The 63225-nt window shown below is 45.1% G+C and overlaps 3 protein-coding genes across 3 annotated transcripts in view; 1 reads left to right on the top strand and 2 right to left on the bottom strand.

Annotated features, from left to right (window-relative positions):
* The first annotated feature begins 13731 nt into the window (after positions 1-13731).
* RNF223 (ring finger protein 223) lies at positions 13732-16095 on the top strand. Its single transcript, XM_026681588.2, has 2 exons — positions 13732-13873; positions 14661-16095. Exons 1-2 carry the CDS (start codon positions 13822-13824, stop codon positions 15512-15514), a joined length of 906 nt encoding a protein of 301 aa, XP_026537373.2. The 5' UTR covers positions 13732-13821; the 3' UTR covers positions 15515-16095.
* A 1838-nt stretch (positions 16096-17933) lies between these two features.
* On the bottom strand, positions 17934-53080 carry LOC113421267 (tyrosine-protein phosphatase non-receptor type 11-like). Its single transcript, XM_087944690.1, has 15 exons — positions 52886-53080; positions 37206-37328; positions 31047-31241; positions 29989-30181; positions 29205-29324; positions 28989-29102; positions 28630-28726; positions 28175-28254; positions 26303-26458; positions 25471-25602; positions 23012-23166; positions 21637-21704; positions 20494-20645; positions 19494-19594; positions 17934-18073 (listed from the first exon to the last, which is right to left on the bottom strand). Exons 1-15 carry the CDS (start codon positions 52897-52899, stop codon positions 17986-17988), a joined length of 1788 nt encoding a protein of 595 aa, XP_087800816.1. The 5' UTR covers positions 52900-53080; the 3' UTR covers positions 17934-17985.
* A 5201-nt stretch (positions 53081-58281) lies between these two features.
* The window catches only part of AGRN (agrin), a 183832-nt gene continuing 178888 nt past the window's right edge, over positions 58282-63225 (bottom strand). The window contains exons 35-36 of the mRNA XM_087944607.1: positions 62399-62502; positions 58282-61734 (exon numbers count right to left, since the gene is read on the bottom strand). Of these exons, the coding sequence (XP_087800733.1) occupies positions 61577-61734; positions 62399-62502 (262 nt within the window). The 3' untranslated portion in view covers positions 58282-61576. The remainder of the gene's footprint in view (positions 61735-62398; positions 62503-63225) is intronic.

Genomic DNA, 63225 nt, shown 5'->3' on the forward strand with positions numbered 1-63225 from the left:
ATTGCAAAAATGGGGTGTTATCATTCACTGAACAGCTGCCTTACTTAAGCAGAGGAAATTGTTGAGGACTACACGAGCAATGTTTCAGTGAGATAGCAATGAAAATAATTCAGATTTGGTTTCAGCTCTGACCTTACAACACCTAATTCAGAAAATAAACTCAAAAGAAAGAACTCAGGGGTGACAGATTACACCCACCCAGTGAGAAAAATCCAAATGATATCTCTTTGAAGCCATCAGGAGCTGACTTGAAGGGGACTTCACTTAAAGGCTGGGGAGACACCTGAAATCCTTCCTTACATGAGCTACTAACAGTTTACCCAACTTCGTTTTTGCCGAAGATAATTAGAGCATTTCACGCTCGCTTTGACAGCTAGTCCTGTAACTGAAGGATGCTGCGCTTACAACTTTTATTTATTTATTTATTTAATCGCTGTCTCCACTCAACAGGATCAGCCAATTCTCTCTCTCTCTCTCTCACTCTCGCTCCCTCCAAGAAAGGACATTATTTTAATAATGGCTAGGTAGCAAAAGCTCTTGCCAGGAATCTGGGAAACCAGAATGCATATAGTATAAAAGGGAATCTTTTCTTTGGTCTTTCTAAGGTTGTCTCCATCACCGAGACCATGGAGATACCCTGTTTCCCCCAAAATACAATCTACCTCAAAAGTAAGTCCTACTTGATTTTGACACGTGCACCCAATATAAGCCCCCCCCCCCAAAAAATAAGCCCTAATTAAGATCCCGCCCAACCCAGGGTGGACAGGTAAAAAATTAAGCTAGGGTGGGGATGCAGGGTGGTGGAGCTGCCCTACTACTTACCTTTGGACAGTTGTAGCCAGGCCTTGCACACCCTGACACCTGCATTTCTTCTGCAGCCGGCAAGGCTAGCAAGGCTTTCCTGATGGTCTCTGTAACAGATAACAAAGCTCTGGATCGATCCAGAGCTCTCTTATCAGCTGCAGAGTCCTGCAGGAAAGGCTTGCTGGCTGCAAAAGAAGTTCCTGAAGCGAAAAAGAGGCCAGGGAGAGGCGATGCGCGCAAGTGAGGTTAGTCAGTGGATGACATTCCCCCCAAAATAAGACCTAATGCCTTTTTTTGGTGGCAAAAAAATAAAAATAAGACAGGGTCTTATTTTCGGGAAAACATGGTGGATAGTCTCTTCGGAGAGAGGATAATGGAGAAGAAAGATTTTGCCTCCTGTGGGAGGAGAAACATGAAAAGCCCAGAACCACGGCTTATCTTTCATTGCTATTGCAAAATAGCGAGACGCCACAATTTTTAAACTCTCCATCTTTTGGGACAGGAAGTCAAAGTCGGAAGGATAGAAAAATTGGGCGCTTTGTGTTGGGCACCGGCTTCCTATTACTATTAAAAGACTGGAGGGGGGGAGGGAATGGATTGCGTTTTTCAATTATTGTAGAAAAATCTTTTAATTAGCATCCAGCTTCTTTCAGCCAGAGAGGAATTAAGGCTTAAAAAAAAAGGCTTAAAAAAATAAAAAAGACAGCTTGCATTTCGAATAGCTCCAGTTCTTCCTTGCGATGCTTTGAAGTATTTATGTCCCTGTGGGGACCAGCAAATCCGATCGAAGGAAATGATGAGCTCCTGAATTTTATTGCTTATTTTTTAACGATTTGCAAAAGGGAAAAAAAACCCCAAAAAACCCTTCCCTGTTCCTCATTGTGGCTCCGGCGAGCTAGGAGCGTGAGATACAGTTGCTAAAAATGCAGGAAGCATCCTCAACTTACAACTGTTCACTTAAGCGACCATCCAAAGTCCCAAGGATACTGGGGGGGGAGTGACTTCGTGTGAAAAAAACTGACACCTTTTCCACACTTACGACTGTTTGTTTGGCATCCCCGTGGTCAGGTCAGGTGAGCAAGATTCAGACACTTGATCATGGATTCACATTTAGGACGGTGGAGAAAGAGAAGAAGAGAGAGGGAGTGAAAGAGGGAGAAAGGAAGAGGGAGAGGGACAGAGAGGAAGAGAGAGGGGGAGGGAAGGAGGGAGAAAAAGAGAAGAGAAAGAGGGAGAGAGTGCAAAAGGAGGTTTCTTTCCCTGTGGAAAAAGAAAAAAAATCTTCCTTTTGAAGCTTCTCTCTCCCTCCTTTTTTCTCTCTCTCTCTCCCTTTCTCTCTCCTTCCCTCCCTCCCTTTCTTTCTCTCCCCCTTTCTCTCTCTCCTTCCCTCTCTCCCTCCCTCTCTCCCTTTCTCTTCCCCCTTTCTCTCTCCCTCTTTCTCTCCGTTTCTCCTCTCTCCCTCCCTCTCTCCCTTTCTTTCTCTCCCCCTTTCTCTCTCTCCCTTTCTCCTTTCTCTCTCTCCCTTTCTCTCTCCCTCCCTCTTTCTTTCTCTCCCCCTTCTCTCTCTCCCTTTCTCTCTTTCCTCCCCTTTCTCCCTCTCTCCCTTTCTCTCCCTCCTCTTTCCTCCCTCTCTCCCTCCCTTTCTCTCACCTTTCTCTCTCTCTCTCCCTTCTCCCTCTTTCTCTCCCCCACCTCTCATTCCCAGGGTCACACCGTCCTCTTTTATGACCTTCTGACGAGCAAAGTCAACAGGTTCCCTTAACGTCCCTGTTATTAAGTTAACAACAGCAGTGATTTGACTTGAACAATGGTGGCAAGAACGGGCACAGCACGGCGGCGCAACGTTCTCTTAACAATCGTCTTTGTTTAGCAACCGACAATTTGGGCTCCACTGTGGTCGTAAGTCAAGGACTCCCTGTAATTGGCGCTTGTGCTTCACTATTTATTTATTTGGGAATCAATAAATTACCCTTCCGGGTGACGTGTTCGATTCCTAACCCTATCTAGCCAATTTATTTCATTTTTATTGCCCAGGGGGCAATTTTGACCGATCTAGATTGGGTTGGCTCTTGTCAATAAATTTCTCTTCCCTGTTTGCAGCCAGGCGAAACCCGATTCAACTGCCCCAGCATGTGTCTGGTGCATGTCTGCCAGAAACGACCGGTTTTTTTCCCCCTTTATTTAATTTCATTTCCCTGGTTTAAACTTCAGCAGAGATCATTAAGGAAGGAGAGCGCCCTTATCTCTCTCTTCAGCCAGGCCTCCTGGCCAAAAGAACAAACCTCCACTTTTAAAGACGGCAGTAAATCTTCCCTCCCTCCTATGCAATTGACATCTGCACCCAGCAGCAAGTATGTGGAAAGACCAATAAAGGAGTTTGACGTGGCTTATATATAAAAAAAAAAAAAGTGAAGGAGGAAACAAAACAAGCTTTCTAGGATCCAGATGACCCCACCTGGAAAAGAGCCCCAGCAAGGCAGAATTTGCCAGATGGAGTCTCAAAGGGCATCTCCAAGGACATCTAGTCCAACCCCCATCACCCCTTCGGTGATGCAGGAAAAACAGCTTTAGGGCAATAGACGTGGCTGGAGAGATGCAGCTCCCGGACATTCCCACAACACTGAGTCCCTTATCAAACCGACTGAGAATCGATCCTCCGATATGAATTTTTCCTTAATTTATTCTCTCGACCTTATTTGGAGCAATATTATTCCTGACTGAATTTAAAAAAAAAAAAAAAGATTTCCCTTCTAGGTTTTGGATTTTCTATGCAGGCTTAGGAACATACGCTTAACAGTTCTGGTTTTGGTTTTTGTTTTTGTTTTCCTTAACCATATTTTATTATAGTTATCCTTATTCATATTTAGATAGATAGATGATAGATAGATAGATAGATAGATAGATAGATAGATAGATAGATAGATAGATAGATAATTCTCTATATATCTCTCTAGAGATATATAGATGATGATAAATGATAGATGGATAATTAAATACATACATACATGTAGATAGATGCTAGATTGGTAGGTAGGTAAATCTAGATAGATAGATAGATAGATAGATAGATAGATAGATAGATAGATAGATAATTAGATAGAGATATATAGATAGATGATGATAAATGATGGATGGATGGATAGATTCATAGGTACATACATACAGGTAGATAGATGATGGATAGGTAGGTAGCTAGATAGCTGTAGATACCGGTAGATAGGTAGGTAGGTAGATAGATGATACATTGATACATAATTAAATAGAGATAGAGATATATAGATAGATGATTGGTAGGTAGGTAGATACCTGTAGATAGATAGGATGATACATATACATAATTAGATAGAGATATATAGATGATAAATGATAGATAGATGATAGATAGATAGATAGATAGATAGATAGATAGATAGATAGATAGATAGATAAAGATAGATAAGATAGATAAGATAGATAGAATTCTTTCTTGGCCGTGTGATTGGGCACACAAGGAATTTGTCTTCTGTGCATAAGCTCTCAGTGTACATAAAAGACATAAGTGAAATATTATTCTGTTACTATAGAAAGCCCATTTCAGGATACCTGATAAATCCATGCCTTGCCTTCCCAGCCTCAAACGGGGACGATGTTTGCAAGTTTTGGGACCAGAACGAGCTCACCCTGTTTGAAGCTGAGCGCAAACCGTCTCTGCCCCCATCCCTGAAAACCCTGCTTGCATCTCCAGAAAGGAGCACAAGAGAGGCTTGTCTTCTCCTTCTTCCTTGCCTAATGAGCTCGGCTGACTAATTCTGGGTTATTAAAGCAGGACCGGTGTCAGCGGTTGGTTGCTCATGGATGCGTCGGGTGATCACAAGGGTTACTCTCTCTCTCTTTCTCTCTCTCTCTCCCCGTCTGATGCGCATTCCCTCCATAGTTCAGAAAGCAATTAGCACGTCTGGGACTCATGCGCTCCTGAGTTGGCACCGGGCCTCTCCACACGCATCCTTTTCGGAGCTGTGTTCAAAAGGCCGCTTGGCACCCATGTCCCAACGGGGAGGCAGGCCAAGTTTCCCTTTGATCTTGGATTCCCAACTTAAGTTTGAATCGGCCAGACTATCTCGATGGGCTGACCGGATCGGTTGTTCCTGCACCCAAGTCCCTGCTTTTGATCCGAATCGGAGGCTGGGTGGGAGCTGAAGGGTTTTGATTTAAATCTTGCCAAGCCATCTGCTGTAAAATCTGGCCTCTGGGCATGTCAAAAGTTTTTTTTTCTCCTCCTCCTCCTTCTGTCTGATTACCAAAGTACGTGGCGGGGAGACAGATAAAAAGTACATTCTTTGTGGTGCCAGCCAAATAGGATCACCTTCAATTTATTGCTTCCCTCATCCCCAAATTCTGGTCATGAAGCCTCACCGTGGAAGGGCCTCTGGGTTTAGGAAGGCCCACACAGCCTTGACTGCTTAGCCTCGGGCCAGCCCTTGGGGGCTGAATCCCAAGATAAAAAGGACCTTTGAAGTGCAGGAATGTGAAACTAGATAAACCAAACAAGGGCCAAAGGAATCCTCCCTGCGGTCTGTTTCTCCCCCCCACTGGTCTTATTCAAATGTACAGAGCGCAGAAGGACAGAGTTGAAAGGGACCTTGGAGGTCTTCTAGTCCAACCCCTGCTCAGGCAGGAAACCCTATCCCATTTCAGACGCAATGGTTGTCCAATCTCTTCTTAAAAACCTCCAGTGAGGAGGGTGAACCTTTCGTGGGGCGTGGATTGTCCAAATTCCAGACGCCGATTGGAGGGAAAGTTAGGTTTTAATTTATTGACAAGATTTATTCGGCCACCCCACTTACTTTCAGTGACTCTGTAGTGGCTTACAACGAATAAAAAACCCAATTTAAAAAAAAAAAGAAAAGAAAAACAAGAACCTCCCACCCTCTTAGTGACACAATCGAACAAGCCACTTTATGGGCTCTGTTCTACTCTGGGTTCCTCAGGCCCTTGGGCAGGACCAGGTCTTCACGGCTTTACAAAAGAGTCACTAAGTGGGGACCAATCTCATCTCCGTGGAGATGATATTCTGTCGGGATGGCGAACCTATGGCCACCACTGCGCTAGACAGAAAGCTGGCTTGGTTGGAAATACACACAGCAAAGTCTACGGAGATTCTCCATCCTCCAGGTCATGGTTCAGTGGTGGGATTCAAAAAATGTTTACTACTGGTTCTGTGGGCGTGGCTTGGTGGGTGTGGCGTGGCGGGCGTGGCAGGGGAAGGATACTGCAAAATCCCCATCCCACCAACCTGTTTCCCAGCTCCCTTCTCCTGTGCAGGGCAACCCAAGGAGACCCAGCCGATCAGCTGGGACTCAATGGGAGGCAGAGAAGAGATGGGGTTGGCGGGGCCAGTCAGAGGCGGGTATTGGCCGGTTCTCCGAACAACTCAAAATTTCTGCTACCGGTTCTCCAGAACTGGTCAGAACCGGCTGAAGGCCACCTCTGTCATGGTTGTCCCAAAAGTGCTTTTTAAAAAGACAACTGGGCTTTCTCTCTGGTTCTTTTTTTTCTTCTCCCCTTGAAAACGTTTCCGCTTCTCATCGGAAAAAGCATCCAGAACAGAATGAAGCTTCTCGGATGAGAAGCGAAACCCCTTCATGGACCAAAAAAAAAAAAAAGTTGCCTTTTGAAAAAAAAACACCTTTGGGAGACCCGACGAAGTGCTCCAACATTTCAAGCTTGGCCCAGGCCAATCTTTTAAACACTGGCCAGGCAGAAATTCAACAGGGCCCTTCAACTGCAAAGTCTTTTTTTGCTTGGTGGTTGCAGCGTCCTGTTCATCCGTTCATCCGGGAGCCGGTCATCGTCGGCTGACTTTTAATCGCCTGGGAAAAAGAGCTGACATCAACCCCGGGAGAATGTTTGCTATTCCTGAAATTGGGAAATGAGGTGTGTGTGTGGGGGGGGGCGGTGACTCATCCCTTAAACAGCGAAGGTTTGGCATGACTTCATCGGCCTTGTGCCTGCCGAGCGAGCGCCCGGTAATTCTTACATAATCGTAATGGCAGCAGGAGCGCACAGCCAAAGACGAAGGCAATTAAAAAAAAGGAGCTTTGCCGGGGTTGTAGTGACTTTGCCGGCAGAAATGCTGACTCAACGCTCAGCCATCTCAAATCGGTTGGCGTGTGGGAAACTGGTTCTCCGCTTGCCTCTTCCTTTAAAATGGGGTCCCCCTCCCAGAGGGGTGGGGAGTGGGGTCTCCAACTCCCAGAAGCCTCACGGCGGTAGAGAACGCTGGGAGGCGAAGGAGGTGCCTCTCCCAGAATCCTCTTCTCCAAACTGGGAGGGATTCTGGGAACGGAAGGCTGGCAGTTAAAAAAAAAATGAAATCTACAAAGCAGCGTGGTCTGAGATGGCAATGCCCATCATCCTGAGCTCCAAAGTCCAGATGATGGTGACAGGGACACCCCAGTACCATGGAGAGGAGCCCTGCATAAGAGAATTCAGATTCCCCCCCCCCCCCAGCTATGTGAGAGTCCTGGAAGCAAGGAATAAATGCTCCCAGGCCATTCCTGTTTCATGGGGGTTTAAGGGGCTGCCCGAGAGAGGAGGAAGGGGGTCAAGCTATTTTCCAAAGCTCCTGAAGGCCAGACAAGGAATAATAATGGATGGGAACTGACCAAGGAGAGATTCAACTATGGAAATAAGGAGAATGAGAACAATCAACCTATGGAACAGAAGTTGCCTTCAAAGGTTGTGGGAGCTTCATCATTGGAGGCTTTCAAGACTGGACTGCCATCTGTCAGAAATGCTGTAGGGTCTCCCGCTTGGGCGGGAGGGGGGGGCTGGACTAGATGACCTTCAAGGTCCCTTTCAACTCTGATGTTCTATATTCAATGGAACAGAAGTTGCCTTTGGAAGGTTGTGGGAGCTTCATCCCTGGAGGCTTTTAAGAAGAGATTGGACTGCCACTTGTCAGAAATGGTGTAGGACCTTCTGCTTGGGTGGGGGGTTGGACTAGATGACCTATAAGGTCCCTTCCAACTCTGATTATCTGTTATTTGCTATCTGAAGTGCGCTGAAGGCTTTCAAGAACAGACTGGATCTCCATCTGTCCAAAATGGCGTAGGGTCCTCCTGCTTGGGCAGGGGGTTGGACTAGATGACCCATAAGGTCCCTTCCAACTCTGATTATCTGTTATCACGAACACAAAATTCACGGGGGCTGCTCGGTTCGGTGAATATCCTCCCCAGATGTACGAACAGCTGTTTCGGAAAGCCTAATTCCTACTCCCTACATGAATATGCCTTCAAGGGGGGCTCTGAAAAACATCAAGGCCATAAATCAAAGAGCTTCTTTGATGATCTGGCAGGATTTTGGGCCTCTTTAGGGGGAACAGCCCCCCCGGTTTTTAAAAAAAAAATGTCTTTTTTTTCCAGCTAGAAAGAAACGATGCAAGTGAAGAGAGATTTTGATAGAAGTCACAGGAAGTCCAAGGGAGGTTACCCATGGGTTGCCTGTTTGTCATGCCAATGGATCCGGGGACGATCAGAAAATAGGACAAATCAATAATCAATAATCAAATTATCTCAGATAAGGGCCCTTGGGTTAATATTGGCCACTTAAGAGTTCGATATGTAATCTGTCAGAGGCCCAGCTATATGGTAACTCCAAACCAGCCTTGGCTGATCTGGAAATGCTGAGCAGAGTTAGGAGATGGAAAGGAGGCCACTAGGAAGTCTACTAACTTGCAGGCTAGATCAGGAAGCCACAATCAATAAAACCCAGAAACAGACTGTGTCAAGCTGCAGCTGGTCCTCAACTTACAGCAGTTCATTAAGTGACCGAAGTTACAACGGCACTGAAAACTTGTGACCCTTTTTCACATTTACGACCATTTGCAGGTCATAATTCCGACGCTTGGCAGCTGGTTCGTGCTTACAACGGTCACAGCGTTCCCCCGGGGGTCACGAGATCCTCTTTTTGCAACCTTCCCAACTGGGTGAAGCCAGATTCACTTAACAACCGTGTGACTGACTTAACCAGGGCAGAGATTCACTTAATGGCAGGGGCAAGGAAGGTCGCAAAACGGGGCAAAACTCACCCGACCAATGTCTCACAGGAATTTGGAGCTCTATTGTGGCTGTAAGCCAAGGACTAGCAGGAGTTAAAAGATGCTGTTTTTTTTTTTTTTGGTCCTAACATCAAAATGTTATCAACATGGTGACTAGGTTTTGTTCCTTCAAAATCAGACCAAGATTTGGATGGAGGAGCTAAAGCCAACCTAAAGATGTGTTTTATAGTGACTGACATTAAATTAACGAAATATAATTAATAGGGTTCGCTCCACGGCTAGGTAGGTCTGACTTTCCTCTGACTTCGAGGGATTTCTAGCAACCTTTTGCGCGTTCCAGGTTTTCCCCCCCATTTTTCAAAGTTTATTTAAGTCACCCAATAAAATGTTGCTGATTTACTTTCGCAGGACACGGTCATCCTAGCAAGCCAGCTCTTTCGTTCATGTTTTTCCTCTCCCTCCCCACCCTGTTTCCTTCCTTCTCTTTTGCGTGTGAAAGAACAATTTTAGAAAGACAAATAAATATATTTCCGGGCTGAGCAGAAATCACAGCAAAAAGGGGCTCGGTTGGATTGGATTGAAACCGATTCCTGGGACGTTTCCCTGACCAACGGTGGATCTTATCTAAACCGCTCCAAACAGGATCAGGCCAGCTGCCTGGCTGGCCTTCATTTCTCTGATCTTTGGAAGTTAAGATTTACTTGGGATTTTTCTCGCTGTCCAGGAGCTGCTCCAGCCCAGTCCTGTTTGTCAACACAAGAAGCCACGCCCCTTCCTGGGGAGCCAGCCAATCCAAAGCCCAGCAGCCACACCTGGCTGAGACAGGTAAGAACCATCCAGTCACCTGGAAGAGCAGAGGCTATAAAAGATTTTCTCAGCCCAGGTGATGTGAGCAGTGCTGTTTTGGGGTGGATGAGGGATTATCTCCTGTTTCCTCATGTCTTAGAATGGAGCTGGGTTTTTCCTTGTTTTGAAGGAAAAAAGGAAAATCAAAAGAAAAAAAGAGCCAGAAGCTTAAACATGCATTGCTGCTTCTAGGACCTCCCAATTCAGGTGAGTTTGCTTTTAAAGTGGCTTTGAGCAGGTGGGAAGAGGAATTCTCCAAATTTCTGCGGAATTTACCAAAGGATAGAGAATGAGAACAAAAAATGTTTTGATTTGTTCCGCAGAATATTCTGTTTTACGTATTATTCTTGCCTCAAGTTAAGTGCCTTTCGGTCATAAATCTTAAAAAACTCCGATTAATAAACTTGTGTAGCCTAAAATCTGTCAAAATCTATCTCCCAAGTTTTATTCTCGGGAGTCCCCCGCTTGGGCTTAGATCCTAATGAGTGGATTTTATTTCTTAATGCCTGTGACTTTTTCAGGAGGAATTCACTATTTGATCGATAACTTGGTTATAAGACATCCAGGGTTTGTGTAAAAGCAAACGGTTTACGTTTTTTTTAATGGCCTGCAAAACTCCAGATGACCAATAGGGGCGGCAGAGAGATATGGATCTCGAATGCTTTTCAGCCCCCTAGTGGCTAGCTGGAGTTTTGCAGCACAGAATCTGCATGGGTAATCTTCGACTGACACCCATTTTTTCAATGACCAACATTATAATACAGCTGGGGGGTGGGGGGAATGCAACTTAAGGCCAGTCCTTGCATTTATGACCCTCTCTGTGGTTACACCAGCGGTCTCCAAACTTGGCAACTTTAAGACTTGTGGACTAGCTGGAGAATTCTGGGAGTTGAAGTCCACAAGTCTTCAAGTTGCCAAGTTTGGGGACCCCTGGGTTATACGATCAAAATCCAGTTGTTTGGCAATCAACATGTATGTATGATGGTTGTAGCATCCCGGAGCCAAATTTGCTTTGTGAGCACAGCAAAAATGTTTGCAAAAAATCGGACCTGACTCATTTTAACGACCGCCTCGCTTAGCAAACAGAAGCTCTCCGAGGTCCAGTGACCAAATCCGTAACTCAAGGACAGCCTGCAGTTTGAATGAAACGCGAAGAGGCATGTGAGGCTGATTGAACGGTGATCAACTTCAACCACTCTGAGCATTATTATTATTATTTTTTTGAGCGTGGCTGTGGAATGACAATCTTGGGATAGCTGGGAGGGGATTAAATCCACCTTCGGCGCGTGTTTCAATCACGTTTGCTGCAAGGCAAAAAGGCGACGCCTCTTCGAAGAAAAAAAAAAAACCGAGTGTTAAAATAGTTTGAAGGCTCCACCTCCAGACAAGAGCTTCTGACAAACATCCGGGCTGGGCTCGTGGGGACTTAATCATCCTCCCAAGCATGGCAATTGAGTGACTTCAAAGAGGATGCGGATAAGGGAAGGCACGGGGACTCATGCAGAGGCACGCCGGCACCTGCCAGTAGCAGACCTGGATCTCTGGGGCTTTAGGAACAAGTGAAAAGGTTCTGCTTTTATTTTTTTGGAAAAAGCAAGCAAATTCATTTTTTTTTTAAATTTTGGCTCACCACAATGTAAAAAAAAAGAGGTTGGGAAGAGTGCAGAGAAGAGATATCAAGAGGATGAGGGGACAGGAGGATAAAACATATACAGAACGGTGGCTGGAATTGGGTTTGTCTGATGAAAAAAAGGACTAGGTGTGACAGGATAGCAGTGTCCCAATATCTCAGGGGCTGCCCCAAAGAAGAGGGAGTCAAGCTATTCTCCAAAGCACCTGAGAAGGCAGGACAAGAAGCAATGGGTGGAAACTAATCAAGGAGAGAAGCGACTTTAGAACTAAGGAGGAATTTCCTGACAGTTAGAACAATTAACTTGCTTCCAGACGTTGTGGATGCTCCAACACTGGAGGTTTTTAAGAAGAGATTGGACAACCATTCTGTCTGAAATGGGATATGGTTTCCTGCCCGAGCAGGGGTTGGACTAGAAGACCTCCAAGGTCCCTTCCAACTCTGTTGTTTTGATTCTAATCAATTTAGAGGCATGGATTTAATACCTGAAGATGGATAGATGAAGCTTTGAGCCCCTGGAGGACCTCATGGTTGGTGGTGGTGGTGGTGGAGACAGAAGGAGACCTCTTCTTGGAAAAAGGAAAGGAGGGGGGATGGATCGCAATGGAGTATCCGGAAGAGGGGCATCCTTCTCTCCGATGGAACTGATGGCCCAAATCAAGGCCAGCTGATTCAAACTCCGCTTTGGGGAGATTTTGCGATGGGATCGAGGAGCAATCCTCCCCCCCCCCCTCGGCCCTAAAACTTTTAGGAAACTTTGGAGGGCATCCCAAGTCCAGCATGCTTTTGCCCCTTATAAATTAATACCTCTCCTTCCACAGATCATTTTGAAGAAAAAAACTTTGAAGTCCATAGCAATGCTGAAAGCATTTTCCTAGCAAAACCTAGCATGACTCCACCATCTGAATAAACATCGCCCCAACATCTTTGGGGAAATGGCTGGGGTGACTCAAGTTTCTTTAGGGTGACTTTAAATTCTGCAGAGCAGCCAGATTGAGAAACCAGTTTTACTGGTTTTGGGGGCAACAGATGCACAAATTAACGCGAGTTACCTCCATTATATTACCACCAATTTGGGCTTAAGTCCACACTAGCTTGCAAAGTTTGTTTGCGTGTTTCCCTGCTTTTCGGATCACGAGATTTTGGCTTCTCCCTTCTCTGCATTTGCCCCTCTCAAGTTCTTAGAAGTTTCTCTCTCTATAAACTAGCCATTTCCCATTTTTTTAAAAATAAAAGAGTTATGTTCAATTCCTGATAACCTTATAAAACTAACTGACGGAGCCTTCAAAGTTTCTTGAGCTTTGAAGGTTTGTCAGCGTTGACTTCCCAGCTCAGCCCCTGAATTTCCAAGGGGGTTGGAGGGATCAGTTGGAGGAATCGCAAAATAAAAATAAGGATTTTTTTTTTTTATCCTGGCATTTGTCGTGGGGCAGGCACGTACGTCCCTTAGACAGGTGCCAAGTTCTGAGAAATTAAACACGTCATACATAAAAACCAAGCGGTTAGCGCAATTGGCTTGGGATTTAATACTTCCTACTAGGATGAGATAAAAACAGACCTGAGGTGAGATTATGCCGAGATTATGAGAACCAGGAAATTCCCCTCTGTCATTTTTTGCTAGATCATGCTTGAAAAGTGGAGGGGGAAAAAATCAACAAAGCCAAGTTAAAATAGGGGAGCTGGGCCATTTGCTAGGAGGAAGCTCTGCAAACATTGGAACTGTTTTTCGCAGGGGGCCTGAGTGTTTGCTTGCAAGCCCACGGTGGAAATAACATTTATTTATATTTTTGGAAGGCATGTCTCTTGTAGAATGGCCCAGGGATGCTCTTTCCAGGCCTGGAGGGGGATGTAAATCACGGGAGAATTAAAAAAACTAGTCCTCATTTAAGGAAGATCTCGAATCTCCGTCCCCTTTGGCAGCTCGTTTTTTCCTTCAGCCCCTAAAGCAGGGGTCTTCCAACTTGACAGCTTTCAGACTTGTGGACTTCAACTCCCAGAATTCCTTCTCCAGTCCATGTTAGCTCAGGAATTCTGGGAGTTGAAGTCTTTAAGTCTTAAAGTTGCCAAGTTTGAAGACCCTTGTTCTATTCTATTCTATTCTATTCTATTCTATTCTATTCTAAACTCTATCCCTATTCCAAATTCTATTCCTATTCTATTCCAGGGGTTTTCAAACTTGACAGCTTTAAGACTTGTGGGACTTCCAACTCCCAGAATTCCTCCTCCAGTCCATGTTAAAACTCAGGAATTCTGGGAGTTGAAGTCCACAAGCCTTAAACTTGCCAAGTTTGAAGACCCTTATCCTAAAAACACAACAAAGGGAAGGGCAGATTGCATGGAAGTTTAGCCACGCTGGCATCCGCTATCTCCGTACCCTGAAATGGACTCGTATTCTGGTTTGTCTTAGGCTTTCTGTGCGGCTGGCCAACGCTGCTCACCCCACTCCCACCCCCAGCAAACAAGGTCTCTTCCTGGGACCACCCCGAGATCCCTTGTGGATTTCATGGAGACAGCAACACTCCTGCCTTCTCATTTTAGGAGAAGCACCGGCTGGGGTACGTGTGAATTTTATTTTTATTTTATTTTTCCTCTTTGCACGCAGCTCTTTCCTGGTGTTTTTGAGGAGGGAGGGGAGTTCTCAAGTGTTGGGAGTTCCTTGTTTCCAAGAGTTGCTATTCTGGGCGTGTGGATTTTTACTCCCATGGAAGGTTTAAGGGAGATTTGGGGAAGAAAAAGGGGGTAGGGTCTTAGAAAGATTTAGGAAATAAACCAATTGTCAACTCATAACATATTTCTATGGTCTTTTTAGAGTTACCAATGGAAAGGGAGGGGGGGAAAGGGGTTTGAAAGAGCAGTGCGGCAGCTTGGAAATCGAAAGCGCATTCCATAGTTTTTCAAAGATAGTAACGAGGTGACTGAGGTTTCTGCAGCGCAAAATCCTAACTGGAGAACGTGATTGATGACTCTTGGCTATGGATGTGTCCCATTGGAGAATATGAATTACAATACTCCCAGCGGGTGTGGGGGGAAAACCAGGGTCAAGGGTGACAATGAATGATGTGTCTTAGAGTCGGCTACACCCAGGCAGTGCCGGACATGTTAACTCCCAATAAATCCTTTGGAAGTTTGGCTCGAGACTCATGATTTAATTGGGGGTAACTGCCACAATCCTGACACCAGTATTTCTCATCGTTGGAAACTTTTAAAGACGGGTGGACTTCAACTTCCAGAATTCTGTAAGTTGGAAGTCCACCCTCCTTAAAAGTTGCTTGACTGAGAAATACTGATGTAGCATGACTCCATGTTGGCTTAACATTAACCCTGGTTTCTCATTTCCCCCAGGTTCCGTTATGTCCTGCTTAACCCAGGTCTGGCACACCGAAGTGCCAGAATCTCCCCCTTCAACTCCCCAAAGTCCCATCCCGGTGGACGCCCACGAGAGACCCATCCCACTCAACCCGATCGTCATCACGTCTCCCTCTGTGGAAAACAGGCCCGCCGTCTGTTCTCCCGTGGGGTCTCCGTTGAGCTCGCCCATCGATGGGAAGACCAGGCTGGGCTCCCCGACGGAGCGGCCCACCTCGCCGATCGAATGCTCCATCTGCTTCAACACCTACGACAACCTCTTCAAGACGCCCAAGGTGCTCCAGTGCCATCACACCTTCTGCTTGGAGTGTTTGGCCCGGCTGACGGCCGCCTTGCCGCCCAACCGCGTGGAAGACCAGCTCCCGTGCCCCTTCTGCCGGCAGCTCACCGAGATCCCGCTTGAAGGCGCGCCGGGTCTCCAGACGTGCCGAGAGGTGATGGCCACCTTGCCACCAGAGCTCCAGAAGGAGAAGGCCCTCTGGATAGAAGGCACCAAGCTGTGTTGCCGCCAGTGCTCCGATCCCGAGAATGGCCACACCTGCGTCACCATCGACATCGCCCCCAGCAAGCCAGAAGTCCCCGAGACCCCCACCGAGGGCTTCATCGGACGCCTCTCCCGCTGCTCGATATGCGACGACTGGAAACGCGTCGTCCTGCTCTCTATCCTCATCATCATCCTCTTCTGCATCATCCTCTGGCCCGTCCAGTGTATCGTCAAGACGGGGAACTTGAAGTGCCTCAACAAGTTGGGCTACCCGCGGCCGAATTACGTGCCTTATCACCTCACCACCCCGCCTCCCGCGCTGGACCTCACCAAGTTCGTGGCGTGATTGCCCGGGTTGCGTGCATGGTGTCCGTGTCCGTATGGGTGAGGCTCTGATGTGGGTTGACCGCTGGTCATTGTGGAGGGGGGGAAGAGAAGAAAGTCCATGAGAGTCCTAGTTCTCCTCCGGAAGGAATCGGGAAGACAGGGGTGGACTTCCCTGGCCCGTTCTTGAGGATCGTGTTGGGTTTGACGGGCCATCGCGTTGACCTGGTGCGACGCGACTCCAGGGAACACTTGGGAGTCCACCATCTTGGCCACGTCGACTTGAAACACTCACGTGCCCACTTCCACAACCTCCCTAGGTGGCTCAATCGTTGGCCAACCTGCTTTGTTGAGGCTCAACTCCCAAAGTCCATGCAGAAGGCCGCCCCCGTTTTGCATGTATGGAAGAACACACTCCACCACAGGGAGAATCGTGACTGTGGCCAAGAGAACCAACCAGCCAAACTTTGCACTCTCTCCCCTTTTGTTCAGAGGGTAAAGGGCTGAGTCTCCATGCTTTGTCTCTACCTCCGGCTTCGTTTGGGCGAAAGGAGGGGACGCTTCATTTTCTATTGTTATTAAACATTTCAGTTTTATACCGCTGAATTACGCGTGGTGCAGTTGTTGTTGTGATATTTCTCCCCCCACCCGTTCAGATCACAAAGGGGGAGGAACGATATTGGGGCAACTGAGATTATAGATAAAGGGCAGAGGGGGATACTGGTGGAGCAGGGAGAGAGGCTCATACAGGGGAAGTCCTCGACTTACAGCCCCAATGGAGCTCGACGTTTCTGTCACTAAGCGAGACTTTCTTGGCGCAGCGGTTAAATGAAAGGTTGCAAAAGGGGAATCATGTGCCCCCGAGGAATGCTGCGGCCGTCACAAATATGAGTCAGTTGGGTTTTGATTATGTGACCATGGGGGATACTACAATGGTCGTAAGTGTGAAAAAATTGTCATTTTTTTCTCCAGTGCCGTAACTTTGAACAGCCACTAAATGAACCGTTGTAAATTGAGGACTACCTGTATCATATTAATCGAGGGCTTCAGCTCTTGCCTGGCCTTTTGTAAAAGACCAGGCCATGTTCAGGCATAAGAGAATTTGCAACCTTATATTATGATTGATCAGGGCAGAAAATCCTGAACTACGGGGTCCCGCCAGTCTCAGCTCATGCTGAGGGATGCTGGGAATTGTATTTCGGTCTCTACGTTTTGCTAGGCCCTGGGTTGATATACCTGGGCCATGCCCCAAAATAGCGGGAGTGCGGGGTCACAATGCTTCTTTAGCATCAAACTCTCCTTCTGGGATTAAATTTCTCAGCCATAACAATTTCAGAACGAGTGGACTTCAACTCCCAGAATTCCCCAGCCAACATGAGTGAACTTCAACTCCCAGAATTCCCCAGCCAACATTAGTGAACTTCAATTCCCAAAATTCCCCAGCCAGCATATGTGGACTTCAACTCCCAGAATTCACCAGGTGGCATGTGTGAACTTCAATTCCCAGAATTCACCAGGTGGTATGTGTGGACTTCAACTCCCAGAATTCCCCAGCTGCAGTGGTGGGCTACAAGTGGTTTAACAACTGGTTGTGTGAGCGCACGCTTCACGCTTGCTCTAAACAAAGCCACTTATTAATTCACTATATATATATATATATATATATATATATATATATATATATATATATATATATATATATATATACACACGCATACATACACCCCCAATTTGTAGCCTCTGTTACAGAGAGCCAGAGACCCTTGTGGATAAATACCGTGTAGCAAGAAATGGAATTTTATCTTGCCCTTTGCATAAATTAGACCCAGTGTTTTTCCAGCTAGGCAACTGTTTAAGTTGGGTGAACTTTGATTCCCAGAATTCCCCACGCAGAAAAATTCCCCAATCAGCAGGTTGGTGGGAGAATTCTGGGAGTTGAAAGTCCACCCCCCCCTCTCTTAAAAGTGGCCCAGGTTGAAATCCACTGAATTAGACCATCAATTGGTCTTACGAGACGGAGGCTTAAGCTGGCGTTCGGGATGGAAAATCCAGGTGGGAATTAAAACATGGGGAACTGCCTCAGACCTGGAGGAGGTAACGATACAAACCTTGGGACGGGAATAAAACCGGTGTCCTTTTAGAGCGTGCCCTGTTTTTAAAAACCAATATATTGGAAGCTTGTACGAGTTTGATCATAAAAGCCAAGACGGAAAAGTGTGCAGTTTTCCCGTTTTTTTCGTTCCTCCCATCCCAACGTGGCGCAGTGATATTTAAAGTCTACAAGAAAAATCATCCTGAAATGGAGTAGCTGGGAGGAACCGAGTTTTCAAACAGGGCTGGGTTTCTGGAGAGGAAGGTCCTAACGGTGCAGCAGCGCTTGCTGATGTGTGATCCACCGGCCTTGTCATCTCAGGAGACATAAAATAACACACCTTGGGACACATTGCCTACCTATTTTATAAGCCACCTGCCTGCCATCCTGCTCTATAGCTACTATCTTCCTGAGTTAGTGTACCCTGAGACCTTGGCGGTTTTGATACTCAGGTTTTCGTAGACGGAGGTCGTTTCCTCGTCAGCCACTCTGCGGAATAAAAAGGAAGGAGAATCAGCAACCGGCCTTCAACCCAAACAAAAATCGAGCCAGGGCAGGGAGTTCAGGCATGATATTCCCCTCTGAAAAAAAAATCGGGGCCGGCCAAGAGACCCCCCACCGCTTGCCAAGAAATCGCCTGCCCGCCCTGCCCGCCGCTCGCACCGCCCGGGCTCCGCTCGCACTGCCCGGGCGATTCCCCAAAAAATCGAAATTCCGATTTTAATTGGAAAAATATCATGTCTGGAGTTTTTGAACCCATGCCAAAATCTGAGGCTTATACCGGGCAACCCGCTTAGTCAACCAAATGTCAGGATTCCAGCAACCGCCCTAATTAAATCACGATTCTCGAGCCAAACTTCAAAAAACTTCAAAGGATTTTATTAGAGGCGACATACTGGCCCTGCCCTGTATGAAGCCAACTCTGTCCTATGTCATTTACAGCCCCTGTGACCCTGTTTCCCCCCTCCCTCCCTCCTGGGTGTGTCATAAATCAGATTCTCCAATTGAGCACCTTCACAGGCTGAGTGTCATCAATCACATTCTCCAATTAAATATATTCGCGATCAAAAACTTGGGTTCCACTCACTTCCGATACCACCATTAAATGAAGATTATTGAGTGTGTGATGAGTAACCATCATACCCCACGCAGGTTCAGATCTGCACTTAAATGGAGTACAGGTAGTTGTCAGCTTACAACCGTTCATTTAGTGTCCATTTGAAGTTAGCAACGGTGTTGAAAAAAAATGGCTTATGACCGTTTTTCACACTTACGACCATTGCAACATCCCCAGGGTCCTGTGATCAAGTCAGATGCTTGGCCCCTGATTCATATTATATGACGGCCGCAGGGTCACACGAATCCCCCTTTTGCGACCTTCGGGCAAGCCAAGTCAAGCCAGATCCACTTAATGACCGTGTGGCTAACGTAATGCCTGCAAGGACTTACTTAACACCTGTGTAAAATGGGGCAAGACTCCCTTAACCAACGTCTCCCTTAGCAACAGGAATTTTGGCCTCAATTGTGGGTCAAAAGTCAAGGACTGCATATATTTCCCAGGGGAGGGAATCTACTGGTTTGGACTGGTTCTGGCAAACTGGATGTTAAAGTTACAGCTGTCATCAGGGTCACGACCTCCCCAGATAGCTTTGAAACAAGCAAAAATCAATGGTGGAAAACATGATCCACTTCGCGTCCGTCTGCTTCACTTAACACAAGACCTTAACAACCACTGACGAGAAAGGTTGCAAAATCAGGCATGACTGGCTTAACGACCCTCTCGCTTAGCAATGGGGCGTCCAGTCCCAATTTTGGTCGTAAGAAGAGGACTACTTGTAATCTTGGCATTGCTGTGGGGGTAAGGGGGAGGGAGGGAGGAGGAGGAGGAGGAGAGAAAAATGGATCTTACCCTATCTGGAGCCGAGGTGAAGTAGGGCGAGTTTTGGCTCTGGGTTTTTCCATCGGCAAGTATCGGATATTTAGGTAACCCGTGTCCTTCCGTAGACATCTCTGAAATAGCAGGGAAGAATTTCAATGGTTTTATGATTATTCATGATAGCAACATTCCAATATCTCAGGGGCTTCCAGGAAGAAGAGGTGGTCAACTTATTTGTGATGACCCGGGACGTGGCACAAAGGCAACACAGTCAAATAAGCAATAAGAGTCCCTTTATTATCTCCAACTTTGCCCCCAATGTACCTTCGGGCTGGAGAAAAACTCTCCCAGGAACAGCCTTCGACTGCTGAATTACCACCTCTGCACTGGAGGTTTTTAAGAAGAGACTGGACAGCCACCTGTCTGAAATTATATCATAATTTTCATAATCAGCGTTTCCTGCCTGAGTAGGGGATTGGACTAGAAGACCTCCAAGGTCCCTTCCAACTCTGTTTTCCGTTGCTCTGCTATTTTTCTGTTGTCTTTTCTGTTCTGCTCTATGATGAAATCCTTATTTTCAAGTTTGGTGTTGGAAGTTGTTGGGTAATTGTTGTGCAAGTGCCAGCGGAGGCTTCCCGGATTTGAGCCCTTCTGGCTGATAAGTGAGGAAGGTGGCATGCAACACCAATAGCACCTAAGGCTTATATACTGCTTTACAGCCCTCTCTTAAGCGGTTTACAGACGCTGGGCAAAGGGGCATTGGCAATGTCCCCCGGAGGCGTCACAATATCTGTTCTGACCCACACCCTGAATGAGCTGAAAGGGACCTTGGAGGTCTTCTAGTCGAGCCCCCTGCTCAAGCAGGAGAATCTATCCCATTTCAGTCCAGTCTCTTCTTAAAACCCTCCAGGGATGGAGCCCCCCGCGATTTCTGAAGGCAAAGCTGTTCCGCTGGTTAATTGTCCTCCCTGTTAGGAAGTTCATCCTTCATTCCAGGTTGCTTTACCCTTCGGTTAGTTTGCAGTTCCCTCACCTGTTCCTCTTCTAGCTCCTTTTGCTGCATGGCGATGAACTGTTGCACAGCCATGTAGACAAATTTGTACTGGGCTTCTGTTTGCACCATGCCCGACCTCTGCCTCCGTACCATCTGGATCGTCTTCGGGATGTCGATGTCACAATCCAAACCTTATTGTGAGTTACAAACAAAGAGAGACAGAGACAGAGACAGAGACAGAGAGAGAGAGACAGAGAGAGAGGGAAAAGGTGTTTATAAAATTGCTAGGCAGGACAGCCTAAAGTAGAAGAGTCAGCTTGCCCATGTTAAATGCTTACACTCATTATTATTACTATATAGCCCTGGTGGCTAACCTTTTTGGGCTCCTGTGCCAAAAACTGTGTGTGCGCTGGCACTTGCGTGCCAGCACCCAGAAGGCAATGAGCGCCCCCCACACCCTCAGCGCATGCAATCCCCCCACCCCCCTTACCTGCATTGCGCCATTGATTTTTGGCTGGTTTGAGGCCTTTTTCGGCCTCTCAGAGGCTTGAAAAAAGCCTGTGCAGGCTGAACAGGCCTGTTTCATCACTTCCTGTAATACCGGAAGTGACGAAATGGGCCTATTCGGCTGGAAGAGGCCTTTTCAAGCTCTGGGAGGCCGAAAAAGGCCTCAAACCAGCCGAAAATCAGCTGTGAGGCCTGGTTTGAGGCCTTTTTCAGCCTCTCAGAGTTTGAAAAGGCCTCTTCCAGCCGAATAGGACCATTTAGTCACTTCCGGTATTACAGGAAGTGACAAAACAGGCCTCTTCGGCCTACACAGGCCTTTTTCAAGCTCTGGGAGGCCTCACAGCTGATTTTCGGCTGGTTTGAGGCCTTTTTCGGCCTCTCAGAGGCTTGAAAAAAGGCCTCAAACCACCAGCTGTGAGGCATGTGCAGTGAGATAAGTTTGCCAGCACAAATGGCTCTCCCTGCACCTGTGGCTCACATGCCATAGGTTTGCCATCACGGCTATATAGACTTGCAACCACGATGGGGACTGAAAACTTTGTTTTGAGTAGTGCAATCCTTACGCATCCGACTTTACGGCCTTTTTCCTGGCCATGGTTGTTGAGGAAGAGATCCCTTGGCCGGGCAGTCATTACTCCCTGTGCAAAATTAAGAGAAGGGGCAAGGGGGGTCTACCTTGTCGGTGAATGGTGTCCACCAGCATGTCTATCACGATGATCGTGCCCGTTCGTCCTATCCCAGCACTGGAAAAGGAGAGAAAGGGAAGAGGTCGAAGGACAGGCACACAACTCCCTCTGCCCAACTCAAATCACCACCCACCCTATAGTCACTGGTCTGAAAAGGTATATAGGTTCTCCTGTTCAAGCAGGGGGCTGGACTAGAAGGCCTCCAAAGGTCCCTTCCAACTATTCTATTGTATTCTATTCCCAATTTATTCTATTCTATTCTATTCTATTCTATTCTATTCTATTCTATTCTATTCTATTCTATTCTATTCTATTTTCTATTCTATTCTATTTTCTATTTTCTATTTTCTATTTTCTATTTTCTATTTTCTATTCTATATTCTATTCTATATTCTATTCTATTCTATTCTATTCTATTCTATTCTATTCTATTCTATATTCTTCATTTCATTCCATCTATTCTATTTTTCATTTATTCCATTCTTCTTCTATTCTATTCTATTCTATTCTATTCTATTCTATTCTATTCTATTCTATTCTAATTCTATTCTATTCTATTCTATTCTAATTCTATTCTATTCCTCTTCTATTCATTTATTCTATTCTATTCCTAATTTATTCTATTTTACTTCTATTCTATTCTATTCTATTCTATTCTATTCTATTCTATTCTATTCTATTCTATTCTATTCTATTATTCTTCATTTCATTCCATCTATTCTATTCTATTCTATTCTATTCTATTCTATTCTATTCTATTCTATTCTATTCTATTCTATTCATTCCATTCCATTCCATTCCATTCCATTCCATTCCATTCTTTCCTATTCTATTCTATTAATATTCCATTCCATTCCATTCCATTCCATTCCATTCCATCCCATCCCATCCCATCCTTTATTCTAGTCATCTTTCATCATCAATTTTCTTGTCCCTATATTGCGGTCATAATTTGAGGACTACCTATAAACCTTTAGCTCTCAATCCCTTCTGGTTGAGCCAGTGGTCCATGAATGTAATAATCACCTGTTTCCCTTTTTTGGGAGGAGGGGCTCAGTTTCTTTCCCTTAGAACACACAGTCCTAGGGCTGGAAGGGACCTCAGAGGTCTTCTAGTCCAACCCCACCTACTCAAGACAGGACACCTCATACTCTCTCAGCCAAATGGTTGTGACTTCAAATGTTTTCTAATGACATTGTTGTTTAAACTAAGGACTCCTTGTGCTGGAGGAGGGATCTGAAGGAAAATCCCTCCTTCCTCCTAGTTGTTTTGGGAGGAAGAAGCATCAAGGAGGAGTGTGGTCTTGATAGGCACCTGGGCACAGGTGGAAGACCCCAAACCCATGCCTCCATGATGTCCCTCACCTGCAATGCACCACAATTGGTCCCGACTCAGGAATACTTCTGTGAGCCTTGTTGATTTGGTCCAAAAAGCTGAGGACGCCACCCGGTTCATTAGGGACACCGTGATCAGGCCAGCTGAAATACTGGAAGTGCTTGATTTTTCTGGGCCGCTCTTCCTGGAGGGAAGGATACAGATAATCAGAATTGAAAGGGAACTTGTAGGTCATCTAGTCCAACCCCCTGCCTAAGCAGGAGACCCTACACCACTTCTGACAGAGGGCAGTCCAGTCTCTTCGTGAAAGCCTCCAGGGATGAAGCTCCCACAACTTCCAAAGGCAACTTCTATTCCACGGGTTGATTTTTCTCACTGTCAGAAAGTTTCTCCTTATTTCCAGGTTGAATCTCTCCTTGATCAGTTTCCATCCATTATTCATTGTCTGGCATTCGGGTGCTTTAGAAAATAGCTTGACCCCCTTCCTCCTCTCTGTGGTAGCCCCTCAAATATTGGAAGGCTGCTATCCTGCCTCCCCTGGTCCTTCTCTTCATTAGATTAGCCAGGCCCAGTTCCTGCAACCATTCATCATATCTTTTAGCCTCCAGTCACACTCTCTTGCTCTCTCTCCCTCTCTTTCTCTCCCTCTTTATTTCTTTCTCTCCTTCCTTCCTTTTTCTTTCTCTCCTCTCTCCCTCTTTCTCTCCCTTTTTGTTCTTTTTCTCTCACTTTCTCTCCCTCTTTTTTCTTTCTCTCCTTCCTTCCTTTCTTTCTCTTTCCTTTTCTTTCTCTCCCTCTCCCTTCAAATACTGGAAGGCTGCTCTCCTGTCTCCCCTGGTCCTTCTCTTCCCTAGACCAGCCATGCTCCGTTCCTGTAACCATTCATCGTATGTTTTAGTCTCCAGTCCCCTCATCATCCTGGTTGCTCTTCTCTGCACTCTTTCCAGAGTCTCAACCTCTTTTTTATAGTGTAGTGACCAAAACTGGACACAGTACTCTAGGTGTGGCCTTACTAAGGCTTTACAGAGTGGTATTAGTACCTCACTTGATCTTGATTGTGTTCCTTTGTTAATGCAATTTAGGATTGCATTAGCTTTTTTGGCCACTAAATCAGGTAGAAATAGTTACACATCACCGTGACGGAGACTTCTCCGATTTGGGAGAAGTTGGTGAGGGGAATTGTGAAGTGCGATGACCGGCAAAGCAAGTCACTGAGGATTAACATAAACAGAAATAGGTAAATATTTGCATGCTGCCCACGCGATGGAAATAACATAACCCCCGGCCCTGCGGTCGCGTGCTCCTTTCCGGAACTTCTGAGTCACTTTGTGTTTGCAACCAGAAAATACGACGGCGGGAGAGAAAGACCCCTGAAAGGGTGTGAGTCATGTGAAACCACTGAAGGAAATGGGGCTGGCACAACCACGTTGTCGGAGGGATGAAATGGTGAAAGAGGTTGTCAGAATAAGACGACTGGGGCAGAGAGAGAGACGACTGGAAAACACGACAAAAGGGACACAGAAACTACCCAAGAAAAGCATGCTGAGAAGGAAAAAATAAAAGTGCATATCGGAGACCCACATTTGAAACTGCAAGCACATTAATTATCTCGGTTATTCTGCAGCTTTTTACGATGGCCCACAAATTTAAGGCAATGTGTTGACATGACCAATTAACACACACACACCCCCGTTTGCTACCTAGATGAGGGAGTCTCCAACCTTGGCCACTTTTAAGGCTGGAGGACTACAACTCCCAGCAAAGCTGGCTGGGGAATTCTGGGAGTTGAAGTCCACCAGGCTTAAAGTTGCCAAGGTTGGAGACCCCCCTGATCTAGAGCAGGGGTCGCCAACCTTTTGGACCTCAGGGACCACCAAACTCATAATTTTAAACCCTGTGGACCACTAATATGAATTTTGACTGACGGTGGCTTGCTGACCTTGGTGGGAAAGTCGGTCCCATATTCCAGAGCTGCAGGAGTCACAGGACTGGCCCTTTGGTCATCCTGGAGCAGCTGCTCCTCCACCCGGGTGCACCGGCCTGCCGTGGACTGGAGGAGCTGCTACTCCGGGATGACCAAAGGGCCAGTCCTGTGACTCCTGCAGCTCTGGAATATGGGACCGACTTTCCCACCAACATCAGCAAGCGGATTTCCCTCCCCCGCTGTTGGTCTTCCAGTTCCAACTTTGTGGCTCTACTCAAGGTAAGGTTTGTGCTCGGCTGAAGAATGGGGGCCAGCGGGTGGGCAGGCCATGTGGGTGGCGCAACCTTGTGTTCCCACACAGCCTGGATTAATTGCTTTGGGGGGGGGGACATTTCTCTGAGGACCACCAACATTTTCTCGCAGACCACCAGTGGTCCCCCGGCCTACCGACTGGCGACCACTGACCTAGAGGATCGACCGATTTCCGCAAAGTCTCTTTATAGGGCACCAAGAGGACTAGAAACACGGGTGCATTTCAAAACAGAAGAAACCCCCCCAATCTACCCTGTCTATCCGTGCGATCTGTAACTCCCGGATGTAGTAACCCTGACACTCTCGCTCCCCGATATTCTGCACGCCGATGGGGCCGAATTCCTTGGTGCAGTTTTGATCCGGCCAGTAGCGAAAACACTTGTTCTGCAAGAGAAAGCAGAGAGAGAGAGAGAGGGAGGGAGGGAAGGAAGGAGGGAGAGAAAAGAGAAACTCAGTTTGGTGAACCCAAAAAGCAGTTTCAGTGGCTTGTTTTTTTTAAAGGTGTGGTGGGAAGATGGCTTGTAAAGGAGGGTTTAGTGCAGGGTGTCAACCTTGGCACTTTAAGACTTGTGGACTTCAACTCCCAGAATTCCTCAGCCAGCAAAGCTGGCTGAGGAATTCTGGGAGTTGAAGTCCACAAGTCTTAAAGTTGCCAAGGTTGGACACCCCTGGTTTAGCGCATCCTGGGAATCCAGCCAGTTAGGGACGGCAACGCAAATGACGTCACAGGCTTTTGATGTGACAGGGAAGGGCCAGAGGTGGTATTCAGCTGGTTCTGACCAGTTCTGGAGAACCAGTAGCAGAAATTTTGAGTAGTTCAGAGAACCAGCCAATCCCACCTCTGACTGGCCCCGCCCCCATCTCTTCTCTGCCTCCCATTGAGTCCCAGCTGATCGGCTGATTCTTCTTTGGTTGCCCCGCACAGGAGAACGGAGCTGGAAAGAAGGTTAGTGGGGCGGGGGAAGGAATGGGATTTTGCAGTATATCCTTCCTCTGCCACACCCACCAAGTCACACCCACAGAACCGGTACTAAAAAAAGGTTTTTGAATCCCACCCCTGGGAAGAGACCCAGGAAGGGCTCACCCTGCCTCGCTCGACCTCCTTGGTGGTCATGACGATGATGTGGGTGTTTTCCTGGTAGATCATGGTCCAGAAGTCGTTGACGGTGCTTTGGAGGCAGCCCTGGGTGGCGATGTAGACTTTACAGTGTTCGGCGCTGCAGCCGTCTTCGAGAGTGTTCTGGAACAAGGGAGGAGGGAATTAAGGGAGAACAGGCGGCTTCTCTCCTTGATTAGTTTCCATCCATTGTTTCTTGTCTTATCTTCCGATGCTTTGGAGAATAATTTGACCCCCTCTTCTTTGTGGCAGCCCCTCCAATACCGGAAGATGGCTATCACGTCACTCCTAATCCTTCTTTTGGTTAAACTAGACAGACCCAATTCCTGCAACCGATATTATTGTTCTCATCTAGCTTAATTTGCCATTTAGGAGATGAACCTCCAACAGACGCTTTAATTTTTTTTTTTTTTTACATCTGTATTTCTTTTTCTATCATTTCATCTCTGGAGGTCTTCACAAATGGATTGAATAACAGAGCTGGAAGGGACCTCGGAGGTCTTCTAGTCCAACCCTCCCCCCCTCATCAAGCAGGAGACTATAGGCCATTTTAGACAAAGGATTGTCTGGTCTTTTCTTAAAAGCCCCCAGGGTTGGAGCCGTGCTGGAAGAAGGCTCAGGCTGAACTAAATTCTACCAGCCACTGAAGCGTTCAGCGCATTATAGGCTCCTTCATTAGAGCTCATTAGACTGTCTGCTTTTTTTTTTTTTAAATGAGCTGATTGGATTTAAACTGCAGACAGTCGGAAGTATCCCGCCCCATGTAGGCCAAATATTTTCACAACGTGCTGCATTTATTTTCGTTTGTTTTTAACGTGCTGCATTTATTTTCGTTCATTCGTTCTTTTTTTTATTGGTTACACATTAATATTGGACACCGTGTGATCGTTACTTTTGCCATGCGTACTAAAGTATACGATACACTTCTTATATACATATACTGCTGATCCAGTTCTACAGAGGAATGATGGAGTCTGTCCTCTGCACCTCTGTGACTGCCTGGTGTGGTTCTGCAACCCAACAGGACAGACACAGACTCCAGAGAGGAATTAGGACTGCAGAAAATAGCAATTGCTACCAACCTGCCTTCCATGGAGGACCTGTACACTGCACGAGTCAAAAAGAGGGCAGGGAAAATATCTACAGACCCCTCACATCCTGGACATAAACTGTTTCAACTCCTTCCCTCAAAACGACGCTCTAGAGCCCTGCACACCAGAACAACTAGACACAAGGGGAGTGTTCCCCCCAATGCCATCACTCTGCTAAACAAATAATTCCCTCAACACTGTCCAACTATTTACTAAGTCTGCACTACTATTAATCTTCTCATCACTCCTTATCCCCTCTCTCCTCCCACTTGTATGACTGCAACCTTGTCGCTTGTATCCTTACGATTTTTATTGACTGTTTCCTACTATGATTGGATTGCGTATTGTATGCTAGGACTATTATTAAGTGTTCTATCTTAAGATTCTTGACTCTTGACGACTGTAGCTTTCATTTTATGTACACTGAGAGCATTTGCACCTAAACAAATTCCATGTGTGTCCAATCACACTTAGCCAATAAAGAATTCTATACATTTATACAATTAACTTACCCAGTATATACATTTATATTATCTTCTGTGCTATTTGTTTTATATCTGTTGTATTATCCATCATATTCAATTATAATTATATCTATGTAAAACTGTATTTATTTTCAATCTCAACAGGGCCCCAGCCTTCCCTTCACGTGCACAAACATGTGAAAAATAATAAGTTGTTCTGCAATGTTGGGAAACGTGTCCCCAATGAATCGTCTCAGATCTACTCCCAATTGCCTGCCACTCACCTTAATATAATTGGCATTGATGTAATCGGAACTCGGCACTCTGGGATCGGCGTTCCAGAGAGCCACTCGGGTTGTGTCAACTGCAAAGGGAGTGGAACAGCATAACTGCGAGAAAAAAAAACGAGCCTCCATCTTGGAAAATATTTTAATTTACTGCCCAGATTTATATATTGCGTGGGTTCAATGATCCTCTCTTTTTTAAAAACCCTTAACAGCTCCCTGCTTCTCTGCACAACAACCCTGCAAGGGAGGCACACCTGGCTCGAATTGGGTGAAAGAAGGCTGCCATGCCAACCTGCTAACCTCTTTTGGGCCCTGAGTTCGAAACTCAGGGTGAATTTCTGATAATTGCTTAAAAGTAGGAAGCGTGCAAGAAGAAGGGGGGAAAAAACCACCATCAATCATTCTATTTTCTGCCATCATTTCCCGCTTTAAGGATATTTCAGAATTCTTACATGGAAGGATATTTTTGTAGCGATTTTTCGCCTTATTCTCGACTCGCTGTCCTTCCTTCCTGGGATAGAGAAATTTGCACTCCTGTTGTTGTAACATCTGCGGGGACCAAGAAGTTGGAAAGGCATCACTATTTTCATCTTTCATTGGGCTTTAAAACAAACCCCATTATCCCCAGCAACGGCTGGCCTAAGCCAGGATGATGGGGGGGAAAAAATCCCACCCCAACTTTCCATATCTGACCCAGATGAAAATTCCCAGAATTCCCCACAGCTCATGCTAGGAATAATGGGAAATCTTCTCCCCAGGCTGGAAGGAACAAAAGGAGATTTGATTGGGGGCCCCTTTTTCCCCCGTTTACCTCAAATTCCTCCCAGAATCCTTGCTTCGCCTTCTCGCTTTGGTCGGCCATTTTGTTCAGCTCCTTGACTCGGTTCTCGATGTTGGCCGCGATGATCCGGGTGGCGTTGAAAGGCTGTCGAAGACAGAATTTTCTCTAGATGTTGAAGGAGAGAGGGACCTCCCCCTCCATGTCTCTTTCCCCCGGTTAAAGGCTCGGCACAGGTGACCGACTTACCTGTTTCAGGTGTACCACGACCCCTGACTTCTCCACCATGGGGTTCTTCTTGTAATGCTCCACCAAGTCCGCCAGGGTGTCGAATCGCTCTCCTCCGCCCACGTCATACTTCCCATCCAGCTGCCAAAGGAGAACCAGGAATAGCGCTAGCTCTTAAGACTAGGCACAGGCTGGTGAAAACCGACTCTGAAGTTTCCCGCGGTTTTCACCTCATTAAAAGTAAACGTTTATTCCCTTCCCCAATCAATCAGTCACATGGCTCAATCAACACATCCATAGCCAAGAGTCATCAGTCATGTTCTCCAGTTAGAATTTTGCCCGGCAGAAACTTCAGTCACCTAGTTACTATCTTTGAAAACATTTAGGGAATGCAGTTTTGGTATACAAGCTGCTGCACTGCTCCTCCCTCCTTTTCTGTTGGCAACTCTAAAAAGACCATAGAAATATTTTATGACAGTACCCTGCTTTCCAGCTCCGTTCTCCTGTGCAGGGCAATCAAAGAAGACCCAGCCGATTAGCTGGGACTCGGGAGGCAGAGAACAGACGGAAGACGGGGCCAATCAAGAGGCGGTATTTGCCGGTTCTCCGAACTACTCAAAATTTCCACTACCGGTTCTCCAGAACCAGTCAGAACCACACTATTTAACAAAAGGGTTTCCAGTCCCTATTATAACCCTACATCAAGGACCGCCTCTAGATGACCTCCAAAGTCCCTCCCGTCCTATCCTTTTACAACCGCCCAAGAGGCAGATTGAAAGAAAGCGGGAAGGCTGCAGATCCTGACCTGATAACGGATCATGATGTGGGTCACGCGGGGTTTCCGGTCTCCCGTGTCGGCTTTATCCTCGTTCGTCAAAACGGACAAGACGAAGTCGCCCGGTTTGCTTTGACTGCTGCGGACCAAAAAGCTGCCGGGTTTGGCTTTGTCAGTAAGGAGCTTCTCGGCTTCCTTGCCAGTCAGGTGGCCATGATACCATCTGAAAAAAGACATTTCGATGGGAAAGATCCAACTCCCCTTTGCCACCACTCCCCACTCAATGTAGAGATATTATCTACATTGATTTTTATTATTGTTGTTAATTTTTATTAAGCTTTTTCATTTTTACAAACCTCATTCTCATCTTTAACACCGCTGTTGCATCATTATTACATATACAATCTCTATCTACTGTATTTCTATTCATTCATATACATTTGCCTGTGTTTTTCTTATCTCTATTATTCTTTTTATTCAACCATTCGTACCAATTGTCCCAGACCTCATAGAACTCTGACCCTTCTTTTCTCATTTAGCTGTAGGGTGAGTTTGTCCATATCAGCCCCTTCTAATATCTTTTGGTTTTCTAATTCCTCCGGTGGCATACGATCCCGCTTCCAACCTTGGGCGAATGCAATCCTCGCCGCTTCCTTATGTGTAATGTCATATATTTGGTCTTTTTAATACACTTCCCTTTTATTATTCCTAAAAGGAACAATTCAGGTTTAAACTCTTATCTGACATTTCACTATTTCTTGCAACCGGCTCTGTATTTTGACCCAGCATTTTTGAGCTTCCGGGCATAGCCACCACATATGGAAGAAGGTACCCTAGTCCTCTTTGGAGATATTACCTCTTTAACTGCATGGGGCTTAAACCCCAGGGACCCCTTCCCACCCTTCTCCCTGCTACTTTTCTGGATTTGCCAGTGAGGAACAAAATTTGCACATTATCTCACCCGTGGCACTGTTTTGTGTAGGGTTTACATGTCAAAAATCAATGAGAGCAGTCCCAGAATGGTGCATTTCATACTCTGGCCTCTAGAAGGTAGGTTGGCTGGATTCACCCACCCACCTCCAACTTACCTTTCTGAGGTGGGATCCTGGCAATTGAGTGGGAATCGTAACTCAATGGTGTTGCTGTTCTTCTCGCGGAGGAGCCCTTCCTGCTCGGTGTAGTACTGGACCAGCTCCGCCAAGGTGGCAAATTTCTCCCCTCCGTAGAGGTCGTAATAATCGCCCGTGTTTTGGATTTTGATGTGGGTCACCTCATCGTTCCTCCTGCAGCCACAAGGATCAGGGAGGAGAAGGATGGTGGTTGGGTGGACCGTTGCCGATATAACTCCGATTCCCCCCCAAGGCAGCTTTCAAAAGATATCCCAAAATGAAAAAACAATGATGGATTCTGACCACAGCGGGGATGAAAACAGATAATATACTGCATATACATTTGTTAAAATTATAAAGGCAGGAGGAAATGAAGAAATACTCAAGTTACAGCAGTTCATATAGTCACCATTTGAAGTTACAAGGCAACTGAAAAAAAAAAAAAGACTTATGTGGTTTCACACTTACAACCGTTGCAGTTCCCCATGTCAAAAATTCAGAGGCTTGGCAAACTGCCTCGTATTTATGACGGCTGCAGCATCCTGGATCCCCTTTTACAACCTTCTGGCAAACCAAATCAATGGGGAAGCCAGATTCACTTAACAACCGGGTGGCTAACTTAATTGCATGGATTTACTTAAGAATGGTGGCAAGAAAAGCCGTAACATGGGGCAAAGCTCGCTTAACAACTGTCTCCTTGAGCAACAGAAAATGTGAGGCTCAATCGTGGTTGTAAGTCGAGGATTGTCTAGAATACCCCGCCCTCCATTTGCAAATCAATTCTCGTTGCAAAGGGAAAGACTTGAACCCACTTTGAACTCTTTTGACTTTTCCTAAATTTTAAATTGGTGCTGGACCGTAAAGAAGACCCTTCAGCCTGTCATCACGCCACACCACACTTTGTGTTGTGGCCTGCCAACGGTCAGCAGAGCTGGTGGCAGACTCGGACAGTGAGGAAGTTGGAGAGGAACATGGGCCAGTCTTGGAGGCTGAGGAAGGCTCGGACGAGGGCTCTGTGTCGGAGGCAGAGATGGGGCTGTCCGACAGTTATCAGCTGTCTTCGGAATCAGAGATCAGTGGGGCAGAAGAACAGCTGGAGCCTATTCCCAGTGTGTGCATGCACAGAGCTGCCAGAAGAAGGAAACAGTTAAGGAACAAGGGTCGACTTGGGAGTAAAGGCTCAGGTGAATGGTGAATGGTCCCTCCCAGAGGGAATAAAGAGGAGTGAAAAGGGAGTGTGGTTTTGCAGGAGACAATTAGTTCAATTAATTAGGGTGAAGATCTATTCCTGACTTCTTGCCAAGTAATTGCTGCTATAGCGTGGCGTTTGGCAGATATCGGCCTGGCAACTCTCCCAGCCTGATAAAGGTCTGTAGCTGTGCAATCTCTGCAAAGACTGTTTTCTGGGACTTTGCTGGAGAGGAATTCCCTTTTAACCTAAATAAAAGGGGTTTTATCAGGATGAGGAGTCGGCTTCGTGATCTCGGGAAGCCTAGGTCAGAACACTTTGTGAGGCAGAACTCACAAAAAAGCCTCCGCAGCCTTTTTAAAGGAAGCCAGGAGACTCTGCTCACATCTTTCCTAATTTTGGAAGAAATATTGCAAACGGGCGGGCCACCGGCAGAGCTGTGGCAAGAAAGAGCAAGGATGAGTCACCCTAAAGGCACAAAAAGATATTGTTGTTGGGAATCCACTTCCTGTTCTCTCAGTCCATCCTCCAAAAAGAAAAAGAAAAAAGAAAAAAAAATAAGTTTTCTTCTTTTCATAAAACTTTAGCCCAACGAGCGTCTCCCTCTTTCAAACCACATTTTGAAGTGTGCCTAACCCTGGTCCAAATCTATATTTATATATCCCATCGTATAGAAACTCAACCAACGCAAGCATTTTAATGACAAAAACACCAGCTCAGTGCACTAAAGCCCATTAAAACCACCAGCATGAAGAAATCATGGATAAAAAGATGGAATGATATAGCCGTGAATTAGCGCATGTGAATTCTGGAAGGCAGGGTCATATGCCTTATTACTCGCTCCAGAATAAATTGTGCAATGATCGGTTTTTCTTTTTCTTTTAATATTCCTGTTTTATTGTGGCGGATGGCTTTGCAAGGTGTTTTAAGGAGGCTGTTGGGTTTGTCCAACAATTGCACTGAGTTTGAATTAATTTATTTTTTTAAAAAATGTTGAAAAGGAAGCTGGAATATTGCAAAGCAGAGAGAAAGGAAATTGAACGGCGGGTGAAATGTTTTCTAAATTGCACAAATCAGTCAGATTTCAAGATGAGGCAAAAAACAACAACAACCTTCAATTGATTTGTCTTAAAGCCAGAAATTCTATACAACTGAAAAATAAACGCAGCATCCCCCCAGAAGATGTAGTCATAAATAAAATCTTTGAATGTGCGGAAATGGATATGCTCACATTTGAAATGAAGGAGAGAGAGAGAACTCCGATTATTACAACATACGCCATAAATGGTATGAATGGTTAGAAGACAGATATAAAAAAAATAAGAAAATAGAAAATGTAATTATTACAAGAGACCTTAAGAAAATAATAGGCTAGATAGATAGACTATAAGGTATATAAGATAAATGTCACTATAGATACAATAGATACTGTGGATTTATAGAAAGAAAATGTATGCATTAAGATATATAAAATGTATATTGGTTGATGTCGAACCATTGTCAAAAACTGTATATGAGACTTGTATTTGTGGAAAATATAATAAAAATCTATTTTAGAAAAAGAAAGAAAAATAAACACAGCATCCATTTCTTTTTACACCTGGGTTAAATATTTTTCTAACCCCAAATCTGGGTTAGATATTTGTCTCTCTCTCTCTCTCCTAATTTGTGTAATTCTTTTGGGTTCGTTGGCTTTATCTGTCTTTCTTTAAAGAGGCAGAAAAACAAGAACTTGATTAAGAAATGGGAGAGCTGGTTTTTCTCTGACCAAACTCATCCATCAAACATCTGGAGTCTGGTTGAGCTCAGTAGGTTAGACTGTCTCCAAAGTGCCTTTAAAATGCAATTAACGGAGTCTTGAGGATGGGCTCTTGGTGAAAAGGAGCAGCATTTAACTGGGCCAAATAGAATTAACCCTCCTTGTGCTGGAGAGAACATTCTTAACCCCCCCTCTCCCCATCCATCCAGGAGATACCCTTAAAAAAAAGTGGGGGGGGAGGGTATTAAATGTTAAAAGGGCCCTCAATTAAACATAAGCAGAACGCCTGCAGCATTAAGTTTTCAGAATATAAAGCTGGAAAATATTCTAGGCTTCATGGAACGAGAGATGGGATTCCCCATTAGTGTTGTGGTTCGCCATGAGGTCTCGGAGAGCGAGGACTCAGGTGAGGGGCCTGTGTGGGATGCAGGGATGGGGCCAGGACCATCAGGGAGTGGAGTGCTGCCTTCGGAGCTTGTGGAGGCTGGCAGCAGCGATGAAGAGGACCCCGAGGAGCCTGTGCCCAGTGTGCGTGCATGCAGGGCTGCTCGAAGGAAAGAGCAGCTGCAGCATCACAGGCAACTTGGGAGTAAGGCTGCAAGGAAATGGCCCCTCCCTTAAGGGATAAAAGCCAGCTGAGAAACCGGAGTTCTTTGCAGGAAGCAAAGACGTTTTTGCACTCAAGCTCGGTGGACGTTTGGACTCTCTTAGTTTGTTTTTTGGAGACTTTTTGCGTTTGAAATATTTCTTAGTAACTTTATCTCGTGTTCTTGGCAGCCTTGCACCACCTTGGCAAGGCTCGTTCTTATCAGAGACAGTTTGAAACAGCCTTTTCGCCGGGGAGGAAGGGAATTCGTAAAGAATCATTAAAAGGTTTTGCTGTTACCTCTGTTTGGTGTTAGTTTCCTTGGAACAAGGTTTGGGTCAGAACAGCGAGGGAGTGTTAAGCCGAGAGAGTCTCAAACACTTTCCATTCAGCGAGCCAAAAATAAAAAATAAAAAATGGGAGAGAATCTCATTTAGGATGGAGGGGAAAAAAAAGAAGAAGCTGAAATCACAAAACGTCTTTTCAAGAAACGTTTCTCTGCCCTGCGTGTCTTTGCAAGTCAAAGCGCTCTTTTAAGATAAGAAAGGGAAGGAGGAGGAAAAAAAAAAACCAGGAGGAAAATAAGAAGTGGACAACTGGACGCCTTGAGCTGGACTTTTTCAAAATTTAGACATATAGATGCCAAGAAAATTTAAATCAATACTTGCTATGCAGATTCCCTGCTCAGATTTTCTGTAATTTCCCCCTTTTGTTTATTAACTGCATTTCCTTTGGCTTTTGGTTTGTTTCCTTGTGATGTCTTTGTTGTTTGTTTTTAAAAACTTGCAATAAAATAAAAAGAAACAAAATGAGCAATAACCGTGACAACCACAGATTATAGATTAACAGAGTGGGAAGGGACCTTGTAGGTCATCCAGTCCAACCCCCACCCCACCCCCAAGCAGGAGGAGATCCTTCACCATTTATCTTGAGAAACTTCTATTTGCAGCTGGGGATTTTAAAAAATGCAGCCCTCTTATTTTACGTCGGTCTCTTTTAAGCAAACCTAGTTGCTAACCACGAACAAAACTGACGGAAAGACAGAAATAGTTCTCTAATATTTGAAGACCTCAAGTTTTTGCATCGGCTTTTGTCCCTTTTTAGAATTATCGGCTCTATGAAGCTCAGAATTAGTAAAAAAAATAATATAACAATATTTGGTCCAAGCCTAAGGGACAGCCCTGGTTAAAGATAAATGTCTGGATTGTGAAAGCAAGCATTGTCATTCGGTTTCGTTTTCCTTCTTCTTTGCATTCCTCAAATCTGTGTGTTAAACTTGAAACCGAGGATGCAAAATGCAATCTTGAATTCTAGCAAATATTATTAATAAGAGCGTTAGCTATTAAGAGGGCTAGGAAAAAAAATAGCTATCCTGACAAGAGCGGAGGAAAAACTCGTTTGCAGAGTTTCTCAGCGACAGCCAAGATATATTTTTTCCATAGAAATAAGTTTTGTTTCTCAAACGAAGCTCCCACGTGAATATTTTTGGGATCATTATGGACGTTCGCCACCCGGAGTTATTATCAAAATAATAAAGGTGGGATGAGAATCAAAACAAAATAAAAATAAAGGCCTTTTAAGGAAGGGCGGAACCACGATACTGATTCTCGGTCCATGGGTTACAATTCTAAATGGAAGCTTTTGTTCTTTTCTTCCCCAAAATGCTAATTTGGAGGATTTGGCCATGACAAAGAGGTCATTCTACGCCCCGGGTTCGTTTGCAAATAACCCCGGGGGCCTCAGAAGCAACAGGGCTTCTGAGCACAAGCAGAGAGCCGTCCTCCTGCTAAGCTCAACCGTTTCATTTAACGTCTGGTCAGCAAAGAACTCATCCGGGGAGCAGGGGAATGTGCGTGATCAACCATGGTTAGGTGCATTCCCACAATGCCCTGTGTTGTGGTCCATTGGCAGCCTGTGGAGACGGCAGCAGAGTTGGACAGTGGGGAGGAATACGGGCCAGTTCGGGATACAGAGATGTGGGACCAGGCCATCTGGGAGTTGTGTGCTGATTCTGGAGCCTCCTGAATCTGACAGCAGCGAGGCAGAGGAATAAGGGGAGCCTGTTCCCAGTGTGCGTATGCACAGAACTGCCAGAAGGCAAGAACAGCTAAGCCAAAAGGGGCGACTCGGGAGTAAGGCTTGGAGGTGATTGGCCCTCCCATAAGACATAAAGGAGGAGCAAGGGGGACAGGAATCTTTGCAGGAAGCAACTTTGTCCGTACTGGTTCGGTGTGAAACCTGAAGCTTGGTGTTGAATTTGTGCTCTGTTTTGGCCTCGTATCGCTAACTGGAAATTTAGTCGTTGGCAGCATTTCAAGGAAGATAAAGGTGCGTGCTGATCAGACTTATCCTGAAGGACTTTGGCAGATTTCCATGGGACGGTGTGATACTCATTATGGGCTGTGAATGACTAAAATTCACAGCCATTGAAAAAAAGAAAAAAAAGGGGGGTTTGGGACTAACGTGTTATTTGTCAGTGTCTCCATAAGGTTTAGTCAGAACACCCTGGTTAAACCACACTGTAACTTGTGAATGAAGCAATATCCAAGTTTAGAGGGCTGGATCGATCTGGCTTTTCCCCCCTCCTAAGTTTTCAACACTTACCTGACCGATAAGGTGAAATCTCCAGGGTTGCTTTTACTCGGGCGGGCCAAAAAACTGCCATGGATGCCCCTGGTTAGGAGCAGCTTCTCTGCTTCAATCCCACTGATATTTGGATGGAACCACCTGGAGGGATGGGGGGGGGAAGTGGGAGGTGGGGAGAGGAAAAGAAACACAAGAACACCTCACTATTAATAAGATGGGCAGCTGGGCTCATTCATGGGATGCAGGAGGTGGAGGGTCAGCTTAAAAGGTAATTGAGTCCAACCCTGTTTGGGATTTCGGCAGTCTCTAGTCCAACCCCGTTGTAGGAGAGGACCAGGCTGAGCCCGAGGGAGGGAGGGGTGAAACGCACCATCAGTTATGAATTCCTTCGTGTCCATAAGAAATCTAAGTCCAGCCCACCGTGAATTCCTTATCTGCCGCCAAATTGCTTTGACTGTTAGTAGTTCGGATTCTTGTAGAGCTAGCTTAAGCTTGCAGTAAATCTTTATAGCCATTTGAACTGCCTGGGTCTGCCTGATTTTCCCTGGATTTTAGCAGTCATCTAGTCCAACTCCGTTCTGGATCTCAGAGGTCGTCAAAAGGTGGTATTCAGCAGGTTCTGACCAGTTCTGGACAACTGGTAGCGGATATTTTGAGTAGTTCGGAGAACTGGCAAATACCACCTATGACTGGAGATTTTACAGTATCCTTCCCCTGCCACGCCCGCCAAGCCACACCCATAGAACTAGTAGTAAAAAAAATGTGAATCCCACCACTGATCTAGTCCAACCCCATTTCAGATCCTAAAGGTCATTAAGTCCAACCCCATTTCAGGTTTTGAAGGTCATTTAGTCCAACCCATTTTGGATCTTAAAGGTGGTCTAGTCTGACCCCGTGTCGTGCTAGAATTCTAAATGATCCCCAACAACCATTTGAAACCCCCCCTCATCATTGATTTTCATTTATAGGCTGTTTTCCTTCCAACAAGTCCTGATTTCGCACTCCTTACATGAATGATTCACTATAACATTTTATGGGCTATCTCAGATTTTGGCTGAGTGAAGCTGAGCCACCTATGCCATTGACCTTCCCGGCTGCCAGACCCTGAGACCAAGCAATCTCTGGTATTCTTGCCCCCGGACTCAAAATTGCAGGCAGGTTTTGAATCAAATGCAATCGAGCAGCGCTGTTTTTCAATTTGGTGGGCTGGCTACATTTTTTAATCCCTGCCCACGATATTTGCTGGCACAGAAGAAGCAGACATCTATCCAATATATTTAATAATTAACCAGGGCTTCCCAAGAGATATTTGACTAAATTTTATCTCCATCAAGTAGCCCGACAATACGGCCGGCCGGAGAGGGAAGAGGGAACCAAGAGAGAATAGAAATAGCTGCGGGCAGCATTTTAAGGCCATTAGCGGAATAAAAGAACATGACCTGAAGGCACATACGCAAAAAAATGTATCTTAACAATTAGCCAAGAACTCAACTAAGATAGTAATTACATTTTTTAAAAAGGGAGGGGGGGATGGATAACCATTTATAAGGCCTTTATAGTCAGGTTTCCCAACCTCAACTTTGAGATAGGTGGACTTCAACTCCCATAATTCCCTGGCCAGCACGCCAGGGAATTCTGGGAGTTGAAGTCTGCATGGCATCTAATTCTAGCTGAGAGATCTCAAATGCTCTGCCAGTCAACCTTAACAGGATGAACAGCAAGAAGGAAGGAAGGAAAGAAGGAAGGAAGGAAGGAAGGAAGGAAGGAAGGAAGGAAGGAAGGAAGGAAAAGGAAAAAGGAAGGAAGGAAGGAAGGGAGGGAGGGAGGAAGGGGAAGGCAAGGGACAGAAAGGAAGGAGAGAGAGAAGGGAGGGGGAAGGAAAAGAGAGAGGGAAGGGAAAGGAAGGCAAGGGACGGAAAGGAAGAAGAGAGAGAAGGGTCGAGAGAGGGAGGGAAGGAGTGGACAAAAAAAGAGATTGTATGTATGTATGTATGTATGTATGTATGTATGTATGTATATTTACTTGACTAGGAGGCATGCCAATAATTTTCTGGAGACGCAAAGGAATGATGTAAAGGGAAAATATTAGAAGCCACTCCACTGTAGTGGTGAAAATCTTGCAGGGAATATTATTTGGGGCAAAGAGAGAAAACCCTCCAATATAGGGAGGACGTGCTGTTTGGTGACTTCAGAAGCCAAGGTACAGGTGCTGCCCAAAGATTGCTGGTGCAGCCCTGTTTGCAATCCAACCACAAATATTTTTAGCACATCACCACATGTTTATCCAAACCGCAGACTCTTATCTGGGCAGAGTCACCCAGCAAAGAAAAAAGAGGATGGGTTTTCCTAGGGCCCCAAACCGCAGAGGAAAGCCTCCTCTGGCCTTTTTACCCATTGAGCGTGAGAACCAATGCCTCCCACCCCTGTGTCTCAAAAGAGAAAGGGTAACATGAATGCGCTTCATCAGGTTGCTAGACCTCATGGAGGCCGCTGCAAAAACAAAAACAAAAACCCATGCAACGAATTGTGATGTCTCAATGTCACCCAAGCAGAAATACAGCTCGGAATTCAGGAGAGGATTTTCTTCTCTCTGCAAAGGGGAAAATAATACCAGTCGGATTCAAAGAATGTCGAGGTTGGAAAAAGAGGAAGAAAAACAGTCAAGAGAGAATTTTGGAGGTGGAAAGATCAGAGATAGACTCCTAAATGTGACTTAAAAATACATGATAGGATAGGGATAGGATAGGAATTAATAGAACAGAACAGAATAAATGAAGAATAGAATAAATAAATAATAGGATAGGATAGAATAGAATAGAATGGGAATTAATAGAACAGAATAGAATAAATGAAGAATAGAATAGAATAAATGAAGAATGGAATAGAATAAATGAAAAATAGAATAAATGAAGAATAGAATGGGAATTAATAGAATGGGAGTTAATAGAATAGAATAGAATAGAATAGAATAGAATAGAATAGAATAGAATAGAATAGAATAGGGCATGGCAACGGCAATGGAATAGGATAAGTAGGGTAGGGTAGGGTAGGGTAGGGTAGGGTAGAGGAGAGGAGAGGAGAGGAGAGGAGAGGAGAGGAGAGGAGAGGAGAGGAGAAGAGAAGAGAAGAGAAGAGAAGAGAAGAGAAGAGAAGAGAAGAGAAGAGAGAAGAGAAGAGAAGAGATTTCTTTATTGGCCAAGTGCGACTGGACACACAAATAATTTGTCTTGGTACAAATGCTCTCAGTGTCCATAAAAGAAAAGATACATTCGTCAAGAGTCAAGAATCATCAGGTACAACACTTAACGATAGTCATAGGGTACAAGAAGCCATCAAGTCATACTAGGAAACAGTCAATATAAATCGTAAGGATTTATATAAAATAAAATGAAGTTTTTTCCCTCTTATAACTGGGATCCCCAAGGATCAAAGTTGGACAATCGACTGGATGGCTCAATTGAAAATTTCCCAGTTTTTTAAGGGAACCAAGCCACCAACCCTGCTAACAAATAGCTTTACAAGTAATCCTTTTGACTTGCAACCGCAACCGTGGCCAGAGATTCTGTTGCTAAGCAAAGGGGTTAAGTGAATCGCAACCCCGCCCCGCCTTATGTCCTTTCTTGTCCCCCGTTAAGCGAATCACGTGGTCAGTAAATGAATCCATCCTTCCTCGACTTCGCTTGTGGGAAGCTGGTTTGGGAAGACCTCAAGAGATAATCGCATGATGCAACGGTCATCAATACCTCCTGGTGTGCCAAGGGCCCAACGGTTGTTTTTTTTTACCGTGGGACTGGTCGTAAATGCGAGGACCAGGTTTAAGTCACCTTTTTTTTTTCAGAGCCACTGTAAACTTGGTCTCCCACTTGGGCAGGGAGGGGGGTTGGACTAGATGACCTACAAGGTCCCTTCCAACTCTGATTATCTGTTATCTATTACCTGATTGTTAGCAGAGGATATAGTCTGCTCTTTTAATGCCTTCAGCCTTATTCCTTATTCTTTCTGGGTTCAGTCAGAAAGAAAAGCATCTCCAATTGTCCAAGGATGCTTACAGCCCAACTCTGGCAGACATCATGACCTGCAAATCTTTCACGGACCTTCTGCCCGGAGAGCAGCTAAATTTAGAATTGCCGACGGAAGAAGAAAAAGGAAAAGGATAGTTGAACCATTACAAGCTCTGCATAATTTGGGCCGTTATGTTTAATAGTGTATTTGGCATTCCCTGGGAGGAAAGAATAAACTGGATGGATTTTCTTCGCCCGATGAAGAGAGGGGGGAATGGAGAGAGGACCATACACACTCCCAGAATCCTCAGCGACAACCAGGAGAGCTGGGGAATTCTGGGAAAATGAATGCTAACGTATGTCGTTAGAATAGGATGTGCTGTGTGCTGTAGGCTTTCATTGGCAGAATGGTCTTTTGGAATTGAAGACATCCAACATCTGAGTTATTGGTCGGAGGTAATGGATGGATGGAGAGGGAGGAAGGGGGGAAGGAAGGAAAAGAGAGGGAAGAGAAAGAAAGGGAAGAGAAGGGAGAAGAGAAGGAAAAAGAAGAAGGAAGAAAAAGAGAGGGAAGGGAACGAAAGGGAAGGCAAGGGAAGGCAAGGAAGAAGGGAAGGGAAAGGAGAGAAGAAGAGAAAGAGGAGAAGAGAAGAAAAAAGTAAAAGAAAGGCAGGAAGGAAGGAAAAGAGAGGGAATGGAAAGAAAGGGAAGGGAAGGCAAACGAAAGGGAGAGAAGAGAAGAAAAAGTAAAAGAAGGAAGGAAGGAAGGAAAAAGAAAGAGAAGGAAAGAAAGAGAAGGAAAGGGAAGGGAGAAGGGAAGGGAGAAGGGAAAGGAAGGGAAGGAAAAAGTTGGGGAAGGGAGGAAGGAAGGAAAGTGTGCAGAATCCAGGTTTAGGGAAGAAGAAACGATATACTCTACTGAGGACTGAAGAAATTAAAGAGATTTATACAAAAATTATGCCGGATTTGCAAGAGGCTAAACCCAACACGCATCATCAGCAATCGTGCCAAAAATGAAACTTTTGTTTTACGAATATTAACAAGTTAAATTGCCCTTCTTAACAAAAACCACCACCAAAACTTTGCTGAAATTTGGAGAAAGATACACGAAGCCCACACTGAGCAAATATTTTGGCGTTTTTCTTTAGGTCCAAAAATCTCTTCTGGGAGATGGTATCCAGAAACCTTGGCAGCCCGCTTGAATTTCTTATTCTCTGCTGAGGATTTGCAGGCCTGAATTAAAAACGGCCGCATCTTAGATGATATTATATCCCACTGGTTCTCTCTCTTAAAAAAGTTCCCCCCCAAAATCCCCTGGTTTGAAATAAACCCACCTCCTTACCTCATTTTATTTATTTTTTGGTAAAAAAAATCAAACAAAATGGAAAAAAAAGGGGGGGGGGTTGAATCTTATTCAGGATGTTATTCTAAACAGAGACGGCAAAAAAAACATCCAGATTTGCAAGTCGAGTTGTGTTCAAACTCCTTCTGCCTGTCGCATCTAAGATACGCTGGCTGAAACCTCCTCTAAGACCTGTGATTTTTCCATGCAAGATGAAACTGAAAAGGAGATTTGTGACATCAAAAATACATCACTGGGTGCAGAAGATTTGAAAAGCAACCTCTGGCCAGCTGCTTTGAAGGCTGAATATATTCCCCAGGGGAGTAACCAGCTATGCCAATGTCCTCCACTGCAAATATTCCGGACTACAGTTTCCATAATCCTTTGCAACGTAAGGCGTTATGGCAATTTAAGTCCTGGACAGCCAGAAGCCTGAGGTCACCTATCCCAACCTGAGAACCGAGCAGTAATTTGGAAGTTTAGCAAGCTTGTAAAGTGGGAGAAAACTCACTTAACAACTGTCTTGCTCAGCACCAGAAATTTTGGATTCAATTGTGGTTGTAAGTCAAGGCCTGTGTATTTCTCCTGTCCCTTTGCCATTGTGAGCTCCTTGAGAGCCAAGACATTGCCGTTGAATGCTTTAATCATAACCCAATAATTGTTGTGGCCTGCCAGCGGAGGTGGTGGCCGACTCGGCCAGTGAGGAGGTTGCGGAGGAACATGGGCCGGTCCTGGAGTCTGGGGAAGGATCTGACGAGGGCTCTGCGTTGGAGGCAGAGATGGAGCTAGGGCCGTCCGACAGTTACCAGCTGCCTTCAGAGTTGGAGATCAGTGGGGAAGAAGAGCAGCTGGAGCCTGTTCCCAGTGTGCGCATGCGTAGAGCTGCCAGAAGAAGGGAACAGTTAAGGAACAAGGGCCGACGTGGGAGTAAAGCTACAGGTGTATGGTGAATGGCCCCTCCCATAGGGAATAAAGGGGAGCGAAAGGGGAGCGTTGTTTGCGGGAGTTCAATTCATTAGAGTAAAGATCTGTTCCTGACTTCTTGCCAAGTAATTGCTGCTACAGCGTAGCGTTTGGAAGATATTGGCCTGGCAACTCTCCCAGCCTGATCAAGGTCTGTAGTTGTGAAAGACTGTTTGCTGGGACTTTGCTGGAGCGGAATTCACTTTAACTTTAAATAAAAGGGGTTTTATCGGGATGAGGAGCCGGCTTCGTGACCTTGGGAAGCCCAGCTCAGAACAATAATCATGCTTTAATTGTAACCCAATAATCACGCTGTCACACTCACGGCCTTGTTTTTTTAAAAAATGTTATGCCTTGCTAGTCATATCACACCATACAGCCAAAGATGCTCCCGTCATGCATGTTGTAGCCTTCCATCTAGTGTACAGAAAAACCAAGCTGGAATGATATTGTCAGACATTCCCCCCCAATTCTTTTTTTTTTTTGGGGGGGAAGTTTTGGGAAATTCCCTTTTATAAAAGTGAAATCAGCAGGGATCTAATCCTCTGTCTCTCTCCCCCAATTTGGTTATGGTTCAATCATCCTCACCACATAGGGGTCCTTTTTCGTGTGTGCTTAAAACAGAGGGAATTCCAGAAGCAAAGCCATTTCCTGATTTTGGGGCTGGAGGTCAGCAGCAGGCTTTCTGGATTTCCTTTCAGGAAGCCGACCAGGCAAGCTGATTCCGTTCAGAACTATTTCTTTGGGAAACTAACAGAATAACAAGCGTTGGAAGGGACCTTGGAGGCATCTAGTCCAACCCACCTCTCGTGCAGGATGCCATTTTAGACAAATGGTTATTGAGTCTTTTTTTTTTTTAAAGCCTCCCCCAATTTTTGGTTCTACTGGATTGTTTTTACTATCAGGAAATTTCTCCGTAGTTCTAGTTTTTCTTCTCTCTTTCTTCAGTTTCCATCTATTGCTTCTTGTCTGGCCTATAGGCACTTTAAAATATAGCTTGACCCCTTCCTCCTCTCTGTGGCAGCCCCTCAAAAATTGGAACAGTGCTATCATGCCTCCCCTGGTCCTTCTTTACACTAGACATACCCAATTCCTCCAGTTCGTCTTCATAGCCCCCTAATCATTTTTGTTGCTCTTCTCTGCACTCTTTCCAGAGTCTCAACCTTGTTTTTTATATTGTGATGACCAAAATTGGATGCAGTTTTTACCAAGGCATTATAAAGAGGTAATATTACTTCTCGTGATCTGGATTCTATCCCACTTGTTAATGCAGCCTAGGATTGCATTGGCTTTTTTGACAGCTGCAGCACACGGCTGGCTCATTTTTAAGCGACTGTCCACTAGGATTCCTTCTTGTAGTTACTACTATTGAGACTACTTCTTGTAGTTACTACTATTTCATGTAGCTTGTGATCTGTACAGACTAGTTTGTATCTAGATAAAACTGCCGTTAGATCTTTATAAGGAATCAAGGCCCGGATTAAGTTGATTTCCTGATTTGCAGTTGTCACTGGGTGAGAACAGTTATGAGAACAGAAGTGACTGACTCATTATTTGCAACTTTTATTATTGATTCTTTTTTTTAAAATTATTCTTAAGGGTTGTCAATATCCTAAAGTTATTATTCAGCTGCTTTTCCCCCAAAAAACATGCAGATTGGGAAGAAAAAAAGGAACCCCAAAAGAAAAGGAAAAACGAGAGAGAGAGAGAGAGAGAGAGAGAGAGAGAGGGGAGAGAGAGAGAGAGAATGAGAAACAGATTGAGAGAAAAAGGGGGAGGAAGAGAGAAAGAGGAAGAGAAAAGAGAGAGATTAATCACTAGAACAAACAGTATAGTCTCTCCTGCTTGAGCAGGGGGTTGGACTAGTTGATCTCCAAGGTCCCTTCCAGTTCTATTCTGATTGAAAGAGAGAGGGGGGATTCTCTCTCTCTCATACACACACACACACACACACACACACCCCACAGGATCATGACTTGAAAGCAAGTTTGGGGACCTCCATCTTGCCATCACGAAAAGTTGTTCTTGGACTAACTAATTAACTGTGGAAGGGAGGACCCTAGAAAAGGGCTCCGCAAATTGACTGGCACCCCTGAACGGGAGGCTGCTTCTCCATGCTGCAGATTTAAATTCTGGGGTCCTGGCTTGGCCCAAGTTTTGCAAGCCATTGTTAGACTTCTGTGTTCTGACCAAGGCTTATGGAGACACTAACAAACACACCTTAGTCCCCAAACCCTTTTTTCATCATTTCAATGGCTGTGACTTTTAGTCATTCACAGCCCGTAATGAGTCTGAAACAGTTTGTAAAGAGTCCCATGGAAGTCTGCCAAAGTCCTTCAGGATAAGTCTGATCAGCACACACCTTTATCTTCCTTAAAATGCTGCCAATGACTAAATGTCCAATTAGTTATATGAGGCCAAAACAGAATACAAATTCAACACCAAGCTTCAGGTTTCAAACCGACCAGTACGAACAAAGTTGCTTCCTGCAAAGATTCCTGTCCCTTTGCTCCTCCTTTATGTCTTATGGGAGGGCCAATCACCTCCAAGCCTTACTCCTGAGTCGCCCCTTTTGTCTTAACTGTTCTTGCCTTCTGGCAGCTCTGTGCATATGCGCACTGGGAACAGGCTCCCCTTGTTCATCTGCCTCGCTGCTGCCGGATTCTGGAGGCTCCAGAGTCTGCATATAACTCCCACATGGCCCTGGTCCCATCTCTGTGTCGGACACAAGATCCCTCATCCAAATCCTCCCCAGACTCCCGGACTGGACCATGTCTGACTCTGCTGCCGTCTCCGCAGGTTGCCGATGGACCACAACATTCTGCTCCTGTGTAGAAGGACTCCCAGGTTAGGGAACCCCACAAAAGTGGCGAGAAGGATCCCCAGGGGAATTGTGCAGTGTGTGTGATTTTGCACCCTCGCTCTGACGCTAAGACTTTCTTCGTTTCTCAGGGCTTCGCAACGTAGGGAAATTCACCGATGGGTGAAACGCACTAAGGAATTCACCGACGTTGCAAAACAAAAAAACAAAAACCCACCATATTTAGTTAGTAACCTGATAAGCTCCTAAAACCCACAAGCTCACCTCTGTGAGTTTCCTACGAGCCTCAGCTTCGCAGGGAGATCTAATTGCCATGCCGTTGTTTAATTTTCTGAAATTTAGTCCCAAAACATTTTCAGTTTTTTTGGGGGAAGGGAAGGTTTTGCAAGCAAGGCTGGGTCAACTTTTCACGCACACACATCCCCTCTGCGCAGAAAGGAAAGGATCTGCGATCCCATTCAGAGGGCATTGAAAGTTTGTGGCTCTGAGTCACCTCTAGTAACACGACAAAGCCCGTCCGGTTGGAGCAGACCGGGCAGCTCGATCACGACAAGACAGCTTGTGTGTGTGCGTGTTTGTGTGCTGGGAAAAACTGACGTTGCTTAATCAATCTGAGCAGGAGGGGAACAGGAGGAAAATCTTCTTCAATATTGGAAAATATTTAATAATATTTAACAAAATGGAATTCAACGTAGAGAAAAGGAAAGTCCTACACTTAAGACAAGAAAAACCAAAAGTGCACCTATAGACTGGATGAAACCTGGCTCAATAGTAGTAACTGTGAGGGGGATCTTGGAGTCTTAGTGGACAACCAGCTAAATAAACAAGAGCACACAATAGATACAAACTCAAAGTTAACCACACCAAACTTGATTGCAGGAAATACGACTTCAGCAATAGAGTGGTCAATGTCTGGAATACTCTACCCGACTCTGTAGTCTCTTCCCCAAACCCCAAAAACTTTAACCTTAGACTGTCTACTATTGACCTCACCCCTTTCCTAAGAGGTCTGTAGGGGGCGTGCATAAGCGCACCAACGTGCCTACCGTCCCTGTCCTATTGTTTCTCTTATTCTTTTATTTTTCTTATATGTACCCATTTCATGTATTCACAACTATGTATACACTTATACTTATTATCTTGTAAACAATTGGCAAATCAAATAAATAAATAAATAAAATAAATAAATAAATAGGAGCCAGCCGTGTGCAGCAGCCGCCAAAAAAGCCAATGCAATCGTAAGTTGCATTAAGAGAGGGATACAATCAAAATCAAGGAAGGTACTAATACCACTCTATAAAGCCATAGTAGGACCACACCTAGAGGACTGCATCCAGTTTTGGTCACCACACTATAAAAAAGATATTGAGATGCTGGAAAAAGTGCAGAGAAGAGCAACCAGGATGATCAGGGGACTGGAGGCTAAAACATACGATGGACGGTTGCAGGAACTGGGCCTGGCTAGTCTAGGGAAGAGAAGGACCAAGGGAGACACGAGAACCTGTTTTCCAATATTTGAGGGGCTGCCACAGAGAGGAGGGAGGGGTCAAGCTATTCTCCAAAGCACCCAAAGGCCAGACAAGGAACAATGGATGGAAACTGAACAAGGAGAGATTCAACCTGGAAATAAGGAGAAACTTTCTGACAGGGAGAGCAATCAACCAGTAGAACAGAAGTTGCCCTCGGAAGTTGTGGGAGCGCCATCACTTGAGACCTTCAAGAAGAGACTGGACTGCCATTTATCGGAAATGGTGTAGGGTTTCCTGCTTAGGCAGGGGGTTGGACTAGATGACCTACAAGGTCCCTTCCAACTCTGATTATCTGTTATCTGAGTAAATACTAGACTGTACAGAGGTGGATAAACTGACGTTAAAAATAAAGGACAAAGCCAGTCTTCTCAGGAAACGTTCAACAAATTTTTCTAAAGCAGGTGGGCATAAGAATTTCTCAGGGCTTTTCTTTTTTGGTGGGGGCTATTTTTTTCCTCTTCCCCATCCCATTGTTGTTGTTTCTTTCAAAAGAATTTGCATTCAGATTTTCCAGCGTGGGAGGGAAGACGGTTTTCTGCAAAGATATTTTTTACAGGAGATATTTCCACTGGGTTTCCTTTGAGCTGTCAATTTTATTTTTTTATTTTTTTGGTTTTTAAATGCCAGCAAAGTTTTTTTTTATTTTTTTATTTCTGCATTTGTTGTTTTCCTTCGAGGGCATTTCCAGATCTTAAAAAGAGTGGACTTTTAAGGGAAGTTGCAGAATAATTATTTGCAAATGAGGTGTTTCTCCCTCATTCGCCACCAAGAAAATAAACTCAAAAAGCACAAGTCAAAACTTTTTTTTTAAAAAAAAAAAAACTTAAGTGTCACAAAAGCAAAGCAGAAAAACGAGCCTCTCTGACAATGTGGGAGGAAAGAAAAAGAAAAAAGACTTTACAAAATATTAACGTCAAATACCGGTGGTCCTCGACTTTACGATCAATAATTGAGCCCAAAATTCCTGTTGCTAAACGGGGCAGGTTTTAAGTGAGTTTTGTGTCTGAATTTGGATCAAAGTGACCATAGGGATACTGTGATGGACGTAAGTGTGAAAAACGGCCATAAGTCGCTTTTTTCAGTGCCATCGTAACTTAGAGCATTCACTAAATGAACCGTTGTAATCTGAGGACTACCCTGTAGACACAACTGGCTTGTCCCAGAGGTCAGAGGTTTGGTCTGCTGAAGCAAGGAATTGTTTCCTGAAATGTCGTGAACAGTTTGATACGCCCTCTTTGCCATGATGGTTTCAAACTTTTAACGAAGAAGGAAGCTGGTTTAAGAAAGCTGGTTGCAAACGTGCTAGGATCGTAACCAGGCCGGACTATTTTTAAAAGAAATTTTAAAAAATAATGGACAGGAGGAATGGGAGGTTTTTTTTGGGGGGGGGGTTGTTAATGTGGATTGCACATAAGATGCAATTTAGCAGTTTTGGAAACAAACTGGATGCAACGGTTACGACAACAAAACAAAAAAGCATTTCGGCGCTGGAGGTGATGTGCACCCATCAGAGCAATGATGCATTGGCATCTTTCCAAAAATCCTTTCTGTGCCAAAAAAATCCATCACGTTTTCTCCTTTTCGTCTTCCAAACCTCCATGGCTGTATTTTTAGAAGCATCTTTTTGGGGGGCCCTTCTGTACGCGTCTCGTATCTGCACTGGTTTCTTTTTCACAGGGGCCTTGCTTCAACCAAGCGAAGTAACAGATGGATACCCAAATGTCTGACAAAATATTTCTCTCGTCCAAGCACTGCCCTTGGCACCAGGGATTGTTAAACGTAACTTCTGTTCCTCCTCTTCCAATTTAGGATAGGATAGGATAGAAGAAAAGAGAAAAGAGAAAGTAGAATAGAATAGAATAGAATAGAACAGAAGAGAGAAGAGAAGAGAGAAGAAAAGAGAAGAGAGATTAAAATAGAAGAGAAAATAGAAGAGAAGACAAAGTAGAAGAGAAAGTAGAATAGAATAAAACAGAACAGGATAAAATAGAAGAGAAGAGAGAAGTAAAGAGAGATTAAAATAGAAAATAGAAGAGAAAAGAAAGTAGAACAGAAGAGAAAATAGAAGAGAAGAGAAAAGAGGAGAATAAAATAGAAAATAGAAGAGAAAATAGAAGCAAATAGAGAAGAGAAAAGAGAAGAGACAGTAGAAGAAAGAGAAAAAAAATAAAAGAGAATAGAGAAGAGAAGAGAAGAGAAAAGAGAAGAGAAAGTAGAATAGAATAAAATAGAAGAAAATAGAAGAGAAGAAAATAGAAAATAGAATAGAATGTAGAATAGGATAGGGTAGGGTAGGGTAGAGTAAAACAGAATAAAATAAACACAGTTGGAAGGAACTTGGAGGCCATCTAGTCCAACCCCCTGCCCAAGCAGGAGACCCTACACCATTTCTGACAAATGGCAGTCCAGTCTCTTCTTGAGAGCCTCCAGGGATGAAGCTCCCACAACTTCTGAAGGCAACTTCTGTTCCGCTAGTTGGTTGTTCTTACTCTTAGGAAATTTTAGATTATTCACCAAGTATTCACCAAAGCAAATTGACCAAGCTTGGTTAGGTCGATGATATCATGTCTCATAAACAGGGACATCCCCTAACCTGGCTTCCTAGATTAATCCTCCCATTGTCTAGGTTTCTCACTCCGTGAAATCCCCCTTAAAATAACCAGGATCGACAAGCCCAAGCTTCACAAGTTTGGGAAAAGCAGCTTCTAAGTTGGGACGGTGGTGGAAAATGCCTGGTTTGAAGGGACAGGCTGACTTGTTGTGTTTCCTTTTCTAATCGTTCCTTTAAAATATATATATATATATATTAAGACACCCTTAAGGGAGCCGGCTCGCCTAAAAACAAACCAGGAGCATTAAAAATAGAGCTTTAAAATAAGAAATTCCCGCCCAGTGACAGTGCAAATTGATTACATTTTTATCTTGCTGTTCCAAGACAAAGTCCTTGAGTGCCATGTCAGGCTAAGCGGTGGCTTCTGGAAGAAGCGTCCATTCCTGTCCTAAACCACAGTTTGCAAGCCATGTTGGCTAGTTTTTCCTTGCTGAAAGCAAGCCTGGTTAAAGTGGGCATGTTTCGCCTTGGTTTTATAGTGGAGATACAGGCTGGGTCGATGACAACTGCCAAAGAACTTTTCATGGTACAAAGTGGAGATACTATCCAGTTTCCCACACACTGTCAAGCCCACCAGAGCAAAGATTCCAAGATGAAAGGATTTCGAAGGAAGGAAGTTCATTTTAGGGGAAGGGGCAGAGGTCGGCAGGGATGATGTAAGCCTGGCTGCAGGGCTGATATTTAGTGGATGGGAAGGGAAGGGAAAGGAAATAGAGAAGAAGGAAAAGAATGGAGAGAGGAGAGGAGGAAAAGAAAGAGACAAAAAGGAAAGGAGGAAGAGAGAAGAAGAAAGGAAAGGAAAGAAAAAGGAGAGGAGAGGGAGAGAAGAGGGAAGAAAGAGGGAAAGGAAAGTAAAAAGAGGAAGAAAGGAAAAGAAAAAGACAGAGAGAAAGGAAGGAAAGAAAGAGGGAAAGGAAAGGAAAAAGAGGAAGAAAGGAAAGGAGAAACAGAGGGAAAGGAAGAAAGGAAAAAAGAAGGAAAGGGAGAAAGAAAGGAAAGGAGAAACAGGGAAAGAAGAAAAACAGATGGAAAGGAAAGGAAAAAGAGGAAGAAAGGGAAGGAGAAACAGAGGGAAAGGAAGAAAGGAAAGGAGGAAGACAGAGAGAAAGGAAGGAAAGAAAGACGGAAAGGAAAGGAAAAGGAGGAAGAAAGGAAAGGAGAAACAGAGGGAAAGGAAGAAAGAAAGAAGGAAAAGAAAGACAAGGAAAGGAGGAAGACAGAGAGAAAGGAAGGAAGAAAGACGGAAAGGAAAGGAAAGAGAAAGAAAGGGAAGGAGAAACAGGGAAAGCAAGAAAGACAGAAAGGAAAGGAAGAGAAAAAGAAGGAAGAATGGATGGAGAGGGAGAAGGAAAGGAAACAAGAGAAGAGGAAAGAAAACAGAAAGGAAAAGAAAGCTTTTAGATAAAAGCTTTTTTCAGAGAGAGCCCTAATAACTCCTTAGAAGAGGAAAGGAACAGTTATTCCTCCTGGCAGGGCATCTGGCCCAGAGGCTGAAGTGATCTCAGAAATCCCGGTGGATTTAAATCTTTAAAGGTAGGGAAGGCTTTCAAGAGGAGGAGGAGGAGGAGGAGGAGGAGGAGGAGGAAGAGGAAAAAGAGAGAGACGCAGGAAACATTGCCTCTGAGCTGATATTTACATTATAACCAGGGCAGAAAGGAAAGGAAACACACGTACAGGATGCGATGGAAAGATATCCAAGAAGCTGCAGCCGGCTTCAACGGAAGACAAATGTCGCTTTTTTTTTTTTTTTAAAAAAAGAAAATATTATTATTATAAAGTTCAAATATTCACGAAAGAGCCCCAGAAGAGGGTTATCTCTGCCACTCTGCCCCCCCCAAATAAATTTGGTATCCCTTTTTCCTGCCCCCAATGAAGACCACCACCACCCCCGACCCGAAGGGGGTCGGTCTACGGAGGTCTTAATTGTATAAATGGAACTTCCACCTCAGCAGCAGTCTACCTCTGTGGGGCGACACGACCTTTGACTTATTTGTTTATATTTCTAAACCGCCCGCCCGTCCTTAAATAGTAGCTTTGAATCCAAACTTTGGGATAAAGAGAAGATTTCTCACCCCTCCACCCACACCCCCAACTAAATTCCAATTAAACCAATCTGCACATATATCCTTAAAATAATATTTCTGAGTCAATATCCCACCCTCAAATAGTAACTTTAAATCCAAACTTTGGGAGTTTCTCACCCCTCCACCCATACCCCCAAGTAAATTCCAATGAAACCAAAGATGCACAATCTATATATAAACTTAATATTTCTGAATCAATATCCCGTCCTTGACCCCTAACCCAGACCTGGGCACAGAAACCCAGCGGACCCAACGGCTCGCTCTTTTTCGAGGAGCCTCCAGCACCAGGAGCAGTTTACCAGCAACTTGCCTCCCACCAGGTATTGCTTGCTGATCGGCGTCTTTACCTGCGGGAAATCATTGCAGCGGCTTCTGCCGGGTTGAAACAAACTCCCTTGTTCCCCGGCCCGGAGGAGAAACACGCGTCTCCCCTTCGGCAGCCCCGGAATCGCTCGCTGAGAGCAGCTGGGAGCCGAAGGGAACGGCCGCCCCAGACAACAGCCTTGCCCCAGGCCGCGCCCCCTCCTCTGCCATATAGGGCAAAGCCTACCGCCCCGTCCCGACGACGCCCGAGCCCCCCATTGGACGAGACACGCCTCTCCCCCGCCCAGCCGGCCGCTTTGGAAAACCCTCGTGTCAGCCGAGGGGAAAGACGCTTCTGGCCCAGTGACGTCATACCGAAGGGAATCCCCGCTCCGCCAATCAGCGCCGCCTGGCAACAGGCACCGCCCCTAGCAGTGGCGGGCGCGCCTTTTAAAGAGACAGCTCTGGCTTTAATTAAAATAAAATAAAATAATAAAATATAAAAAATGAAACAAAATAATAAATAAATGAAATAAAATAATAAAATAATATATAAATAATGAAATGAAATGAAATAAAATAAATAATGAAATGAAATGAAATAAAATAAATATAATAATTAATAAAATATTAAAAAATGAAATAAAATGAAATAAAATAAACAATGACATGAAATAAAAATGAAATGAAATATAACAAAATAAAATAATAAAGGGACTGCGCCAAGCTTTGGGGTTAGGCAGAGCGCTTTGACAGGAGGGGCTAAAAAGTTCCAACTTTTGGGACATTATTATTGTTTGCTTTTCTCTTTCTGGAGTCAGGGCTTGGATTGAACAAGAGTGGGTTTACTGATCACTTTTGGCTTCTTTTAAATCAGCGTTTCTCAATCAAAATCACTTTTAAGACTGGTGCACAGGTGGTATTCAGCAGGTTCTGACCAGTTCTGGACAACTGGTAGCGGAAATTTTGTGTAGTTCGGAGAACTGGCAAATACCACCTCTGACTGGAGATTTTACAGTCTCCTTCCCTTGCCACGCCCACCAAGCGATGCCCACAGAACCGGCAGTAAAACAATTTGAATCCCATCACTGGACTGGTGGACTTCAACTCCCAGAATTCCCCAGCCACCATCCAGCTTAAAGTGATTTTTGATTGAGAAATACTGATGTAAAACACTGGATTCATGATGAACGCATCTATGACGACTACGATCATGATTGATCACTTATATCTTTTATGTACCGAAGACAAATTCCTTGTGTGTCCAATCACACTTGGCCAATAAAGAATTCTATCCTATTCTATTCTACCATATTTTATTCTACTATATTTTATTCTTCAATATTCTACTCTATTCTATATTTATTCTGCTTCTATTTTTTATTCTATTCTATTCTTCTATATTCTATTCTGCTTCTATTCTTCTATAGTTTCTATTCTATTATTTATTCTATTCTATATTCTATTCTGCTTTTCTGCTTCTATTCTATTCTGTTCTCCATTCTATTCTTCTATATTCTATTCTGCTTCTATTCTATTCTGTATTTGATTCCATTCTTCTTTATTTTATTCTGCTTCTTCTATTCTTTTCTGCTTCTTTTCTATTCTATTCTGTTCTCCATTCTATTCTTCTATATTCTATTCTGTTCTCCATTCTATTTTTCTATATTCTATTCTGCTTCTGTTCTGTTTTATATTCTATTCTATTCCAACCCTTTTTAACCCTGCATAGATAGAGATGGACACCATTCACAGGATTCAGAGCTGCTCTCACACTCCCCACTGTTGCAGTATATTTGGCCCCTCTTGGCTACTGCCCTTTCGGGCCCATCCTTCTGGGGAAAACCTATAAGCTCAATCTCTCCTCCTTCCCTTCTATCCAGAGAATTCACCATAATTCTGGAAGAGGGGCGATTTTTTTTTTAAATTCTGTTCCAGCCAACACTGTCCCATCTTTCAGGAGCCCTAACCCCCAACGGGGAACAACCCTCCCTGGAAATTCAAGGCTGACGCGGTAGCCTCAGATTGCCCAGCTGCTCCCATGATGGAATTCCTCTGAATTCAAAGCCTTCCTAGGGTTCTAACCTGATCTGTAGATTGCTGGAAACTGTCTTCGAGCCAAGAATCAAAAAAAAAAATTACGCCCAGCACCGATGCAGAATGGCCGGCCAGCTGAGTGGTTTTTGTTTTGTTTTCCTCCTGGTCTTTCTAACCAATCCTTTTCCGCCGGAGAAGCTCTAACCTGTTGGCATTCTCGCCTGTAAGCCCTGCAAAGAATATTTTGCATTGGTTTAGAAAAATAAAATAAGAAAGGCACGCTTGGGAAGTGGAGAATTTACGTTTCTACCCCGGCTTGGATTGATCCGCTGCGTTTGGGGGTGGGTGGGGTGGGAAATCCCCCACCTTTGGAAGGGATTCCAAGGGATCTCATGGAGCTATAATAAGGCAAGCTTGGGACTATAGGGAAAACCCAGAAAGGGAGCCGGCAATGAGCTCAGAAGGCTATTTGGCAACTGTGATGCCTTCTCATTCTTGACCAGGCCGTAAGCTTCTACCCCCCAGGGATCTCTGAACTCTTTCGGCTCAAACTGAGGATCCTTTGTGTCTCCAAACTTCTTCTTTTCTTTTTTTTCTTAAAAGAGGAAGAGAATAAAATAGCTCCTTTCTCTTATCTCCTTCTGAATTTTTGCAGCTGAGTCACGCAGTCTGAATCGCCCAGGGCTAACCCGGCATGGAAACTGTCCGGAGCAAAAGGAATCCCGCTGGACTTCCAGCTTGCCCTCTATTAGCCAGAGTCCAGCCAAACAGGCTATTTTGAATTGTTGGGGTGGGGGCAATTAAGCCACTTGCATTGGGGCAGCTAGTGTACAGGAACTTATCTAGAGACACAATAGCAAACCCTCCTGGTCCCATTCCTATCCCATGAATGCTAACATGCTTGTGAAGAAGGCACAGAAGAGGCTGTCCTGTCTGAGAACGCTCAGGAAGATATTAATCTATCTCAGCATCTCCTTCTGTCCTACTATGAGAGTGTCCTGACATACGGCATTCTTGCATGGTATGGGAGCAGTTCTATATAGCGGACAAAAAAGCTCTACGGAGAATCATTAAAACTGCCCAGAATATCATTGGGCTCCAGCTATCAGCCCTTCGCCTCTCACCGTTTGAGGAAGTCGCACAACATCCTCAGAGACTCTCCCCATCCTGCTCACAATCTTTGTGAACTCTTTGCCTTCTGGCAGAAGATACAGAACCATTAAAACTCGGACCCGCGCATTTTCTGAGCAATTTTTATCCCAGAGCTATAATGGCACTTAACAACGAACTTAAGGACCGCCATCAGTGAGCTGTTGGACAGGATTACTTGGTCTGTTGTGTGGATGCTTGTGTGTTTTTTTGGGGGGACGGGGAATTTTGGCGGGTGGGGGTGTGTGTTTGGGGATTGTCATGTGTGTGTGCATGTTGAGTCTGGTCTCTGGGTGTTGTGTGAATCTCGTTATATGTGTATACTGTGTATATACGTACAATGACAATAAAGAATTCAACTTATCGAATGCATCTATTTGAGTGATTCTAATGCGCTTAAAACAAACAACCCGCCAGCCCAAACCAAGGCTTTTTGGAGAAGAAAGCTCAGGACGGAGACTCACGCAGAGATACAACCCTCCAAGGGTGGCATCTCACGCAACAAGGCCCATTTTGTGCTTTTTTTTTTTTCTAGATTGCAAATTCAGAAGCTATCCATTTGTCTCCATTTCTCCAGGCAGCTTTGGATGCAAAAACGTCTAAGATGGTCAAAAGGGAAGAACTTTTTGTCTCGTTTTCCTCCAAGGAAAGAAGACAATGCAAAAAAACTTCACTTTTTGTACCGAACCAAGCAAAACAAAAACAAGAGATGGATCATTAAACATTCCCCCACTGCCCGTTCTTCTACTTTTGCCCTGGCATGAGCCAGATGTTTTCATCTGATGCCAGCGAGGCCAGCTGCCGCTCGGCTCTCTCCGCCCTGCTTTGCGTCATTCATCACAAAAGAGTGCTTGGATGTTACAAGCTGGCAGTACAAGGCACCCTTTGTTAGGGGAAGCAGATTTTTCCACCAAACAGGCCACCATAAGTGGGATTTGATCTTAGATCTTATCCTTCAGCTCCACCCAGGTTAAGGGAAGAAGGAAACTTCAGAACAAGCCACCTGCAAAGTTGGAGGCTCTGTTGAGTCGGGAGAACCAAAAGCTGGAGAGAAGCAAAACTCAAGGAGGGTGATAAAACAGGGGTGGGGTTGTGCAGAGGGAAACGTAAAAGGGGGAGTCGATCTCTGCAAGCAGAAAGCTAGCTCTCCTTGGAGCAGAGCTCGGGAAGCTAGCTTTTTAGCTGCGAGGACAGAAGAAGCCGCTTTATAACAATCTAGATGACCGATCTATCTGTCTAGATTCTGCAGGGAGGGAAGTTTCTCCAGCCCTTTGTAGAAATGACTGAAACCAAATCTGGGGCCTTCTGTAATTTTTTCACCAATCTATGGATTTTCCCCCTTCAACGAATGATTTGATTTACATGCTGTTTGTTGCTCATTTGCAAAGCCGGTGCCAAAAATCTCCTGGCCATGTAAAGGATCACATCAAGGTTGCAAAATGGGAGTGAAGAGCCTCAGAAATCCTATTTTAACACTCTCTAGCTGAACGGCAAGGAAGATTATCTGCCTTGGCCACTTCTTGCATTCGAGACCTCAAAGGACGTGGGCGGACATCCTTTGATGTTTGTCTATCACCCCCCTATTTCTATTTAATTCCGTCACCACCCACCACCCCAGCAATTCAACAGGACCCACGAAATGTCCCCAAGCGAGTCGAGTCGATCTGGGTCCAGATAACCACAAGTAGGTGTGTGTCACTCCAAAGGTTGCAGTTTATCCCGGTGCCTTTGGCACTATCTAATCTCACGCAAGTCCCTTGAGGCGATTCCCGGGGTTTTTGGTGACAAAATACAATTATTTTCTCTGAATTCTATTTTTTTTTTTCACCCCTTCAGCAAACGAGATGGAAATAACCGGAGGAAAAATGAAAGCCAAGTTGTTCTCCGTCCACGCAGAAGACACTGGAACCAGAAGGGGCAAAGCTGCAATTCACACCCAAGTGTGAATAAAAAGGGGATTGGTTTAAAAATAATAATAATCCGGAGCCCTTTCCCAAACCAGACCCTTCGCAAATAGCCCCCCAACCTTCAACAAAGGGCTTCATTTAGTAGAGTTGCAAAGGGCATTTTAGCCAGGTTCCAAAGAGCCCTGCGGAGGTAGAGATTCTGCACTGCATTTAAGAACCATCCCAAAAGTTTCTTTTCCTGGAAATTTCCTGCAGGTGTTGGAAGCCACCCCCCACCCCCCCACCATAACACCTAGAAGCTGGCTTGGGAGTTTGTCTTGCTTTGAAAAAAAAAACATGAAGATGCTTTGTTTCCCTTTTCTTTTCTTTTTTATGTTTATTTTCATTTGAAACACACGGCTGTCCTGTTTTCTTGTGTTGATCCCCTAGCACCACAGAAATGTCAGCGTGAATGTGATTAAAATCGGTAAAAGGGGCGTCCCCGATAATCGAAGAGTTCAGTCCCAGGGAGTCACGATTGTTGAGGGTATCTGGCCCAGTTCTTTCACATTTAGGGAGGCGGCCCTTTTTCCTAGCATTTCCCAGCTGTTTGGGAACATGGAGTAGCATGGAGCCCAGGCCACACTGAGAAATACAGCCACTGTGTTCTTCCATGGATATTGTTCTCCTCCAAGTACATCCAGAAGAGTACCCCAAATCCAGTCTTAGAAATCCAGCTGAAGGCATGTCCATACTCAGGTCTCCAGGAGAGGGAAGGAGGACACCAAGTGGGACCCTGAATTCAGATTCACTGCCAAACTAGATTAGGCCAAACTCCCATCGCATCGGGTGGAAAGGGAAGTGTGCAGCCTGCTCAGAAGCTGTTCGGCCCGTTTGGAGGCTCAGTGGGAAAAATTGGATTTTTCCAGCCCTTTTCAAAGAAGTATAGCAATAGCAAACAGCACTTAGGCTTATATAACTGCTTCATAGTCTTCACAGCCCTTTCTAAGCGGCGCACAGCCTATTCCCTCCAACAATCTGGGTCCTCGTTTTACCCACCTCGGAAGGACGGAAAGCTGAGCCAACCTTGAGCCTGGTGGGATTCGAACTGGCAAACTGCAGTCAGCCGGTAGTCAGCAGGAGCCCTGCAGTACTGCACTCTGACCACTGCGCCACTGTGGCTCGTAAAATGTAGGATAAAACATTGGCTGCGGCATTCTTGACATTGAAGCCTTACAGAATAAGTGTTGGAAGGGACCCTGGGGGGTCATCTAGTCCAACCCCCCGCGCAAGCAAGAGACCCTATACTATTACGGACAGCTGCCTGTCCAATGTCTTCTTAAAAGCCTCCAGGGATGGAACACCCACAACTTTTGAAGGCAAAATTAACTTTTTTCTCACCACCAGGAAATGTCTCCTTAGTTCTACACTGGGCAAGTTTGAAAAACAGGCCCGTACAACAAGTTTCTATTTTTCAGCGCCTTTAGGATGGCTGCAATAATTCCTGGGAACTGTTTTGAGTTGGGGTTTTTGGGGGGAGAGGGTTGAATGACCACAGGGAATAAATTCAAACCGCACCCCCAAGTATCCCTTTCTTTGCCTGAGTAAGTCACCCAAGCCACAAGCTTCTCTAAGTAGGTATGTTTCAATGAAGAAAGAACAGAGCTAGATAAAAAAAAATAACCGAGAAAAGAAGGTCTTGCTGCTTCTCTCGTAAGCAACCAAGGAGGCGAGGAAGAGGAGTCGTATTAACAAAACAGACACAAGACATTTAACAGTCCAAATCCAGCCTTGGTCAGCTTACTTAGTTGCCTTTTTCAGCCAACCTGAAGTGGAGTTTGCTAGTTTTCCCCACAATCCAAATTCTAGACGTTGTACAGCATCCGTGACGGAGTGATTTTTTATTTTATTTTTTTTGCTTTCTGTTAATTTTATACCGCTTGCCATCCCAAGGAAAAGGAGTCCCAAATTTCCTGCTAAGGGCATCCCCAAAATGGAGAGGATTTGGAATGTAGGAGAGAGTGTGTGACAAAGTCACCGGATTCTGGCTGTACATATCACACCATAGAAATATATATGTATATATTTATAGTTAAGATAAGATAGGTGTGTATTTTTCCCCTCCCCACAGAGTATTGTAGATGAGTCATGAGAAACAAATTGGGGAGGCTATGCGTGCGTTATGTACACATGTGTAAAACGGGGAGCTCAAGTTTTAGGCCCGGCCTACACCCCTCAGGGACGGTGAGGGAATGGTGAAACCTCTGAAAATGTTTTTTCTTCCATAAAGACCAAGTCAACCAGGCAGAGAGGCACCTAAGACAGCCTGGGCCTGGATTTAACCACGGTTACTGTTCTGCAATGTCTCCAAAATTATTTTGCACGGTGGATGATTAGCTTGGCGTGGTGACCTTAGGTAGCATCAAAGATCTGGGGTCCGGGCTTATAGATAAAACTTTCCTGAGCCCGTCGCTAATTTATCTTTTGTGAATGATGAAATCTGGATCAGAAAGGTAAGGCTCGTTGCCTTGAAGGTGTAAGGCAGGAGTCCCCAAAATTGGCCATTTTATGACTTGTGGACTTCAACTCCCAGAATTCTGGGAGTTGAAGTCCACAAGTCTTAAAGTGGCCATGTTTGGAGACCTCTGGTTTAAGGAATCCTGTTTGACCTCCAGGCCACCCGCAACCCTTCTCTCCCCAATTCCTTTGCCTACCTCTCTGAGATCATCTGATCATTCTTTCCTTTCTATCCTGCATCTCTCTGGCAAAGCCGTTTCTCACCACTGTTACCGAGAGCTAAAACTCCTGTGGCTTCTGTCAAAAGAGGACAAAGGATAGATGTGTGTATGTGTTGACACACACACACACCTACACCTACACACTTACATACAAGACACACATGCCGGGCAGTTTGTCATTCTAAGGGCAAGTACCAGAAGATCCTACGGAGCCCAGTTAAGAGCGAAGGACCAAGCTGGGTGCTTTGGGGGATGAAAACCTGAGTCCAGTTTCTTGGAACTTCTGCAGGGAGATCCCTGTTGGCTTATTTGGGGGGATGTGTGGGAAATCTGCCACCTCCAACCCCCCCTGCCCCTGAGTTTGTAGGATGGGTTGTTGTTTTTCCTTTGTTCAGAGATGCCACAGCTCGGACAACTCTTCTGTCTGTGGTTTTGTTTTCCCCTTGGTGTCGGCCAAAACAAATAATAAACCTGATTAAAAATAATAATAATAATAACAACAAAAAAGAATGACTTCAAGTATGAGTGACATTTACAGTGGACGGTGATCCCGCCCCCCCTCCCAGAAGCAAAATGGGGGAATTTTGTTCCTTGGTCACATTCCGAAGCTTTGCCGGATTTTTAAAAATGGGAGGCTTTTTTTTTGGCTCCTCGTTGAGTCCGATGGGCGAGATAATGCTGCAACCAAACAATAAACCCCAAAAGAATGTTCTTCTCCAACCGAAATCCTCTTGCAATCCTTCTCTTCTTCTTCTTCCTCCTCCTCCTCCTCATCTCCCTGCTATCCCCCCCCCTCTTCCTGTCCCTACCCCCCCAAAAAATATAAAAAAGCAAGAAGTTTTACAAAAATAGAAAATAATTACAGCAATAGCCGGGTGGAGGGAAGAGAGAGAGGCAGAGGGAGAGGAGGAGAGGCCGGATCGTTTCATTTGGCTGCGCAGTGTAATATGGTGGGGTTGTTCAAAGCATCCTCTACCAGATGGAGTTCTTGGCGGTCCACCACCACGTCTCGTATGCAGCCCACGAAGCCGGTGAGGAAAGATTTGGGAAGCTTGTGGGCCAGGCTCAGCTTCTCCAACCCACCTGTGAGAAGAGGACAGAGAGAACTTAGTGTCAGGATTCCGGCAGTTACACCCCCCATTTAAATCGGGAGTCTCAAGCCAAACTTCCAAAACTTCCAAAAGGATTTATTGGGAGTTAACACGTCCGGCACTGCCTGAGTGTAGCCGACTCTGAGATACATTTGCTAAGGATGCCTTGCAGGGTCCCAAAGACTCATTTCTGGCGGAGTTTGGGGGAGGGAAAGGAAGACTTTTGCTATTTTTCCTTGCGTGCAGCCAAAAGCAGAAGAAGAAAGAAGTGGAAAGAAGCAGCCCGGTGGCCAGGCCAGGCGTGTGGGGTGAGTGGGGCAAGTTCCCCCCCTCTGCCCTTTCCCCCTTCTCCTCACCACCTCGTGTTGTTTGCAATGCAAGCGACGCAAGCCTTGTGTTCCTGCGGGCCATGTGGGCGGCGCAGCCTCGTGTTCCCGCGCAGCCTGGATTTGGGGGTGACATTTCTCTGCGGACTACCTAAATTTTCTCACCGACCACCAGTGATCCCCGGCCCACAGGTTGGCGACCAGTATGCCCTCTCCCATCTGGAGAACCCAACCCATGTCCTGGCTAATAGTCGGTGCTATTAAGACGATTGGGTTCTTTAGAAGAGGTCCAGCGATGTGGGGGCGATGTGGTTGCGCTCATGAACTCACCCAGCCAAAGGGCCCCGTCTGTGTCCAGCTGAGTTGCTCCGAGAGGCGAGGAACCCATGATGGGAGATTCGTTGCCGACTTGGAGGGACCCATCTCGATGGACTCTGCCGGAAGAAGAGACACATAAGGGCAATGCATGGGAAGGTCTCCCATCGCACGTTCCTACGGACCAACCTTCTCTGTGTTGAAGACCTCCAGATGTTAACCGTGTCTATAGGAACGTTGGCAATTGTACCCAATCATCATTTGTGGCGCAGTGGTTAGAATGCAGTACTGCAGGCTGCTTCTCCTGACTGCTGGCTACCGGCAGTCCAAATCTCACTGGCTCAAAACTGACTCAGCCTTCCGTCCTTCCGAGGTGGGTAAAATGAGGACCCAGATTGTTGGGGGCAAGAGGCTGACTCTGTAAAACCGCTTAGAGAGGGCTGGAAAGCACTGCGAAGCGGTATATAAGTCTTAAGTACTATTGCTATCTTTCTTCCTCCCTCCCCCCCCTTCCTTCCCAGTAGTTAGAATGCAGTATTGCAGGCTAACTCTGCCCTCTGCCAGCAGTTCTATCCTGATCGACTGGCTCAAGGTGGACTCAGCCTTCCCGAGGCGGGTAAAATGAGGACCCGGATTGTTGGGGGCAAGAGGCTGGCTTTTTCCCAATGGCCAAAGAAATAGAAGTTAGAAACTTAAAAGTTTAAGAGAATGATTAACTATATCATGAAAATCTATTAGTATGGATAAGCCATTATTATTATTATTATTATTATTATTATTATTATTATTATTATTATTATTATTATTATTATTATTATTATTATATTGTGTGATCATTATCA

The sequence above is a fragment of the Notechis scutatus genome, chromosome 16, assembly GCF_049901735.1.
Source record: "Notechis scutatus isolate UNSWTSFEM ecotype Mainland chromosome 16, rNotScu1.2, whole genome shotgun sequence".
Lineage (NCBI taxonomy): Eukaryota > Metazoa > Chordata > Lepidosauria > Squamata > Elapidae > Notechis > Notechis scutatus.

Excerpts from the sequence above, each read along its gene's own strand:
- RNF223 (XM_026681588.2), top strand. The coding sequence starts at position 13,822 with ATGGAGACAGCAACACTCCTGCCTTCTCATTTTAGGAGAAGCACCGGC. Across the intron at positions 13,874-14,660 it reads TAGGAGAAGCACCGGCTGGG|GTTCCGTTATGTCCTGCTTA; the intron begins GTACGTGTGAAT and ends CATTTCCCCCAG.
- LOC113421267 (XM_087944690.1), bottom strand. Across the intron at positions 26,459-28,174 it reads TCAATGCCAATTATATTAAG|AACACTCTCGAAGACGGCTG; the intron begins GTGAGTGGCAGG and ends CCCTTGTTCCAG. Across the intron at positions 23,167-25,470 it reads AGATCGCACGGATAGACAGG|GAAGAGCGGCCCAGAAAAAT; the intron begins GTAGATTGGGGG and ends CCTTCCCTCCAG.